General features: G+C 53.7%; 1 protein-coding gene, 3 non-coding genes and 1 pseudogene across 5 annotated transcripts; 1 reads left to right on the top strand and 4 right to left on the bottom strand.

Annotated features, from left to right (window-relative positions):
- Window positions 1-455: 455 nt before the first annotated feature.
- Window positions 456-4,838, top strand: LOC123356649 (annotated as a pseudogene).
- Window positions 4,839-10,891: 6,053 nt separating this feature from the next.
- LOC123356667 (zinc finger protein 501-like) lies at window positions 10,892-22,283 on the bottom strand. Of its 2 annotated transcripts, none has more exons than XM_045000060.1 (3): window positions 22,234-22,283; window positions 13,708-13,821; window positions 10,892-13,370 (listed from the first exon to the last, which is right to left on the bottom strand). In XM_045000060.1, the coding sequence occupies exons 1-3, from the start codon at window positions 22,265-22,267 to the stop codon at window positions 12,247-12,249; spliced, it is 1,272 nt and encodes a 423-aa protein (XP_044855995.1). In that variant the 5' UTR covers window positions 22,268-22,283; the 3' UTR covers window positions 10,892-12,246. The 2 variants fall into 2 exon arrangements, with proteins under 2 accessions (XP_044855995.1, XP_044855994.1); XM_045000059.1 differs by having other exon boundaries at window positions 10,892-13,373.
- Window positions 22,284-49,706: 27,423 nt separating this feature from the next.
- On the bottom strand, window positions 49,707-49,778 carry TRNAG-UCC. The gene has a single exon. It is a non-coding gene; the product is annotated as a tRNA-Gly (tRNA).
- A 2,433-nt stretch (window positions 49,779-52,211) lies between these two features.
- Window positions 52,212-52,283, bottom strand: TRNAG-UCC. Its single transcript has one exon. It is a non-coding gene; the product is annotated as a tRNA-Gly (tRNA).
- Window positions 52,284-57,268: 4,985 nt separating this feature from the next.
- TRNAG-UCC lies at window positions 57,269-57,340 on the bottom strand. The gene has a single exon. It is a non-coding gene; the product is annotated as a tRNA-Gly (tRNA).
- Window positions 57,341-70,218: the final 12,878 nt, after the last annotated feature.

A 70,218-nucleotide genomic window follows, 5' to 3' on the forward strand; every position in this document is an offset into this window, starting at 1 on the left:
TTCCAGCGTTTTTTCAGAAACATCATACAGTCAAATCTCATATGTTTACAGACACAGTGTTGCTACACATATTTTAACAGGGCAATAAAGTTCAGCGTATATTCAGTTTCCAAATGATGCCTGACAAGGCATACTTTGTACAAAATATATCATAATTTTGCAAAAGAGTGAATATACGGTTACAGACTGTCACAGTGTCTGTGTGTGTTCCCAGCATATATGTGAGTAGGTCAATCCCTCAGAAGCAGAGTGTTCTGCACCTTTCAGAACCTGGGGAGGAGGCCCTGGGATTTCACTGGTTTACTAAGCACTGAGTTAAATTAGTAATTCTTTTTTATGACAAAGTCTTAGGAATTCACCTGATCTCATTTGTTTTCTTTCATCTGAGCAGAGTTTCCAGTTTCAAAACCTGATGTGATCTCCCAGCTGGAACGAGGGGAAGAGCTGTGGGTCCCAGACCTCCAGGGTTCAGGGGAAAGAGAGATCCTGAGAGGTCCCTGCACAGGTGAGGAAATATTAAACTAACTCAGAATCTGTAAGTGCCTGATGGAAAAATCTGGGATGCCCAACAAAGACCTCGGGAGCTCTCTGAGTTCAGGAGTCCCCAGCAGGTGGTGTATCCTCAGGGCATATATAGCTTATGGCTTCCTACAGATCCTAACTGACAGGTGTCAGTAACGTTCCTGCCCACTGATCATTTGGAATTGATAGGAAGGCAGAATTGATCCCCTCCTCTCTCTCCCCTTTTGGGGAAGAGTTAGGGGGATTCAGTTGCTGGTTTTTGACAACTCTCCAGCACTTAGTTTGGTTTGCTCTCCCCTTTCTCACCCCTGTTGGAGGTTTCTCTCTCTCTGTCCCAGCAGGTGATGCGATGGTGAGTGAGAATGAGGAGCAGACCCCTCAGCAGGAAGATGCTGCACAAGTTGCACCACGTGGAATATTATTGAAAATAACCAAAGGGAACATGTCAAGGAATCGTGAGCAGGGAACAGCCTGTGAGATTCAGCACAGACCAGAGAGAGAGCAGGGAGACCAGCCAGGGGAGAAATTTAATAACATTATTTCCTGTCAGGAAACTCACAAGGACCTCAAAGAAACCACAACCCAGCAGAGAATCCTGATAGGAAAGAGGGAACAAAAATACACTGAGGGTGGGAAAAACTCCAGTGACGGCTCAGCCCTTATTAAACATCAGAGAACTCACGCAGGTGCGAAACCCGATGAATGGTGTGAGCGTGGGAAAAGCTTCACTGAGAGCGCAGAACTTACTGCACATCAGAGTCTCCGCACCGGGAAGAGGCCCTATGAATGCAGTGAGTGCGGGAAAACCTTCCCTTCCAGCTCAAGCCTTATTAAACATCAGAAAATCCACACAGGGGAGAGGCCTTATGAATGCTCTGAGTGTGCAAAAACCTTCATTCACAGCTCACACCTCAAGACACATCAGAGAATTCACACAGGAGAAAGACCCTATGAATGCTCCGAGTGTGCAAAAACCTTCACACGCTGCTCACACCTCAAGACACATCAGAGAATTCACACGGGAGAGAGACCTTATGAATGCTCTGAGTGTAGGAAAACCTTCCTTTCCAGCTCAAGCCTTATTAAACATCAGATAATTCACACAGGGGAGAGGCCTTATGAATGCGGCGAGTGTGGGGAAACCTTCACTCACCGCTCACACCTCAAGACACATCAGAGAATTCACACCGGAGAGAGACCCTATGAATGCTCTGAGTGTGGGAAAACCTTCATTTCCAGCTCAAGCCTTATTAAACATCAGATAACCCACACCGGGGAGAGGCCATATGAATGCAGTGAGTGTGCAAAAACCTTCACTCACCGCTCACACCTCAAGACACATCAGAGAATTCACACGGGAGAGAGACCCTATGAATGCAGTGAGTGTGGGAAAAGCTTCAGTACCTGCTCAAACATCATTACACATCAGAGAATCCACACCGGGGAGAGGCCCTATGAATGCTCTGAGTGCGGGAAAACCTTCAATTGCGTCTTCCACCTCACTCGACATCAGAGACTCCACATGGGGGAGAGACCCTATGAATGCCGTGAGTGCGGGAAAAGCTTCACTCGCAGCATGCACCTCACTCTACATCAGAGAATTCACACTGGGGAGAGGCCCTATGAATGCAGTGAGTGCGGGAAAACCTTCACTCACACCTCGTACCTCGCTAGACATCAGAGAACGCACACAGGAGAGAGACCCTATAACTGCAGTGAGTGCGGGAAAACCTTCACTAGCAGCTCACACCTCATTAGACACCAGAGACTTCACACAGGAGAGAGACCCTATGAATGCTGTGAGTGCGGGAAAAGCTTCACGGAGAGCTCAAATGTTGCTCGACATCAGATAATCCACACACGGGAGAAACCCTATAAATGCAGTGAGTGTGGGAAAAGCTCAGCCTTATCAGACATCAAAGAGCCCACAAGGGGGAGCGGCCCTATGAATTTTGTGAGTGTGGGAAAAGCTTCACTCGGATAATCTCCAAAGGAGCTAAACACCATCAAAACCTCTAGGTCCATCCCAACATTTGTTCTTTACCACTTTGGCTAATTCCCACGTAGTGACCTTTAAAGCTGTTTGAACCGTTTGCATCAGTGTTATCCCTCAGCTTGTCTGGGCGAGTTGCCCATTTTTGTCTTTTGCAGCTCACCCTTTTTTGGGGTGGACCCGATTGTCCTTTCTATCCACCCCATTGTCCCCTGAGTAATGGGAGTTTGTCTCTCCTACGAAACGAGCATCACGTTTATACCGTTCCTCTTATTGTACAGCTGTTTTTAGCGTCTCCAATGATACAGATTGTATCATTCTCAGTTGTTCTCACATTGTTCTGGAATGTGCTCATCGGCATTTGAGTACCTTTTCGTCAGTTACAGTGTATTTAAATATAATGAAGAGAAGCAGGGGCAGGAAAAAAATGGTCATTTCAGCCTCTGTGACACCAGAAGGAGATGGGGTTCCCCATCGCTCCAGAACTGTTTCCCCCTGTCTGAGCCATGCAGAGTTTATGTCCATAACATTCTATTGCTCCACTTCTCAAAGTGTCGTGTGGTGCAGTGTTCTCAGCTGTCTGTGCTTGGAGATGATGCTTTGTTTAATCCTAAATCAGAGTCACTATGACTGGAGATGAAAGTGTCAAAGACCTGCAAGGGGAATTCAAATGGATCCCCAACACAGTGTGATGATTGGGGGAGTTGGAATTCCAGTTTCCATCTATTGGCAAAGCCACTTGGGGTGTTTTTCTCCCATTATGAGACGTTAGATTGCTAAAGCGTTTGTAAGTGATGTAATTCAGTAATGAGACAGTGCTGAGTGAAGCAGGTTTGACTGGCTCAGAGGAGACTGTGATGGGAGAATCTGCTGTCCTAATTCCGATTCATCAGATGTAACCGGCTCTGGAATTTCACTTGACTCTTTCATTTTCATGTCGTCTACCTCTTTGTGAGGTGGGTGTGACACTATGCCCCGTATTCTTCATAGAAATATTGTTATAATTATAGCATATCTAAGATGTATTTTATGCAAGGTGGGTCATGTGAGGTATTATTGGAAACGGTATGATTTACTGAATGTGATTGTCCTGTGTATGCATGTATCCTTTTTGTATCTAAAGTTAGGAATATTGACTACACATCTGTACTAGAAAAGTGTTTGCAGCTAGGGAACGCCCACCAGACAGAATGCAGTCAGTCTGGATCGGCCATTAGGGAGAACAATTGGTCTTTGAAGATGCAAATCTCCCACCTTTCTGAGAAGCTTTTCTGGGATGCCACAAACAACCTCTGACTCATGGCTGCTTTGACACGGCGGGGTCATGTGATCATGTCACCTGGTACTGGACTCCATGATAGAATATTTTTCCAGTATTTTTCCCATGGTGGGGGAACCACACTCAAGGGTTCCCACCATATGTAAAACCTATTTAAGGCTGGGAAGTGGCTTAATCAGTGTTCATTCTTCACTGAATCCTCGCCCAGGGTGACTGCTGGAAGCATCTAAGAAAGAAAGACCTGGGGGCAGGGGGGAGAAGGACTGAGCCCAGGCTTGGGAAGGTGTCTGGCCTGCGAAAGGAATATCTGGAGTTTTAAGGTGCAAGCAAGAGCAGTTTGCCTTCAAAAAACTCTGCAATCTGCCTAAAGCGACGTTTAGGGTGAGAAATTCCTACTTGTAACCAGTTTCTTTAGTATTAAGCTTAGCTTGTGTGTTTGTTTCATTTGCTGGGTAATCTGCTTTGACCTGTTTGCTAATCCTTATAATCACTGCACATCTGTCGTTTGTAGTTAATCACCTTGTTTTTGTTTACTCTAAAACCAGTTTGTGGAATCCATAGCTGGGGGGTGTAAAAAGCTGTGCATATCTCCCTCCACACTGAGGGAGGGATCAAATGTCAGGAGCTTTCACTGTACAGGGCAAGACAATAGGATGTTGGGTTTGCACTCCAGAGAGGGGTGTGCACTGGAGGATCCGGGCAGTTCCTTAGCTGAAGCCTTCCCATGCAGGGCTGATTTCAGTGTCTTTCTGCAGCTGGGTGTGTCCCTACCTGGCTCAACAGGACAGCGTAAGGGAGCCCAGGCTGATGGAAAAGGTGGGTTCAGTATATCAGGTGGCACCTCAGGGTGTGGGGCAACCCATCTCTTTCCTGAAGGCTGTTTGGTCGCCCAGTTGGATATTATTTTAGTTTGACAGGATGTAACTCAGATTTATTGGAGACTTCGAGACAAATTAAGCTTGATAAGCTTATGGAGGGAATGGTTTGATAGGATAACGTGATTTAGTCAATAGGTCAATAACGTGCCACCACTGGTAATTAGTACTGAGGGTCAATGTTGGGATATTGAAAGTCTTTTTCCGAGTGTCTGGCTGGAGAGTCTTGCCCGCATGCTCAGGGTTCAGCTGATCGCCATATTTGGGGTCGGGAAGGAATTTTCCTCCAGGGTAGATTGGCAGTGGCCCTGGAGGTTTTTCGCCTTCCTCCGCAGCATGGGGCAGGGGTCGCTTGCTGGAGGATTATCTGCTACTTGAAGTCTTTAAATCAGGATTTGGGGACTTCAACAGCTGAGTCAAGGGAGAGAATTAGTTCAGGAGTGGGTGGGTCAGCTTTTGTGGCCTGCATCTTGCGGGAGGTCAGACTAGATGATCATAATGGTCCCTTCTGATCTTAAGTTCTATGATTCTATGAAATGACCGTTTCCTAAAGTCATGACTTCTCACTTCAGTGCTGCGTTTTCCCCCATCCCTCCACCATGCGGTGGAGAAAGTTCAAGTGCAGTTCTGTCAACAGGAGCGAACTCTCCAATTTACTGGCCATGCTAACAAAGCAGCAGCCATGATTTAAAATCTCCACTGGGAAATGGTGAACACCAGCAGAACCCCAACTAACGGGAGGAAGTGCCGATGATCACAGCGGAGTTCAATTGTTTAAGTCAATATTGTCTCAAATGCTCTGAGGAGGGAATTCCACCCTAAGTGATTTTGAACTAGGCAAAATGCCCATGTATTTGGTTCCCAAAGCATGTGTAACCCAGGCCCTACAGAAGATCTCTCCTAGCTAATCCTGTGGTATGGGAGATGCTGCCCTTTATGATGCAGACCTTGAGGAAATAAGTGTTTTTTTTGTTGTTGAATTTATCCTTTGTAGCTGCTACAAATATGTATCAAATGAAATCAGTGTTGAAAATGTAATAGTTTAAGAAAAATAGCTATTTTTTTAATAGAAACTCCAGCTCGGGTAACTGAGAGATGCTGATCCAGGCCTGTATTGAGTTCCTAGCCTGGACCTGTGCCACCAAATTAAAGAAACACTGGGCATGTTTTGGGAAGCCGTTCCTCACTTACATACTGAGATTTTGAGTGGTTTGGTAAAGGGTTCTACGTCAGAGAACTGTAAACGTACCCTAGCCAAGGATAAGGATTTGGAAAGAAGCGGGATAGAAATATTACACACCCACTGCTTAGTTTTCACCCCAGTAAAGGAAGCTTAAGGTGACCAATGGCTCAAGAAAAACAAAAATGAAGACAACTTTCCAATATGATTCAGGTGGTGGCATAATTAGTCTCTTACTCTTTAACCCATAGTTTCACCTTTTATTTTTCCTTTCATTGGTGTAGCCCATAGGGCTGGCCTGCTGGTGGCCTTATGATATCCTGCCTTTATTTACTGGTTTGCTGTTTGTTTTATTATATTTTTGTATTGGATTATTCTATTATGTTTGGCTGTAATGTGAGGATCCCACTGGCCTGGATCTTGTATCATTAGCTCAAGTAAATTAGCATAAGTTTGGCTTGTGACCTTTGGCATAGATAAATGGCCTAATGGTTCCCCTTTTAGATTTTGGGGAACTGAACATGTCTACCTAAGACATTTGGGACTTAGCCGTAACCACAAGAACATGGACGTAACGACCAGAAACTGGTTTGTGCAACAGGTTTCCAGAACGAGCTCATTGGCATTAATAGGTATGACTGTGCTAGCCTATAGGAGAAGTGCACCCCGATATTATGGGGGTGAGGACGTTAGATTTAGGCACAGGTTGGGCACTGGCATGAATACTCAGGAGAGTGTTCAGACCCAAACCACCACGCGGAAGCAGCTCTCGCTGGCTTTTTCCAGCTCTTGGATTTTTCATCTTCTTTATTTTTCAAGGGCTTGTATCTACTTACCGGTGAATCGACACTGCGGCGACTGATCCACCGGGGGTCGATTTAGTGGGTGTTCACTAGACCCACTAAAACAACCGCCAGTTGCTCTCTCGTCGACTCTGGTACTGCACCGGAACGAGAAGCATAAGGTAAGTCAATGGGAGAGTTTCTCCCGTCAAACCAGCGTGGTGTAGACACCGCAATAGGTCGACCTAAGGTACATCGACTCCAGTTACATTATTCACATAGCTGGAGTCATGTAACTTAGGTTGACTTAATCCTGTATTGGAGACCTGCTATTAGTCTCTTAGCTGGTAACTCAGCCACTCAGCATTTCACCCTTCAGCTCCATTAATGTTGAGCGTTGAGGAACCTGGACCATCGGACTCATTTGGTGTTGCCAGAGACGAGGCTGGGCCTGTCTCTCACCACTGGGTCCCCAAGGAAGGTGTGAGGATGCTAATTTAGGAAACTTTTAAACAAGGGTACCACATGTATCCCCGGAATTGTATTATTTTGGGATCTTCTGCCATGGGTGTCAGTGGAAGGGGTCTCGCATGTGAGAATATTTGCATCATGAGAAAAAACACCTCTTGTATTTTCACACTTCTTAATCTTTCACAAGAGGAGGAGAAGTGATGCAAATGCGTAAAACACACAACAGAAAATCTAAGGTCTGGTCTACGCTACAGTCCTATATCGGTATAACGACATTGCTCAGGGTTTGAAAAATCCACACCCCTGAGCAACATAGTTATACCGACCTAACCCCCTGCAATGGGATCCCCAGGGTACAACCTGGCACTGTGGGACCGTTGTGCCTCCTTAACTCTCCTGCCTGGGTTGTCTCTCTCAATGCTGTGCCAGTGACAAGCAGCAAATCTCAACCAGTCCTGTGATCACTCAGCCATTGGCACATGGAGCCCTGCACCCAGCTAAATTGCATGAATGCTCCCTGAGTCACTCATGGAAAATACGGAGAGGCACCAGCCAATCACCCCAGCCTTACACCCCGGAAACATACCGTCTTACACTGCTCCAGCCTCCCTTGGACAGTGCAAGCTCATTAATTAATTTGCCACTTCTTCCAAGGGACATGGCCCTGCACCAGCCTTTGTAACCTGAGGAGAGATTCCCCAGGCACTTCAACCAGAACCACACTGGTTTAGGTCAAATATAAAACAGATTTATTAACTACAGACAGATTTGAAGTGACTATAAGTAACAGGCTTAGAGACCAAAATTAATTACTAAGAAATGAAAATAGAAACAGAGTCTAAATTCGAACTTTAACAGACTAAGCAAGATTTGACTCAGAGTCTCTGACCCTAACAGACGTTAGCGGCAGCTCACAGCTCTCAGTACTCAGACTGAGCTCCCTTCCAGCCTGGGACCAAGCTCCTAGTTCAAAGTCTTCGTTCTCCAGACAATCTTCCAGGAGTTGAGAGGGGATTGGGGAGGGGGTGGGGGGGGGAGAGGCCAAGTGATAATGTCATTTTCCCTTTTTTATACTTTCTTCTAGCTGCTAGAAAGTTCCTTGCTGTGACAGTGGTTAGGCCAGGGGTTGGCAACCTGCGGCCCGTGAGCCGATTTTTAATGGCACGCTGGTACCTGCCGGGGTCCCGGCCCCACTCAGCCCCCCTGCCCACTGCGCTCTCCTGTGGGGGCAGGAGGCAGAAACTTGGTCCTGCCGGCAGCCAAGCCCCCCCCTTCTTACCCCAGCGTGGGGCTTTCCTGCGCTGCCTCCTCCTTCGCTGCGCCGATCAGCTAATGGCCCTTGCGAAGGGAGGGGGAGCCGAGCCGCAGTGCGCTCACCGCTCCGGGGAGGAGGCAGAGAAGAGGTGGGGCCAGATGGGCCCTCGGGAAAGGGGTGGAATCGGGCATATCCCCTCCAGCCTCCTGCCATGAGCCGCCCCTGACAGGGGGCTGGGAGCACCCCCACGAGCTGAGCACCCCAGCCCTCTGCCCTGACCCCTGCACCCCCCACACACATACCCAGCCCTCTGCCCTGACCCCTGAACTCCCTGCACACACCCAGCCCTCTGCCCTGACCCCTGAACTCCCTGCACACACCCCGCCCTGTCCTGACCCCTGAAATCCTCCCACACACCCAGCCCTGATCCCTGAACTCCCCCCCCACACACCCAGCCCTGTCCTGACCCCTGAAATCCTCCCACACACCCAGCCCTGACCCCTGAACTCCCCCCACACACCCCGCCCTGTCCTGACCCCTGAAATCCCCTCCCACACCCAGCCCTGTCCTGACCCCTAACCCCCCCCACACCCAGCCCTCTGCCCTGACCCCTGAACTCCCTGCACACACCCTGCCCTGTCCTGACCCCTGAAATCCTCCCACACACCCAGCCCTGATCCCTGAACTCCCCCCCACACACCCAGCCCTGTCCTGACCCCTGAACCCCACCACACCCAGCCCTCTGCCCTGACGTCTGCACCCCGCACACATACCCAGCCATCCCACACCCTGACTCCTGCACCGCCTCACACACCTCCAGCCCCCGTTCTGACTCCTGCACCCCCACACATACCCATCCCCACCCTGAGCACCAAACGGGAGCTCCTGCACCACCACCCTCACATTCCCACCTGCACCCCCGGTCTGGGGTCCTGGCCGCTGGCCCCGCTCAGCCCGCTGCTGGTCTGTGGTCCCAGCTGCCGACCTTTGCCAGCCGGGGTCCCGCAGGCCCCGCTCAGCCCGCTGCCGAACTAGGTGAATGGAACCCCAGGCCGGTAGCGGGCTGAGTGGGCCGGCGGCGTAAAATCAGCATTTTAATTTAATTTTAAATGAAGCTTCTTAAACATTTTGAAAACCTTGTTTACTTTACATACAACAATAGTTTAGTTATATAATATAGACTTCTAGAGCGAGAGACCTTCTAAAGAAACGTTAAAATGTATTACCGGCATGCGAAACCTTAAGTTAAAGTGAATAAGTGAAGACTCGGCCCCCACACTTCTGAAAGGCTGCCGACTCCTGGGTTCGGCTGTCCCCACTGCATATGTTCCCTCTCTAAGGAGCCTCTGGGAGAGTGGATTCTTCTTGATGAGCCATCAGTGCCTGTCTGGCCAGCGATAGCGTCTCCTTTGTTGCAGCAGGAAGGTTGGCACTGGGCGTTTCCCAACCTCACAGTGTATTTCAGTAACACACACAGCAGTACATCACAACTTCACACACAAGGATCGTACCTACAATTCAACAAGGTATTACGGTTCAACAGAGCTAGACTTTTAAAATGATACCTCACAAGGCATGCATTGCACAAAACACGTCCATCATATGACAGTGATGAATATGGGGATTCCGGGGTGCTACTCTGAGGTACACAGTGTCACCCCCTGTAGACAGCATCGTGTCGGCGGGAGAGCTCCTGCTGACAAAGCTACCACCTCCTGGGGGGGTGGATTACCTACGCTGACGGGAGAGCTCTCTCCCTTCACCTTAGAGCTTCTTCATTAAAGCGTTGCAATGGTGCAGTTCCACTGGTGCAGCTGTGCCGACGTAGCATTTTAAGTGTAGAGGACCCCTAAGACGCAAAACCACAGTAACATTTGTGTATCCTGCAGTCTGCAACTGGAGCCTGACCCATTCATTCCCTCAGTGCTTACCATCATTTCCACAGCATGGCAGTGGCCACCAGTTTGGGATCCACAGGGAAGGAATATCCTCGGAAGGACACTCTCTCTCTCTCTTTGCCTCCTGAAACTCTGGATTCAAACGGTGAAAGATGATTGTTCTCAATCTAACCCTGGCATCCTTTGGGACCGTAAGTGTGACACTTAACTAGGAAGTGGAGTTGCACAAACAATTTTCCTTGGGCCGTGGGTCACCATAGCTTCCCTTACTGGGTGAAAATCAAGAACTGGGTATGTACTATTTCCACCCTCCTTCTTTCTAAATCATTGGCCTGGGTTATAGTAAATGTACATGGCTCTGAAGTAGAACCCGTTACCAAACCACTCAAAAATCTCAGCTGTGCTAGTGCGGAACGGCTTCCCCAAACATACCCAGCGTTGCTTTAACTTGGTGGCACGGGTGAAAGCTAGGAACTAGCTACAGGCCTGGACCAGAATCTCGGTAAGTTACCAGAGGTGGAGTTTCTAGTCAGAATAGATATTTTTCTGCAGCTATTCTGCAGCTTCAACCCCCTCCATACGGCAAGAGTTGGGGTGCAGCTTCATCCCCCCCCCCCCGCCCACCCACACGGCAGGACTCGGGTGTGGCTTCATCCACTCCACTCTGCTTCCACCAGGGATTAATTTTTGTTGTCAGACGGGGGTCACGGTGCAATGAAGTTTGAAAACCGCTGGCTTAAACAACTGAACTCCACCGTGATCATCTGCACTTGCTTCAGTTAGTTGGGGTTCTGCTGGTGTTCACCATTTCCCAGCGGAGATTTTAAATCACGGCTGCTGCTTTGTTAGCATGGCCAGTGAATTGGAGAGTTCGCTCCTGTTGAGTGAACTGCACTTGAACTGTCTCCACGTCATCATGGAGGGACGGGGGGAAAGCAGCGCTGAAGTGAGAAGTCATGACTTTAGCAACTGGTCATTTGTCTCGAAGTCTCCAATAAATCTGAGCTACGTCCCATCAAAGTCAAATAATATCCAATTGGGCGACCAAACAACTTTTCAGGAAAGATAGAAACACCCACATCGCAGAGAGACAGAATACATGCCAGTGAAAGTGTCGAGTGAAATTCCAGAGCAGGTTACATCTAATCACTCAGAATTGGGACAAGAGATTCTCCCACCACATTCTCCTCTGATCCATTCAAACCTGCTTCATTCAGCACTGTCGAGTTATGTAATTTACAAAAGTTTTAGCATTTTAGTATCCTCAGAATGAGGAAAATACAGCCAACCTTCCCACAAGTGGCTTGGCCAATAGTTGGAAACCGGGATTTAAACTGCAAATGATCCCACTGTGTTTGGGATCCATCTGAATTCCCCTTGCGGATCTTTGACACCTTCATCTCCAGTCATAGCGACTCTGATACAGGATTAAAGTCAAAGCATCATCTCCAAGCCCAGACAGCTGAGAACACTGCACCACACGACACTCTGAGAAGTAGAGGGATGGAATGTGAAGAAGATAAACTCTGCATGGCTCAGAGAGGTGTGAACAGTTCTGGAGTGATGGGGAAGGAGGGAATCTCTGTGTCACCCCATCTCCTTCCGGTGTCACCAAGGCTGAAATGACACGTTTTTCCTTGCCACTGCTGCTCTTCATTTAAATATAATGAAAAAAGATCAACAAATAACTGCTCTTCAGCACAACCCAGAGCGACGTGAGAACAACTGAGAATGAAACAATCTGTATCACTGATGACCCCAACAATAACTTTGCAATAGGAGGAACAGTATAAACGTGATGCTCCTTGTTTCCTGGAAGGAGGGACGCACTCCCATTACTCCTGGGACAATGGAGTTGATAGCAAGGACAACCGGGTCCACTCCAAAACAGGGCAACTCGCCTGGACAAGCTGAGGGATAATGGTGGTGCAAACAGCCTTAAAGGTTACTACATGGGAATTAGCAAAAGTATTAAAGAAGAAAATGTCTGGCTAGCCTGTGAGGGGTTTATCTCCCTTGCAGATTCTCTGATGATATTTCAGGGATGAGCTCTGAGTGAACCTTGTCCCACACTCACGGCATTCATAGGGCTTCTCGCCTGTGTGGATTCTTTCATGGCGAGTAAGTTCTGACAACTGAATGAAGGTCTTCTCGCACTCGCAGCACTCATAGGGTTTCTCCCCCGTGTGGTTTCTCTGATGCCTAATGAGGTGTGAATGCTGAATGAAGGTTTTCCCGCACTCGGAGCATACGTAAGGTCTCTCCCCCGTGTGCATTCTTTGATGTATAATGAGGTCTGAGCTCTGAGTGAAGCTTTTCCCGCACTCACCGCATTTATAGGGTCTCTCCCCTGTGTGGTTTCTCTGATGCCTAATGAGGTGTGAGTGCTGAATGAAGCTTTTCCCGCACTCGCAGCATCCATAAGGTCTCTCCCCGGTGTGGATTCTCTGATGTCTAGTAAGCTCAAAGCTCTGACTGAAGGCTTTCCGACACTCACAGCACACGTAGGGTCTCTCGCCCGTGTGGATTCGGTGATGTTTCAGAAGGGCTGAGCTATCCGTGAAGCTTTTCCCACACTCGCCGCATTCATAGAGTCCTTGCCCGGTGTGGACTTTGTGATGCTTAGTAAGGTGTGAGCTGTCCGTGAAGCTTTTCCCACACTCCCGGCATTCATAGGGTCTTTCCCCGGTGTGGATTCTCTGGTGCGTAATAAGGCTTGAGTTGTTAGTGAAGCTTTTCCCGCACTCACAGCATTCGTAGGGTCTTTCCCCTGTGTGAATTCTCTGATGTCTGATGAGGGATGAGCAGTGACTGAAGTATTTCCCACACTCGGGGCATGTCGTTTTTCTCTTTCCCCTGAGGATTTCCTGCTGGGCTGTGGTGTCCTTCAAGTCCTTGCGAGTTCCCCAACAGTAAATTAATTTTCCCATGTTCTCCCCTGGCTGGTTTCCCTGCTCCCTCTCTGGTCTGTGCTGAATCTCACAGGCTGTTCCCGCCTCCTGATTCCTGGACACGTCCGCTTTGGAGCTTTGCGATAATGCTCCGTCTGATTCCACTTGCTCAGGAGCTTCCTGCTGAGAATTCTGCTCCTCATTTTCACTCTCCATCGTGTCACCTGCTGGGACAGAGAGAGAAACCTCCAACAGGGATGGAAAAGGGAAGAGGAAACCAAAATAAGTGCAGGAGAGATGTCAAATAAAAACCGGGAACTGAATTCCCCCAAAGGGAATCAATTCGGCCTTCACATCCCATCTAAATACTCGGTGGGAAGGGAAGAAGCTACTGCCAGGTATCAGTTAGGATCTGTAGGACGCCATGAGCTATATCTTCCCTAGGGATATGACACCTGCTGGGGACAATCCTGAGCTCACAGAGCTCCCAAGGTCTCCCTCGGGTACACCAGATGTCAGCTCCAGGCACTTGGATTCTGAGTAGGTTTAATGTTTCCTCACCTGTGCAGGGACCTCTCAGGATCTCCCTTTTCTCTGAACCCAGGAGGTCTGGGACCCAGGGCTCTTTCCTTTCTTCCAGCTGGGAGATCACATCAGGTCTGGAAACTAGCAACCCTGCTCAGATGAAAGAAAACAAAGGAGATCAGGTGAATTCCTAAGACGCTGTCATAAAAAATAGTCTAACTCCAGTCCTTAGTAAACCAATGAAATCCCAGGGCCAGCTCCTCAGGGTCTCAAAGGTGCAGAACACTCTGCTTATGAGGGACTGAACTACCTGCATATCTGCTGGGAACATGCACAGACAGACACTGCGTGACAGTCTGTGCTCCTATGTTGCCTCTTTTACAAAATTATCTATTTTGCACAAAGTATGCCTTGGGAGGGATCATTTGAAAACTCATAATCCGCTGAACATGATCGTCCTGTTAAGCAACACAGTATGAGATTTTACTGTATGATGTTACTGAAAATATTACAATTCAGTGGAACACCCAGAGACTGGTTCCTCAGAGACGGCAAGGCTATCGCTTGCTTAAATGGCCATTCTCCTGCTGGGAGAAGGGTGAACAAGAAATTTACATTCCATCACAATGACGGCTTAAAGCTCACATCCACAACAGACAGCCTGTCACCACGATTCAGCTGAAAACTGAAGGTGTTTCTAGGACAAAGGACTGAATTATTAAAAGAGGTGAGAAAATTGCTTGAGACTATCACTCTCCCTTTTCTCTGTGCTCATATCAGCTCCTCCTGAAGAATTGAACTTGGGCAGTAGGAAAGGATGAGGGGAGCCCTGGCTGAAAGGAAACCCAGCCTGTCACAACATGTGGTTAGAGAAAGACATTTTAGCTTATGTTAGATGCCAGTTTGAGTTTATCTTTTATTTCTTTCGTAACCAATTCTGAATGTTATGCCTCATTACTTGTGGTCATTTAAAATCTTTTCTTTCGGTAGTTCATACACCTGTTTTATCTAACCAGTGTGTTGGGGTTAAAGAGAGCAGGAACCTCCATTTGGGATAACAAGGTTGGTGCAGGTCATTTTCTGCTGATGAAATGACAGACCTTATATGAGTATCAGTAGTGTGCTGGACACTGCAAGAAACACATTTCCGGGGGAATGTCTCAGACTAGTGCATTTGCTAGTATTATCCCCTGGAGTAATTTCTGGGTGGCTGACGAATATAATGTTTCTCAAATGCGGCCACCAGGGGCTTTTCTTACCCACCACAGCATCCGGGGTGGTGATTCGGGGGGAGTAAAGCAGGGGCCTGTTCCCCAGGGCTGACAGCAGGGATTGGGCCCTGTCCCCCTTTCTGGGCATGGTGGGGCTCAGGCTTCAGCCCTGGGGTGGCAGGCAGCAGGCTCTGGTCGTGGGGGTTCAGGCTCCAGCCACATGGCAGCAGGACCCATCCCCAGGGCTCCAGCTGTGGGACCCCAAGATGCAGCCGTGGGGCTTACGGCCCTGGCCTGCGGGGGGTGCCGGTCCCAGGGTCAACACCCCACATCTCCCTGGCCCCTGCTACCTCCTCCGGCTTCAGGCTCTGGTCCCAGGCTTCAGTTGTGTAGTGGCAGGCTCTGGCCCCAGGATCCAGCTATGGGGCTGGCCATGCAGCAGTGGGTGCCGGCCTGGGCTGAACCCCCCTCCCCCCATTGCCCTCGCTAAGGGCTCCGGGCCCCCACTGCAGGGCTTTGGGCTCCGGGCCCTGGCCACGCAGCAGCGAGTGCCAGCTCCAGTCTCACCCCCGCATCAACCCACCACCCCCAGCTTGCCAGGGCTGAGTAAGTCCGCTGTGGAAATTGACATTTATATGTGTGTTAATATCACTTTTCACAGCAGACTGAGTAGCTAGGGAGGAGGCTGTGGAAAGTGAGATTAAGAAACATACAACTAGTACTTTTCACAGCAGCGACTTATGAGCTAGCAAGTCTAGGGGGAAAAAAAAAGCAACCAAAAATGCAAAAGAAACAAGACCAAAAGACAAGAACGTGCAAAGCACCTTATTGGTGTTTCTCTGCTGTTTAGGTCCAGTAAAGCATAGCGACAACGGTATATTATTTTGTTACTGAGTCTGAAAAAAAAAAACCCTACATAAATTACGATGTTTTTGGACACGCACAGGTGCCTATTTATGTTTTTCCTAAAGTTTAATTAAGTATTTTAGGAAAAACTGTCAGAGCAGCAGCCAGCAAGAGTTGGTGGCTGCGCGCTGAGGCCACCGAACAACGTGTTGTGAGACCCCCTGGACTAGCAGCACTCAATACTGCGCAGCGAGAGGGAGCCTGTGGGTTAACTGGCCAGGAGGGGCTGGGCTCACAGCAAAGCCATGTAAAAGGTGCCCTGGGTTGGGGAACTGAGCGGGGGCAGCTGTTCAGTCGTCCAGATTGGGTAATGTCACAGTGGCGCTGAGAGAGAGATCTCGGCACGGCTTGCTATTTTAAGCACTGGTGCAGCGACTTTAAGTGAAACTCAAGCATGGGGGCTGGAACCAGTTAAAGAAAGGTTAGTTTGGTGTGTTCTGTCTGGTTACTTTGAGAAATAAACAGTAAAGCACAAATATGAGCGGTGACAAGTGCACAGTTAGAGGCGGATAAATTGGAGGCAGCAGGAAGTGAGAGACAACCACGGTACCAGCTGTAGCAGGCACAAAGGTGACTGGAAGCTGCGAAGCAAAAAGGAGGAAGATCTCCTGTGAAGGAAGAGCATCCAAGAAGGTGTTATCAGTGTATCGGCACCTGCTGAAAGACAACAAGCCCCCACCCAATCCATGATAATGCGCTAATAGCTGCAAAAAAGTCCACCGGACACATTTTGGGAGAACTGGCTCGGCCCAGCCAGATATGGAGCATATTAAGGTTGTCAAAATCAATGGGCAGGCGTCCATGGGATGGAACTATGACGGTGCACAGAGATCTCTGGTTACACCAAGGGTGCTCTTAGAGACTGATCTGTTACCTGGTCGACTGGCAGAACTTGGGTTAACAGGAGGATCTAGGCTCCTTGTGCCTTTAGCGAACGCGCCCTATTGACAGCCGTAGCCACATGGAAAAAAACCCATTCCCAACAAGCGTTTCAGTGGGGATATCGTTTACCTCCCCGCCACCGTCAGATCACGTTCTCACCCTTCCCACTCTGTGTGCACGACTTCCCGGTCCCCCGGGGGATCAGAGGTGCCTGAATTCAGTACACCAGGGCACGTACACTAGGGGCTGGAGTGAGAGCCTATCTGCCACCCCCTGTGCGCCCCGAGGAGCTGGCTGGGTGGTCAGTCACACGGTTCTCGCTCTCAGCCTGAGTTACAGGCTACCTACCGGGGAGGACAGAGGCTGTTACCCCCTCTATCCTGGGCATTCACCCCGAGTGACTGGCGAAAGGACAGTTATGTGCTAGCAACATTAACACACACACACACACACACACGGTGCTGGACGGGTACAATCAACTGCTTATAAGGCCGTCCAGGGCTTTTGTTCTTCCCCACGGGAGCCTCTCTTCTTATGTTCTTAAAAACATTTCTCTCCCTTTTCTGTGGTCCCCTCCAGCACACACTTCCTTGGGCTCTCTGGAGTTCAGCTCCAAAACGCTGGCAGCTGACAACTGGGCTAGATGCTTCTGTTACAGGCATCACTCCTCCCTCTCCCCCCACTCCTCTGGCTCGGAGGGTGCGTTGCCTTTTGGTGCTGTGTAGGAGTTATTCTCGCCTCCCCACACATACATACACACACACTGCTTTCTCCTTTCGCAGTTTCTGCGGTTTACCATTTCCCTCTGGAAAAGCAGAATGTGAAAAATAAGCATCAGGCCAGGGGACTTCAGGAAAGATGGATCCCAAAATCCAAGGAGCCAGCAGAGAAGAGAGATTGTGCCTATTGCAGATGGTGATGGGGGAGCAAGATTCTCCCCACCTCAAGAAGTTTCGTTACCAACCTAGGCCATTTTCACATTCTGCCGTGCAGTCGAGACCAGTGAGGCGTTGTCATCTGTAATCCTGGGTGACTTTCAATGTTCTCCTGCTGTAGCTCCCCTGTCTGGCATTTAAGGACGTACGGATAAATCACCCTGGACCAGCAGCTCTGACTTCAACAACCTGCTTATGGCACCCCTGACACATTCTGGCTTCCACCATCCTGGGGTACAACTGTCAAGAGATCGCAACACCCCCACTCCTTAATTTTCCAAAAACCATGTACTCTGCAATGGCTACTTTCTCCTGGACCGCTCAGAGGAATGAGGATTGGCTGCCCTCAGAAGAGGCAAATAGCCCAGCTTATCACTCTAATTGGTGATAGCGATCACTTGTATTCAAAGACAGCACCGGATTCATTTACTAAACGTTTAATCTAACAAAAGCATTTAAAGGGAATTTAGGTATAAACAACAGAGTTAGAAACGGTTACCAGGAAGTGGAAGTGGACAATGATTTCTGGAGACTAGGACCTAACAAAACTACAATCTTGGCTCAAGGTAAGATTCTTACCATGCTACTTTCCACCAAGAGGGCAGACCGCCCTCTCCCCCCCTTGCTCAATATCTCCCCCAAAGTCCAAAGGGCTTGGTTCCTTTGTCATGTTAAGTGGAAGATAACTGGGGGGTCTCTGCCTCTCTTTTATGTAGTTCAGTGAACCTTTGAAAGGGAGTTTTCTGGAGGTTCCCCTCCAAAGAAACATTCATTCAAGCTGCGAGGAAGGAGGCCTGGAGTCTAGCGCTGAAGGAAGTTCCGTGCTGGTTTCTCCCCATGCTGGTGTTTGCTAAAATTGAATTTGGTCTGTTCCTGTGATGTCCTCCCCTGCCATGATGCAGAGGTAACCACTCAGCATCTTGTTAGTGTGATGGGTTTGTTTATCGTTTATATAACTTGCATTCCCATTGTCTTTGTACCCTGAAAGTGCCTTCAAGGTGGCAGAACCACCTGCCTTTGTCTAGGGTGGGGTAACTTCCGCCCTGGCTGGCAGACACGCTTTAAGAAGCTCATTCCCCAGCTAGCTGTAATCCTGCCTTTGTCCTCCATACACACACCATGCAATACTATTAACGAACATCATGGCCATAGCTCTCTGGCGCTACCTTACATGACACCTTTTCAAGACAGGTGAAGACTTCAGTGAGCTGGGGGTCAGGCCTGCTGAAACTCACTATCCGATACCATGGAGCCTCTTGCCCTGGGAGGGTCACAGACATACGCAAGGGAGTGCATATTTGTGCCAGGCTGCGCTGGGTCAGCACCGCTGATACTCAGGACGTTGCAGCCCCGCTCTAGTCTAGGAGCAGGAGAGTTGCAGAATTCCAGGCTCGGAGAGGAAAAGGCAGGAGGCCTGGCACCTGTGGGGGGAGGGGGGCACTGAGAGAGCAGGAAGGGTGCACCTAGCCCCCTCGCTCATTACGACACCCGCTCCCCTTCATCCCACTTCTCTCACCCCCTCCTCCTTCTTGGGGCCCAGGAGCACCCGCTCCTTGGGTTCTCCCTTCCCATTGCCTGCAGCCTTCCTGACTAGAGCTTCCCCCAAGTACCCCGCTGCCCAGCCACCTTCCCTCTGCCCCAAGACTCCCGAGAGCGCCTGTTCCCTCCCTGCCATTGCCAGTTCCCCCATGTCCTGGAGCAAACACTACCCAGCCCCCAAGCTCCCCTTTACTCCCACCCCTCCCAGCTCCTTGACCTCCTGACCCCCACCTTGCCATTTCTTCCAGCCCTCCTTGCATCACAACTCCCTCCAGGAGCTCCTCCACGGTACATCTCCTTCCCCCTGCCGCCAGGCGTCCCGGCTCACAGCAACTCTTCACCCCAAACCTACCCCGCACCAGCCTCCGACTGCCTGGCCAGGCCCCTCCTCTCCAACACCCTCCCTCCCATGGCCAGATAGTTGTTATTTCTATTACCGTAACGCTCACATCCCCAGTCGCTGACCAGGTCTCACTGCGCCGGCAATTCTACCGGCACAGAACCCTCAAGGGGACTTAGAATCAGACAAGAGGCAGGTGGGGGAGGTGTTGCAGTTCGTATGCTGAGACAAATGCTAATGAAGAAACTGTGAAATTAGAAAATTTACACGGAAGAACAAACAGGATCCTGAGAGTAGATAATGGCAGGCTGGGGTGCACGTGGATGTACGGGGTACACCCTGCCTCTTCTGTGGAAGCAAGCGGACGGCATGATTTCTCGCATGAAAGATAATGGAGAAAATTAAGCAATCAATATGCAAACCCCTACAAGATGATAAGGTGATAAGTAACAGTCAGCATGGATCTGTCGAGACCAAACCGTGTCAAAGCAACCGGACAGCTTTCTTCCTCAGTACCAAGCCTTGTGACTGGGGTAAGCGATAAATGTGGTACATCTTGACATTAGTAAGGCTTTTGATACCGTCTCATAAACAGCTAGGGAAATTTCAATCTAGATTGAGCTACTGTCAGATGGGTGCAAAACTGGTTGGAAACCCATTCCCAGAGAGTAATCATCAGTGGTTCACAGTCAAGCTGGAAGGGCCTAACGAGTGGGATCTCAAAGGTCAGGTTCTGTTCAGTATCTTCATCAATGGCACAGAGAGGACACTTCTAAAGTTTGTGCGCCATTACCAGGCTGGGAGGGGTTTGCAAGCGTTTTGGAGAAGAGGATTAAAATTCAAAATGATCTGGACAAACTGGAAAAATGGTATTAGATACATAGGATCAGTAAGGTCAAATCCCAAGTACTTCACTTAGGAAGGAACAATCAGTTGCACACATACAAATGGGAAATGACTGCCTAGGAAGGAGCACGGCAGAAAGGGATCTGGGGGTCAGAGTGGATCACGAGCTAAACGTGACTGAACAGTGTTGCAAAAACAAGCAAACTTCATTCTGGGCTGTATCAGCAGGAGTGTTGTAAACAAGACACAAGGAGTAATTCTTCCACTCCACTCCACGCTGATTAGTCCTCAGCTGGAGCCGTGTCCCCAGCTCCGGGCACCGCATTTCAGGAAAGAGAAGGGCAAATTATACAAAGTCCAGTAAAGTGTCTTTCGCTTCCCTGTTGAGAAGAATGTCATGTGCTGTAAAATCCCCAGGCAGGCTCTGCCATGGCCTGCTCGTCACAGTTCTGCCAGGACAGCTCTGCTTTGTAGGGCTGGGAAAAAATCACCCCTCTCCCCTTAAACCAACATAGCTATCTTGGCAAAAGAGTCAATGTAGACACAGTTAGAGTGGCAAAAAGTCCACTACAAAAAATGTCGCAAACCAATGCCCGGGCTACACTAGCAGGGGGGGTTGAACTAAGATACGCAACTTCAGCTACGCTTAGTTCAACTTACCTGGCCGTCCTCACGGCGGCGAGTCGACTGCCGCGGCTCCCCCGTCGACTCCGCTTACTCCTCCTGCCGAGGAGGAGTACGGGCGTCGATTCGCGGATCGATTTATCGGGTCCAGACGAGACGCGATAAATCGATCCCCGATACATCGAACACCACCTGTCGATCCGGCGGGTAGTACAGGCGTACCCTAAATGCCCGGAAACTACTTTACTGCAGAGCTAAGGGTGCCCAGTGCTAACCCTCCCCACACTGCAACTTTAACGCTGCTCCCAACTGAAACCTTGCAGCTGGTAAGAGCGTCTGGGAATGGTTCTGACAGGGTGGTGCAAAGGGAAAAGTGCCACAGGAACTGGAGAATTCCCCATCTGCTGTCAAGGCCGGATGCCTTCCTGGAAGAGGATTTAGTCAAACACAAAGTGTTCAGCTCAGTACAGCAGAGACCGGATGAAATTCTATTGCCCCAGTGACACAGGAGATCAGCCTAGATAAACTAATCATCCCTTCTGGCTTTAAAAAAATCAATGAATCTATAACAGATACGAGGAAGGACGAAAAACGTGCCATTGTCTGTGTTGTGTTCACAGACTGGAATCCCAGCATTTATCTGCACGTCCTCCAGCTGTGTGCACTGGGTCAGCTGTAGCTGTCACCGGATGGTGGAGGGAGCAGTTGCAGCAGCTTGACAGAGCTGTGACCGTGGTCTGCAGAGAGGTGCATGTGACCCTGAGGGACCGAGTCTGCCCCATTTCACTTGTCAGTGTTGTAGGCTGTGTCACTAAAGGTGCACAAGGGGGAGTTCTTGTGTGGAGGGCTGTCAGTGCTCTGGTGGGACACACACTAGTGATCTGCGGGGCGTAGTGAGGGGCCAGTGAGGGCAGTGACTCCGAAGGAAACCTCACGGTGAGGGCAGGGGAGTGGGATCAGTTTGCAAGTCGGAGCAGGTTTTTGTGGAGTAGGATCAGTGTGTGAGCGAAGGCCGAGGGTAAGAAGTTTCTTTTCTCTATGCAGGACCAACCCCCAGGTTTACCTTAGCAAACAGGAGAGATTTGACATTGTGCTGTCCTGCTCCTGGGCTCTGTTCCCGCAGTGTTGTGTAGCAAGGGAGGGCAGAGGGCTGGTGTGTGTGTCTCTGGCATGTGGGGTGATGCTGAAACAGGGCAGCGTAGAGGTTGCATTGTGGGGGTGACGTGAACTTTATTTAATCATTTCCCGTTCCAAGAACGGAGGGGACGGGACTCCTTACCCAGCGAGGTCACCGTCTCGTAGTTCTCCTGCATGACGGCTCTGCAGAGGGCTATCTGAGCGGGGTCCAGCAGAGCCCCCTCTCCCCTGGTGAAATACACAGCCACCTCCTCGAAGGTCACCGGCCCCTGAAAGAGCGAGAGTCCAACACTCAGTACCTGCTGCAATACTGACAGCCCCACTGTTCATAGGGGAGAGAGCCCCTTGTCTCTCCCAGCAGATCCATCACCCCCCTACTAGCCACAGACTGATACAGGAGATGGAGCCCCCAGCAGCGTCCAGGGCAAGCTCCTGGTAGGAAGCCCAACACCCTCCTCCTTGTGAGGAGCTGGGTATGAGGGAGGGGCACCTCCCCTCAGTCTGACTGGTGGGTGCCCCCTTTATATCTCACAGCAGCCACTGGTAAGTCGGGTCGGGCTCCAGCCCTGGAAGTCTGGTCAGTTTTCCTAACCCCACCAAGTTGATTGTTTGCTGTTCCATGTATTAGGGCATTTCCACCTCCGAACCTCACTGGTCTCTTCCTAGAACCTAAGCCACTTATTAAACTAGTCCTGGCAGGTTTGCCAGACCCTGTCCTTTTCCCTTTCTCCACCCTGTGCATTTCCTGCCCCGCTCCAACCTCCAAACCAGACTGTGCAAACCTTCCCATCTCCAGTGTATTTGCTGCCCCCTCCCTCCTGCAGGAACCCAGAAGTAACTCCCCATAATCCATAGCTGAACTGGCTTCACTGCAGCCATTTCTCTCCCTGTCCCAGGGAGGCTGGGATGAGCCGGAGTGAGACCTGGGCATCACTCTGCAGCCTGGCAGGGCGAGAAGGGCAGTTGTGGAGGTTTCAGAACAGGCTTTAATTCATTTCACATCATGATTCCCCCAGGCCCTTTCCCTGCAGACAGACATCCTAGATTCTGCCATGCTGGGAAAATGCTCGATCGCTTTGATTCTGCCCAGGGGTGCTGCAGTACACGTGTCTGGGCAGATCAGAGTCCTGGAAATCTCTCTCTCCACTTTCCTTTTCAGTCTCTCTTTCCTGTGTCCCCTCCCCCTGCCCCTCGGGCTGGAAAAGTCCCATTCCTGGATTGTTTGCTCTCCCATGGCTGGATTTACTCCTGGCAATTGCTAATGGGAGGGGCTGTTTGTACAGAGTCACTTTCATGCCAGTCCCCGGTGTAGTAGAAAAGAGAGAGTCTGAGGCCTGGTCTACACTGGGGGAGTAGGGGCGGTGTCGATGTAAGATACACAACTTCAGCTATGGGAATAGCGTAGCTGAAGTCGACGTATCTTATTTCGACTTCCCTCCTGTCCTCACGGCGCGGGATCGACGGCCGCAGCTCCCCTGGTCGACTCCACTACCACCGCTCGCCCTGGTGGAGTTCTGGAGTGCATTCGGGGATCGATATATTGCGTCTAGATGAAACGTGATATATCGCTCCCCGATAAACCGATCGCTACCCGCCGATCTGGCGGGTAGTCTGGACGTACACTGAGAGGGGAGGCCTGGTGAAAGGCCTAAGGCCCCGCTGCTATAAAGCAAAGTTAGCGAAGACTCAGGCCCTGTTACAAAACAGACGCCAACTTGCAAGTTCACCGTGTGGTCCATGAACTTGGTAAGAACCGGGCTGGCGCTGCACAAACACAAGCACTCCCAGGCACTGAGAAGTCACGTAAACACCTCGCAGAGGAGTAGTGCCAGAGCACCCCGATACACACTCCCCAGAGATGATACAGGGACACCGACCCCTCCGAAGGATCAGGGCAGGAGGGCAGGGTGATGGACAGAGATGTTTTGATCTAACCACCAAGCACAAGGTGAAGGGTGGTAACACACAACTTGTTGGTATCCGGGTAGAAGAGAGGGGTCACAGAGGGGGTGGAAAGTCCCCCCAACTCTCTGGTAACGGGCGTCCATGTGTTAGTGTCCCCGCACAGTCTGCCAGGCATTAGGGCTGTGCAGCGTTAACAATAAACCTGACCAAGCACCTCCACTACTCAACCCAAGTCCGTGGTCCTTAGGGGTGGTTCAATCCAGGCTTGTGGTGCCGGCTCCCTGGCCAGCGCTGGTGCAGCGCGCCGAGGAAACACACGCAGCCAAGCACCGACAACAGCCTGAGGTCTCTCAATTACCTGGAGTCTCCGGCTCAGAATTTAGTATTAACAGGGCCTAGGGCTGCCCTAGGGGGCTGGGACCACTAGGAGAAAGCCCTCGCCTCAGGTGAGCACAGAGGAAGCCTTACTTAAGGTCACTTCCCACCACCTGTCACTCCCCCCCACAGCCCCAAGCAGAAGCCAACCCCCCATATCCTCAGCAGAGAGGGACAGAGTTTGAGAAGCCTTCAACCCTTGAGTGTATTTCACATCAATATTTGATAACTAAATAAAGAAAAAGGAGCCACATTTACCAAGATTTTATATTCACGAACAAGAATTTGAGAAAAGGGGTAAATCTGAGATTGTTCGTATTTTATAATTAGAGAGACGGGAAAATCTCAGGGCACATTCAATCAGTAACAGACAAGTAGAGAGAAAGGGGGGTAAATGTTTAGAGTATTTTGTATCAATCTTTGAGATCTGCAGAGAAAAGCTAAAGCAATGATCCCATGAGAGAAAAACACCAACATCTGCAGGGATTTTATGCTGCTATTAAATAACTAGAGGGAAAAGGGGGACAGTTTGACTGGATTTTATGTGACTGTCCAACACACAAACGGAAAGCGACGGTTCCCCCCAGCACCACCATTCACACGGGCCACAGGGAGCCCTTGGGGGGGGGACCAGTTTTAAGGGGGCCGGGGAGGGGGAGCTGAAAGGTCCCTGGATGAGGGAAGGGGCAGCGGGGGGGGGGGGGGATGGGCAGAGGCTGGGGGCGGCTGTTGGCCGTTCGGGGGATTGTGTAACGGGGTCTGGGCCGTCCCCATGGGGGACACGTGCTCCCCCCTTCCCCGCCCTGGCAGATACTGCTGCCCCCCCCATCCCCACCCCAGAGGCAGCCGGGTCTCAGGGCTCCCCCCAAACAGCCCCCACTGACCCCGACCCCTTTGGGGGAACGACTCAGGGCGACAATTCCCCCCCCCCGGGGCCCAGGGCAAATCGCTGCAGATACAATGGGTGGGGACCCCCCCCCGTGGGAGGGGGGTGTAAAGGGACATTGGAGGGTTATGGGGAGAACAGGGGGGATGGGGGGGAGCTGATGGGGGAGGGGAAATGGGGGGGGTCGCCCCGGGTTTTACACCCACGTGTGACACGGGGAGAGAAAAGGGGAAGAACTGGAGAGAATCTGTATTGGGGGGGGGGTGGCACAAACAGGGACCGGATCCAATTACCCCCCCCGGGGATTTCCTGCTGCCCAGAGACAGTTCAACCCCCCCCCCCGCACTGACCGCTCCGCCCCTCCCCCCCCTCGGGTCTGTCACTCACCGGGGGGGTCCCGCTCCCCCCGGCCGGCTCCTACCGGCTGCAGCTGCGCGCCCCGCCCGGCCCCGGGCTGAAGGGGGGGTGGAGAGAAGCAGCGGCCGGAAGTGACGCACTGCACGGGGGAGAGGGGGCGGCCGGCCAGCCGGCCGGCGCGAGACGCTGCCGTTAGGGCGGTTGCCGCAGCGGCGCCGCGCGCAGGAGTTCGGTCGGGGGGCGGGGCCGGGCGCTGCCCCCCCCCCCGTGCGCGTGCTGCGGGGGGAGGGGCGGGGGGCAGCTGAGGGGCTGGCTCGGGGCAGGGGGGCAGTTGAGGGGCTGGCTCGGGGCGGGGGGCAGCTGTGGGGCTGGCTCTGGGAGGGGCAGGGGGCAGCTGAGGGGCTGGCTCGGGGCGGGGGGCAGTTGTGGGACTGGCTCTGGGAGGGGCAGGTCAGGGGGGCAGTTGAGGGGCTGGCTCGGGGATGGGGGCAGTTGTGGGGCTGGCTCTGGGAGGGGCAGGGGGCAGCTCTGGGGCTGGCTCGGGGCCGGGGGGCAGTGGAGGGGCTGGCTAGGGGCAGGGGGGCAGTTGAGGGGCTGGCTCGGGGCGGGGGGCAGTTGAGGGGCTGTCTCTGGAAAGGGCCGGACATGGGGGCAGCTGTGGGGTTGGCTCGGGGCGGGGGGCAGTTGAGGGGCTGGCTCGGGGCGGGGGGCAGTTGTGGGGCTGGCTCGGGGCGGGGGGCAGTTGAGGGGCTGGCTCGGGGCAGGGGGGCAGTTGAGGGGCTGGCTCGGGGCGGGGGGCAGTTGTGGGGCTGGCTCGGGGCAGGGGGGCAGTTGAGGGGCGGGCTGGGGGGGGGGGGCAGTTGTGGGGCTGGCTCTGGAAAGGGCAGGTCAGGGGGGCAGTTGAGGGGCTGGCTCGGGGCGGGGGGCAGTTGTGGGGCTGGCTCGGGGCGGGGGGCAGTTGAGGGGCTGGCTCGGGGCAGGGGGGCAGTTGAGGGGCTGGCTCGGGGCGGGGGGCAGTTGTGGGGCTGGCTCGGGGCAGGGGGGCAGTTGAGGGGCTGGCTCGGGGCGGGGGGCAGTTGTGGGGCTGGCTCTGGGAAGGGCAGGTCAGGGGGGCAGCTGTGGGGTTGGCTCGGGGCGGGGGGCAGCTGTGGGGCTGGCTCTGGGAGAGGTGGAGTGGAGGGACTCCCGTTATTGCCAGCGTGGGGGTTTGTCTCCGGACCGGGGGAGCCGGTCATAGCGAGAGGCTTCTTCCCGGGCTCGCACCGGCCCAAAACCCGGTTGTCAGACGCGTGTCCATTTTTAGCAGTGCCTACGAGGTCACACTGGCTTAAAAATGGCACCCCCCCCCCATGCAGCGTGACCTTGTGCACCCTGCATGCAAGTTTGCATGGGGGAATGGGGGGTCCCATGAAACGGGGGGAGCCTCAAACATTCCCAGAAGGTCCAGTTTTGTGGACATCAGGGAGTGTCCACCTCAGCCCTGACTAGAGTGACCAGATGTCCCGATTTTATAGGGACAGTCCCGATATTCAGGGCTTTTTCTTATATAGGGACCTATTACCCCTCACCCCTACCCCAATTTTTTCACGCTTGTTATCTCGTCACCCTAGCCCTGACCCCCACCGGCCCAGCTGCTGCCCCACCGCTGGGCTGGCAACCTGTCTGCAGTTCCCGCCACCGGGGGCAGACATAATGAGCAGGAATAAAAGCAGGATCGGTGAAGGGTTCAGTGGGGGAACAGAGCTGGGGGAGAGGATAAATAGGGCAGGTGGGGGGGTGTCCGTGCTGGCGGCTTGAGGATTAGTGGTGGCCCCAGAGAGAGCAGTGAGTAGGGAAAAGCTGTCGAAGCAGCCGCTGTCTGCTGGTTATAGGGGCTGGGGGGCTACAACCCAGAGGAGAGGGTGGGCCTGGGCTCCCCTACCGGGACCCGGGGAAGGGAGTGTGAGACCCCCACGAAGGAGCCAAAGATGACGGAGAGCCCTGCGGGAGCCTGGGAGGCCAGGAAAAGATTGAAGCAGAGAGGAAGGCTGATGGGGTGGAGTTGGGGGGCCGGTGGAGGGGGGGTGGGATAGAACAATCCAGATCCTCGGACGGGTGGGGCAATCAAGGCAAGCCTGGAAGGGCTGTGTAGACGTCCCCTGTTGGGCGACTGGGAGCCAGGCTGCCTCACTACAGGCCAGGATTAGGGGAGATGTTTGTTCTTTGGGGGTGTGGGGGGGATGTTTTATTTTCCTTCCCTTTCCTCCCCCGCCCAGCATGCATGGAACTACAATCGGTGCTAAGGGGGGGCGGGACCCAGCTGCAATGGGACCCCACCGTGGACGGCTAGGCCCTCTCCTTACCCGCGCGGCTGCCTGCTGCTCTCGCCGCCCCGCCGTGGTGGTCTCTGCTGAAAGGCAGCGCGTCTAGCTGCGGCTTGGGTCCGGCTTTCCCAAGGGATACCTCGGCCCTCCTGGCCTGAGCACAACGGCAGCGTATGTAACTTGTCGTTCGTGCCCCACTGTGACAGTTCAGACCGTCCCTTCCCCCCCAAGCGCCCGTGTGGGGAGCAACATGCCAGCAGGAGAGCTGCTTCCGCCATGTCGCGGGACTAGGCGCCCCGTCCCTTTTTGGGTTCAGGGGGCAGGAGGTTGGGGTGCAGGAGGGGGTGAGGGCTCCGGCTGGGGTGCAGGCCTTGGGGTGGGGCTGAGGGGTTTGGAGTGTGGGAGGAGGCTCAGGACAGGGGTTGGGGTGCAGGTGGGGGTGTGGGATCTGGGATTTAGGATGCAGGGGGAGGTGCTGACCTGGGGCAGTGGGTTGGGGTGCAGGATCTGGGGGGGGAGTTAGGATGCGGGGGCAAGTGCTGACCTGGGGCAGGGGGTTTGGGTTGAAGGATCTGGGAGGGAGTTAGGACGCGGGGGGGCGGTGCTGACCTGGGGCAGGGGGTTGGGGTACACGTGGGGGTGCAGGATCTGGGAGGGAGTTAGGATGCAGGGGGAGGTGCCGACCTGGGGCAGGGGGTTTGGGTTGAAGGATCTGGGAGGGAGTTAGGACGCGGGGGGGAGGTGCTGACCTGGGGCAGGGGGTTGGGGTACACGTGGGGGTGCAGGATCTGGGAGGGAATTAGGATGCGGGGGGAGGTGCTGACCTGAGGCAGAGGATTTGGGGTGCAGGATCTAGGAGTTAGGATGTGGGGGGAGGTGCTGACCTGAGGCAGAGGATTTGGGGTGCAGGATCTGGGAGGGAGTTAGGATGCAGGGGAAGGTGCTGACCTGAGGCAGGGGGTTGGGGTAAATTGGTTGAAATGAAGCAGCGGGCCGGATGCAGCCCGCGGGCCATAGGTTCCTCACCCCGGCTTATGTTGATGTAACTTACATCATTCAGGGGTGTGAAAAAAACAGTGCAAGTTACATCAACTGAAAGGGGTGTCTACACCCCGCTGTGTCGGCGGGAGATAATCAGAAAGAATGGGTGACGGGAGACAGCTCTGAGGCAGGAGATCTGAGTGCTGCTGCCAGAAGAAGAACGGAGAATTTGGGAAAGGCAGCTGTGCCCAGAGACACAGATTACGGGGTTGTCTGCACTGCAAAGTCGACATCAGGCAGTTGCCGTCCATCCAACGATGGAGGTGTACGCACTACAACGCTCCTCGCGCCGTTGTGGTTCGCCTGCTACGCCAGCATAGTGAAACCACCTTGCCAAAAGCAGCGCTTAGGGCAGTGGTTCTCAACCCATTTATCAGTGTGGGCCGCATAGCTGTTACCTGGGCTGCCGATTGAGAACCACAGCGGCCCCCCCACACACAGACCCCTCTGCCCAGCGCCCCTGCCCCGAGTTCCCTCCACAGAATGGGGCCAGAAGCGGACCCTGCTGAGGGGCTGGGTGGCAGGGCGGCCCCACACCCCACCGGCGTGGCAAGGCAGTGCAGCCCCAGCGGCCCCAGACCCTACTACGTGGGCCCTGCAGCCTTTAGCACGCAGGTGTTTTTTCACACCCTTGAGTGACAAAAGCTTGGCCAATGAAAATGCCCTTTTAGACATAGCCTCAGTGACCCTTACAGTCTAACTGGGTAAAAAGTCATACACCTGGTCTCCTCAGGTAGTTTTCCTTTTAATAGAAACGGACTTTGAAGTTACTCTAAGTTCCATTTGAAATACCAAAAAAAAAAGTATACTGGGCCAATGTTCTCTGATATATTATTTCTCGCACATATTCCCACACCCCAGCCTTTGGAGTGGGGTTTTACATCATAATTCCTTCTGCTAAAGATGGTCAGTTACATTAATAAACTTGTCAGGATGAGCCACCACTTCCTGGATTACTAAGAAAACAAAAACCAAGACAACTGTCAGTTTTCCAATATAATTCAGGTGATCCCATAATTAGTCTCTTACTCTTTAACCCATAACTTCACCTTTAATTTCCTTTCCATTGGTGCAGCCCAGGGGTCGGCAACCTGCGGCACGCGAGCCGATTTTTACTGGTGAACGAAACCCTCCGCCAGAGGCGGGCTGAGCGGCGCTGGTGGCCGGGACCCCGGCTGGCAGGAGCCGGCGGCCGGAACCCCAGACCAGCGGCAGGCTGAGCGGGGCCGGTGGCCGGGACCCCGGCTGGCAGGAGCCGGCGGCCGGAACCCCAGACCAGCGGCAGGCTGAGCGGGGCCGGTGGCCGGGACCCCGGCTGGCAGGAGCCGGCGGCCGGAACCCCAGACCAGCGGCAGGCTGAGCCGCTCAGCCCACCACCGGTCTGTAGTGTATTACATGTCTCCCTGTAGGAATGTGCTACTGGCAGCTGTACGCAGTGCACCATAAGTAGCACATTCCCCCTATCCGCCCCTTCCCACTTCCCGCCCCCTGAATGCCCCCCTCATAACACCTGACCCATCCAACCTCCCCTGCTCCTTGGCTCCTGACTGCCCCAACCCCTATCCACCCCCCTGACAGGCCCCCCAGGACTCCCAACACCCATCCAACCACCTCTGTTCCCCATCCCCTTAGCATGCCGCTCAGAGCATCAGGACCGGCAGCTGTACGTAGTACACACATTCCTATGGGGAGCAATTTAATACACTACAGCCGGCCCCGCTCACCCCACTGACGGTCTGGAGTTCTCAAAATATGTTCTCGCACCCCCTATCAAAAATTACAGACCGTTAGCTGAAAAACTTGAAATATTACAGTAACCATTAAAAAATGTATCATGTTAATAAATACATAGGTTTGATGAAACAAAGTAGTGATACTTATGTGCCTGTGCTTAATTTGTGTTTTCGATGATTTACCTTCTAAACAAAAATCTTGCCTGTCTCACCCACCTCTCCCCCCAGAAAGGGCATCTCACACCCCAGGTTAAGAACCACTGCACTAAACTGATAAGATCTGCATTTTAATTTCATTTTAAATGAAGCTTCTTAAACATTTTAAAAACCTTGTTTACTTTACATACAACTAGTTTAGTTATATAATATAGATTTATAGAAAGAGACCTTCTAAAACGTTAAAATGTCTCACTGGCACGCGAAACCTTAAACTAGAGTGAATAAATGAAGACTCGGCACAGCACTGCTGAAAGGTTGACGACCCCTGGTGTAGCCCATAGGACTGGCCTGCTGGTGGCTTTATGATATCCTGCCTTTATTTACTGGTTTGCTGTTTGTTTTATTATTCTATTATGTTTGGCTGTAATGTGAGGATCCTACTGGCCTGTATCTTGTATCATTAGCTCAAGTAAATTAGCATAAGTTTGGCTTGTGACCTTTGGCACAGATAAATGGCCTTGTAGTTATCCTTTTAGATTTTGGGGGAACTGAACATGTCTACCTAAGACAGTTGGGACTTAGCAGTAACCACAAGGTAACCACAAGAACATGGATGTAACGACCAGAAACTGGTTTGTGCAACAGGTTTCGAGAACGAGCTCATTGGCATTAATAGGTATGACTGTGCTAGCCTATAGGAGAAGTGCACCCCGATATTATGGGGGTGAGGACGTTAGATTTAGGCACGGAAGGTTGGGCACTGGCATGAATACTCAGGAGAGTGCTCAGAGCCCAGAAGATGGCAAACCACCACACGGAAGCAGCTCTCACGGGCTTTTCCAGGTCTTGGCTCTTTCATCTTCGTTTTTTGAGTCTCTTAGCTGGTAATTTAGCTGCTCAGCATTTGACCCTTCAGGTCTATTATCTACCATCAATGTTGAGCGTTGAGGAACCTGGACCATCGGACTCACGTGGAATTGCCAGAGACGAGGCTGGTCCTGTGTCTCTCACCACTGGGTCCCCACGGAAGGGAGTGTGCTAATCTAGGAAACTTGTATACAATGGTGCCACACGGACCCCCAGAACTGTATTATTTCCTTTTGATTTGGGGTTTGGAGCTTTAATAAAAGTCTCTCAGGCTCTGTTTTGTTGAGTGTTCTTGTCACACACCCCAAGTGTCCTTGCAAGATACCGAACTCACTACAACTGAGTCCGTGTAGCCTGATTCCGGGACAAGAACCTTCTTATCTTCTAGTCACATCAACTGCTTATAACAACAAGATACAACCCTCTAAAAATCAGGCTACATTGGTACCAATAACACATTCAAAGATCGCAAAATCTTGTCATACATGTTTGTTTTCTTTTAATTCTGTGACACTGCACCCCATATTCTTCAGTGATATGATATGATCATGGCATAATTATGATGCAGTTTGTACAAGACAGCTCATGTAAGATGTCATTGGAAAAGATATAGAACCATAGACTTTAAGGTTAGAAGGGACCATTATACTCATCTAGTCCGACCTCCTGCACAACGCAGGCCACAGAATCTCACCCACCCACTCCTATATCAAACCTATGCCTGAGCCATTGAAGTCCTCAAATTGTGGTTGAAAGACTTAAAGGTGCGGAGAATCCTCCAGCAAGTGACCCGTGCCCCACGCTGCAGAGGAAGGTGAAACCCCCCCAGGGCCTCTGCCAATCTGCCCTGGAGGAAAATTCCTTCCCGACCCCAAATATGGCGATCAGCTAAACCCTGAGCATGTGGGCAAGACTCACCAGCCAGACACCCAGGAAAGAATTCTCTGTAGTAACTCAGATCCCACCCCATCTAACATCCCGTCACAGGCCATTGGGCATATTTACTGCTAATAGTCAAACACCAATTAATTGCCAAAATTAGGCTCTCCCATCATACCATCTCCTCCATAAACTTACGATGTGCTGAACATGACTGTCCTGCTTGTATGCATGTATCATTTTTGTATCCAAAGTTTTGAATATTGACTACAGATCTGTATTTCACATGTAGTCACACCAGGTGACAATCACTAGGCAAGATGGTATAAATAGGAGGTTGTGAAGGACCCATTCAGGGTAATGGGCCATTAGGGAAAACAATAGGTTTTAGGAGAAGCTTACCCCCACTTGGTGACTCTTCCTGAGAATGCTCCAGTGACGAATGGAGGGGAATGATCAGGTCCCTCGATCTACTGGCAATGCCCCTACTTATACAGCCCAAAATGCTGTTAGCCTTCTTGGCAACAAGGGCACCCTGTCGACTCATATCCAGCTTCTCGTCCACTGTAACCCCTAGGTCCTTTTCTGCAGAACTGCTGCCTAGCCACTCGGTCCCTAGTCTGTAGCAGTGCATGGGATTCTTCCGTCCTATGTGCAGGACTCTGCACTTGTCCTTGTTGAACCTCATCAGGTTTCTTTTGGCCCAATCCTCTAATTTGTCTAGGTCCCTCTGAATCCTACCCCTACCCTCCAGCGTATCTACCACTCCTCCCAGTTTAGTGTCATCTGCAAACTTGCTGAGGGTGCAGTCCACGCCATCCTCCAGATCGTTAATGAAGATATTGAACAAAACTGGCCCCAAGACCGACCCTTGGGGCACTCCACTTGAAACCTGCTGCCAGCTAGACATGGAGCCGTTGATCACTACCCGTTGAGCCTGACGATCTAGCCAGCTTTCTATCCACCTTATAGTCCATTCATCCAGCCCATACTTCTTTAACTTGCTGGCAAGAATACTGTGGGAGACCGTATCAAAAGCTTTGCTAAAGTCAAGGAATAACACTGCCACTGCTTTCCCCTCATCCACAGAGCCAGTTATCTCCTCATAGAAGGCAATTAGGTTAGTCAGGCATGACTTGCCCTTGGTGAATCCATGCTGACTGTTCCTGCTCACCTTCCTCTCCTCCAAGTGCTTCAGAATTGATTCCTTGAGGACCTGCTCCATGATTTTTCCAGGGACTGAGGTGAGGCTGACTGGCCTGTAGTTCCCTGGATCTTCCTTCTTCGCTTTTTTAAAGATGGGCACTACAGTAGCCTTTTTCCAGTCATCCGAGACCTCCTCTGATCACCATGAGTTTTCAAAGATAATGGCCAACGGCTCTGCAATCACATCCGCCAACTCCTTTAGCACCCTCGGATGCAGCGCATCCGGCCCCACGGATTTGTGCTCATGCAGCTTTTCTAAATAGTCCCGAAGCACTTCTTTCTCCACAGAGGGCTGGTCACCTTCTCCCCATGCTGTGCTGCCCAGTGCAGCAGTCTGGGAGCTGACCTTGTTTGTGAAGATAGAGGCAAAAACATCATTGAGTACACTAGCTTTTTCCACATCCTCTGTCACTAGGTTGCCTCCCTCATTCAGTAAGGGGCCCACACTTTGCATGACTTTCTTCTTGTTGCTAACACACCTGAAGAAACCCTTCTTGTTCCTCTTAACATCTCTTGCTAGCTGCAACTCCAAGTGTGATTTGGCCTTCCTGATTTCACTCCTGCATGCCTGAGCAATATTTTTATACTCCTCCCTGGTCATTTGTCCAATCTTCCACTTCTTGTAAGCTTCTTTTTTTGTGTTTAAGATCAGCAAGGATTTCACTGTTAAGCCAAGCTGGTCGCCTGCCATATTTACTATTCTTTCTACACATTGGGATGGTTTGTTCCTGCAACCTCAATAAGGATTCTTTAAAATGAAAGTGTCAAGTGAAATTCCAGAGCAGATTGCATCTGATGACTCAGAATCAGGAGAAGAGATTCTCCCATCAGATTCTCCTCTGATCCATTCAAACCTGCTTCACTCAGCACTGTCTCATTATTGAGTTATGTTATTTACAACAGTTTTAGCATCCTAACAGCCTCATAATGGGGGGGGGGGAAAAACAGCCAACCTTCCCAAAGGTGGCTTGGCCAATAGGTAGAAACTGGGATTTAAACTCCAAATGATCCCACTGTGTTTGGGACCCATTTGAATTCCCCTTCTAGGTCTTTGATACTTTCTTCAGCAGCCATGGTGACTCTGATTAAAGAAGTCAAAACGTCATCTCCAAGCCCAGACAGCTGAGAACACTGCATCACACGACACTCTGAGAGGTGGAGCGACAGAATGTGAAGAAGATAAACTCTGCATGGCTCAGAGAGGAGGTAACAGTTCTGGAGTGATGGGGAAGGAGGGAATCTCTGAGTCAGCCCATCTCCTTCCAGTGTCACAGAGACTGAAATGACACTTTTTTCCCTGCCCCTGCTCCTCTTCATTTAAATATAATGAAAAAAGGTAAAAAAAAACCCTGCTCTTCAGCACAACCCAGAGCAACGTGAGAACAACTGGGAATGATACAATTTGTACCACTGGTGACAAATAACTTGGCAAAAGGAAGAACAGTATAAATGTGATTCTCCTGGTTTCCTGGAAGGATGGACCCACTGCCATTACTCATGGGACAATGGAGTTGATAGCAAGGACAACCGGGTCCAGCCCAAAACAGAGCAAACTACAAAACCGCAAAAGGCAGAAATGGGCACCTCTTTTGGCCAAGCTGAGGGATAATGGTGGGGCAGCCGGTTCAAACAGCCTTAAAGGTTACTACATGGGAATTAGGAAAACTATTCAAGAAAATAAACGTTTTGATAGATCTAGAGGTTTTTATGGTGTTTAGCTCCCTTACAGATTCTGTGATGTCTAGTCAGGGCTGAGCTCCGAGTGAAGCTTTTCCCGCACTCACTGCATTCATAGGGTCTGTCTCCCGTGTGGATCCTGTGATGTCTAGCCAGGGCTGAGCTCCGAGTGAAGCGTTTCCCGCACTCACGGCATTCATAGGGTCTGTCTCCCGTGTGGATTCTCTGATGCGTGGTAAGGTCTGAGCTCAGAGTGAAGTTTTTCCCACACTCACTGCATTCAAAGGGTTTCTCTCCCGTGTGGATTCTCTGATGCCGAATGAGGTGCGACCTCAGAGTGAAGCTTTTCCTACACTCACAGCATACATAGGGTTTCTCTCCTGTGTGTATTTTCTGATGTATTATAAGGTGTGAGCTCTGAGTGAAGGTTTTTCTGCATTCACAGCATTCGTAGGGTCTTTGTCCTGTGTGAATTCTGTGGTGTGTCATGAGGGTTGAGCTCTGAGAGAAGCTTTTCCCACACTCCCAGCATTCATAGGGTTTCTCTCCCGTGTGGACTCTCTGGTGAGAGATCAGGGATGAGAGATCAGTGAAGCTTTTCCCGCACTCACTGCATTCATAGTGTTTCTCACCTGTGTGGATCCTCTGATGTGTGATAAGGTGAGCCCGGCGAATGAAGGTTTTCCCGCACTCACGGCATACATAGGGTCTGTCTCCTCTGTGTATTCGCTGATGAGCATGAAGGACTGAGCGGTCCCTAAAGCTTTTCCCACGCTCAGTGGATGCATTTTTTCTCTGATCCCTGAGGATTTTCTGCTGGGCTGTGGTTTCCTTGAGGTCCTTGCGAGTTCCTCGAGAGCAAATGAGTTTATCCAATTTCTCCCCTGGCTGGTTTCCCTGCTCTCTCTCTGGTGTCTGCTGAATCTCACAGGATTTTGCCTGCTCATGACTCCTGGCGACATCCCCGTCAGATGTTTGCGTTAATGCTCTGTGTGGTTCCACTTGCTCAGTATCTTCCTGCTGAGAATTCTGCTCCTCATTTTCGCTCACCATCGCATCACCTGCTGTGATAGGGGGAAAAAAAAACAACAACCTCAAACAGGGATGGAAAGGGGAAGACCAAACCAGAATAAGTGCTGGAGAGATGTCAAATAAAAACCAGGAACTGAATTACCCCAAACTCTCCCCCTAAAGGGGACAGAGGACAGGATCAATTCTGCCTTCCCTTCCCACTGAGAATTTAGATGGGATGTGAAGTAGCCACTCACAGGTGTCAGTTAGGATCTGTAGGAAGCCCTGAGCTATATCTGACTGGAGGATACGACATTTGCTGGGGCAATCCTAAATTCTGAGAGCTCATGAGGTCTTTGTAGGGTATCCTAGATGTTTCTTCAGGCACTTTCCTCACCTGTGCAGGGACCTCTTAGGATCTCTCTTTCCTCTGAACCCTGGCAGTCTGGGATCCACGGCTCTTCCCCTTGTTCCAGCTGGGAGATCACATCAGGTTTGGAAACTGTAAATCCTGCTCAGACGAAAGAAAATAAAGGAGATCAGGTGAATCCATAAGACTTTGTCATAGAAAACATTCTATTAGCTTAACCCCAGTCCTTAGTAAACCAGTGAAATCCCAGGGCCAGCTCCCCAGGTCCTCAAAGGTGCAGAACACTCTGCTTATGAGAGATTGAACTACCAACATATCTGCTGGGAACCCACATAGACACTGTGACAGTCGGTACCCCTGTAGTCACTCTTTTACAACAGGATATATTTTGTCCAAAGTGTGCCTTGTGAGGTATCACTGGAAAACTCGAAAACCCGCTGAACATTAACTGTAAAGTTATGAGACTTTACTGTATGATGTTACTGAAAACGTTACAGTTCTGGGGAACACCCACAGACCAGTTCCTCAGAGACAGCAAGGCAAACAGCTGGTCAAATAGCCATTCTGTGGTCGGGGAATGGTGTGAACAAGACATTTACATTCCATCACAGGGATGGCTAAGAGCTCCCGTCCACAACAGACAGCCCATCACCATGACTCAGCTGAGAACTGAAAGTGTTTCTAGCACACAGGACTGAATTACAGTAACTCCTCACTTTAAGTTGTCTTGGTTAACGTTGTTTCGTTGCTGATCAATTAGGGAACATGCTCATTTAAAGTTGTGCGATGCTCCACTCTTACGTTGTGTGGCTGCCTGCTTTCTCCACAGCTGGCAGCCTCCCTATGCCCTCCCCTCCCCACAGCACCTCCCGCCCGCCAGCAGACCCCGTGGATCAGTGCCTTTCCCTCCTTCCCTGCCTCCTGCCCGCAGCAATCAGCTGGCTTGCGGTGTTTTGGGGGCAGGAGGGAAAGGGAGGAGCGAGGACTTGACACACAGCTGCAAACCAGCTGATTGCCCCAGGCAGGATTGGGGGGAACAAGGACTCAACAGGCCTCCCCCCTCCCTCCTGCCCAGGGCAATCAGCTGGCTTGTGGCGTTTAGAAGGGGGGTGGGAGCGAGGACACAGCATGGAAAGTAAAGAGGGAGGAGGTGTGGGGGAGAAGAGGCAGGTCAAGGATGGGGGTTTGGGGGAAGGGGGGGAGTGGGTGGGCTGAGGGTTGAGCCCCCCGCCCCTGGTGCCTGCAGAGTAGGGGAAGCTGCCGCTGCTGCGCAAGGTGCTTCTCCCAGCCTGCAGCACCTTCAGCCTCCTTGCCTGCCTCATCTGCAGTGCCAGTGGGCTGGGCCTGTGTGGGGTAAGGCGGGGGCACCCCCCAGCTATAGTACAGTACCTGTATTCATGCCTTTTAAAATGTATATAATGGCTGGCAAAAAAAATTTCCCTGGAACCTAATCCCCCCTATTTACATTAATTCTTATGGGGAAATTGGATTCGCTTAACATTGTTTCACTTAAAGTCGCATTTTTCAGGAACAGAACGACAACGTTAAGTGAGGAGTTACTGTATAAAAAGAGGTGGAGAAAATGCTTGAGACTCTCCCCCCGACCCTCCCGCCCCGTCATAACATCAACTCCTTCTGAAGAACTCAACTGGGGGGAGGAGTCCTGGCTGAAAGGAAACCCAGCCTGTCACAACATATGGTGAGAGAAAGACATTTGATTTGAATCTGTTTTAGCCTGTTAAGTTTGAAGTTAGTTTGGACTTGTCTACACGACCAAGTTATGTCAACAAAAGCAATGCTGACACTAAAATATCGGCATAATAAAAGTCGGAATGTCACGTTCGCACTCGCTCCTTCAGTCGGCAGAGCGCGTCCATGGTTGGCGCACTATCATCGACAGTGTGAGCAATGCACTGGGGGTACTTATCCCACAGTCCACCTCGACATCTTCTGTCACTACGTGTTGTGGGAAGGCGGAGCAGATCGCGGGGTCTCTTGGGGCCGGGCTCAATGCACTGCTTTCTGTGCTAGCACTCCATGGGCTTCCGGCTTTCTTTCGCAGCATTTTCCAACGGCCCTTCTTTGCTGTGCACATCTTTGTGAGAAGGGCTGGATCCCGCACTGCTCTCCTATGCTCTGTTAACTGTCAAGACGACATCATGACTGGCAGGTCAGTTAATCGTGAAGTTCCTACTGAAGAAGACTCTCAGGTGCCTGACATGCTGCGTGATATGGATAGGAGCAACTATAGTTGCTTTTGGCATTCACAGAGCAGCTGCAGAGGGCAGATCATCACTTTTGGGCTCAGGAAACAAGCACCGAATAGTGGGATTGTATTGTCATGCAGGCGTGGCATTTCTGTGCTGAGTGTTGTAGGTTGTGTCCGTGAAGGAGCACGGGGGGGGGGGGGGGGCACTTGTCCCAGAGATTGGCAGCGGCCCGGGGGCCGTACATGCTAGTTGTCTCCGGGGCTCAATGAGGGGTAAACGAAGTCAGTGGCTCAGATGGACTCCTCGGGGGTGAGATCTCTGAGCCGGTTTGTGAAGAGCAGGCTCAGTGTTTGAGGCCGGCCAGGGGTGGGCAGCTTCTGTTCATGACGCTGGACCTAATCCAAGTTTTGCCTCAGCACAGAGAAGGCGTTAGACTGTGTGCTGGACTGTGTGTATGCTCTGCTCCCAGAGTGCTGGGGTGTGTGTCACTGGCATGTCGGGGTGATGCTCAGACAGGGCAGAGGAGAGGCTCCATTGTGGGGGGAGCGTGAACCTTAATTCTGCATTTCCCCTTCTGAGAACCGAGGGGACGGGAACCCTTACCCAGCGAGGTCACGTTCTCATAGTTCTCCTGCATGACATCCCTGTAGAGGGCTCTCTGAGTGGGGTCCAGCAGAGCCCCCTCTCCCCTGGTGAAATACACAGCCACCTCCTCGAAGGTCACCGGCCCCTGAAAGAGAAAGCGATCAACACTCAGTACCTGCTGCCCCACTCACAGCCCCACTGTTCATGGGGGAGAGGAGCCAATTAAATGGGAGCTCTGGATGGCTCGCAGTCTACAAAGCTCCACCCGCACCCTGCTCAGAGCATCCAGGAAACGCCAGGGGGAGGGGACGAAGCGAGAGCCCCTCCTCTCTCCCAGCAGATCCATCCCCCCCCCTACTAGCCACAGACGGACACTGGAGATGGAGCCCCCAGCAGGGTCCATTCCTCATTGTAAGGAGCTGGGTATGAGGGAGGGGCACCTCTCCCAAGTCTGACGGGTGGGTGCCCCCTTCATATCTCATAGCAGCTGCTGGTTAGTCGGGGCAGGCTCCAGCACCAGGAGTCTGGTCAGTTTTCGCAGCCCCATCAAGGTGGGTTGTTTCCTGTACCACAGATTAGGGCATTTCCACCTCCAGACCCCATGGGTCTGTTCCTAGACTCTAGGCCACTTATTAAACTAGTCCTGGCAGGTTTGCCAGACACCGTCCTCCTCCCTTTCTCCACCCCGTGAGTTTCCTGCCCCGCTCCAACCACCAAACCAGGCTGCACAAACCTTCCCACCTCCGGTGTGTTTGCTGCCCCTCTCCCACCTGTAGAAACCCACCAGCCACCCCTACCTGAACTGACTCCACTGCAGCCATTGTTCTTCCCTGTCCCATGAGAGGCTGGGACGAGCTGGAGGGAGATGCGGACGACATCCTGCAGCCTGGCAGGGCGAGAAGGGCAGTGGTGGGGGTTACAGAACAGGCTTCAGTTCATTTCACATCCCGATTCCCCCAGGCCCTTTCCCTGCAGACAGACACCCCAGATTCTGCCGTGCTGGGAAATTGCTTGATCTCTTTATTACAGTGTAGACCCGGCCCCACCTGCCAGTCTAAGCTCTCAGAGACATTTTTAAGCCTTTCCAGTAACAAAGTCTTTGTTAGAAAAGAGCAGAACCAAAGGAGTCACTGTGGGGGATTCCCTCTGACACGGACCCCACGGCAGCCACACCCCAGCAGGGGGAATACGGAGTCCGGAACTGGCTTTTCCTCTCTCTGTTCCTCATTTTGTTTACAGGAAAGTGATTCCACCCAGGGGTGGCTTCCTTTTTCTCCTACCGTCCCTTTCAGTCTCTCTTTCCCCTGTCCTCTCTCCCTGCCCCTCGGGCTGGAAAAGCCCCATTCCTGGGTGCTTTGCTCTCCCGTGGCTGGATTTGCTCCTGCAGTTGCTAATGGGAGGAGAAACGAAGAGGGGCTGTTCGTACAGCGTCACTTTCATGCTAGTCCCCGGTGTAGTAGAAAGAGAAAGCCTGAGGCAGGACTGAGTCCCCTTAGGCCTGGTGTAAGGCCTAAGACCCAAACTAAAATCCAGCCCTGCTGATACAAAGCAAAGTTTGCAAGAGTCAGGCTCTGAGCAAAAGTCATGTAAATACCTAGCAGGGGGGTCGTATCAGAGCATCCCGATACAAAGTTATGGTATAAACACACTCCCCAGAGATGATACAGGGACACTGACCCCTCCTAAGGATCAGGGCAGGAGGACTAACACCCTCATCCTCTGCCGGCTGGAGAAAAGAAAAGGGCGCACCCAACTCTCCTGTTACCAGCCGAGGGGGAGGCCTCTAGCTTTGACGTCTATTAAAGATGTGGCTGGTTTAATCGGGAAACCTTTTAACAGAGATAAAGGTAGAAACAAATGATTCTCAAAGGAGAGGGGGAAAGATGATTATTGGGTAACATAACCCCCTGCAACCTCCAGGACGGAGAACAATTTAGGGCAACAGGTTCCCCCCAAAAAAGGAGAAGTTGCTGGGATTTAGAAGCATGGGGAACAGCCCCGACCCTGAGAGGATTTTTAATAGACATTTGCTAATGACCTAGTGTCATAAACAGATAGTTAAGGGTTAAGGTCTCTTTTACCTGTAAAGGGTTAACAAGCTCAGTAACCTGACGGACACCTGACCAGAGGACCAATCAAGGGACTAGATAATTTCAAATCTCTGTGGAGGGAAGTCTTTGTGTTCTTTGTTTGGGGGGTTATTCTCTCTTTGGATCTAAGAGGGGCCAGACGTATCTCCAGACTCTCCAAGTTTCCTGAAGTAGTCCTTCTATTCAGTATAGTGAGTATTAGAAAGGCGGATTAGTCTTATAATTAATTTCTGTATTTGCAAATGTGTGTTGGCTGGAGAAATCTCTTTATTTCTGTTTGCTGTTACTTTTGATTATCCTGAGAAAAGGGGGGAGGGAAGTCTCTCCAGTTTTACAAGTTAGACCCTGTAATCTTTTCATCCTGGTGTTACAGAGATAGTGTACTTTCTTTCTTTTAATAAAATCTTTTCTTTTTAGAACCTGATTGATTTCTTCCCTTGTTTGGAATCTCAGGGGAAGAGGAGGAGGAGGGGGGAAAAGAGAATCCCTCTTTGTTTGATTCAAGGAGTTGAATCAAGGTGATCGCTCTCGATAGATAAGGGAGGGGGAGGTGGGGGAATGGGCTATTTCCCTTTGTGTTAAGGCCCAAGGAGCTTGGATCTGTGTTCCCCAGGGAAAGTTTTGGGGGAACAGGGAGTGTGCTAGACACTGGAATTTCTAGCTGGTGGCAGCGTACCAGATCTGAACTAGGATTTTAGTTTAGAGGAGTCTATGCAGGTCCCCATCTTGTGGACGCCAAAGTTCAAAGTGGGGAATAAACCTATGACACCTAGAAAGAGAGAAAACCTGAGATTTGAGATCAGTGTTCAGAAATGAAAGCAAACAGGGTAAAAATCTAAGGAATTTTGGATTCACTTTTGTAAATAGGAGAGGAAAGAGGAAAATTGGAGGGATTTTGTATCAGTTGTGGAGATGAGGTTATTTCCCATCATATCCACGGTCAAGAATCTGAGGAAAGAGCTAAATCTGAGATGTTAGTATTTCATAATTTGAGAGACAGAAAAAATTCTCAGGGCATATTCCATTAGTAATAGAGAACCAGACAGTCCGTGGGGCAAAATGTTAGTGTATTTGATAGCAATCTTTGAGTATGGGGGAGAAAATGGGTGACAAACAACGTGTTTGATAATACAGGTCTGTCCCATCTTACGCTGGGGTTACGTTCCGCAGTCAGCGGGTAAAGCGAAAATCGCCTAGAGTCAAAATTACATTGAGTGTAATGGCGGGCGGAATCTTTATTTTTTTCTCTTTTTTTTTTCCTCTTTTTTTCTTGTTTTTGCTGACCGTGTCAAGCAGAAACCGTGCATGTTAAATGTGCCTAAGATGCGACAGACTTGTATAAGAGAAAAACACCATGATCTGAGGGGATTTTATGTTACTATTAAATAACTACAGGGAAAAGGGGGACAGGTTGAATTTTATATGACTGTCCAATACATAAATGGAAAGTGATGGTTCCTGCGGGCCACCATTCACATGGGCTGCTTGGTGGGGGGGGAGGGGGCAGTTTTAACGGGGCCAGGGAGGGGGAGCTGGAAGGTCCCTGTGTTGTACTCGAAGTACTATACAGGATCTTTTCAGGGGGATTAAGGCAAAACGCCACATTTATTAGTAATACAGGTATCAATTAATACTCTGATATGCATATGAGATATATATCACAGTCATGCATTCACACACACACACAGACACACACACACAGACTCCGTCTTGCTGTTGTTACCAACTAGTTGCTCCCCTTAACTGCACTGGCCAGGTGAGTTAGATGGGGGAGGGGTGGAGCCGGGCTTCTGCCGATCCGGATCGATGCTCCGATGGTGACAAGACGAGACCCGGAGTCCTTCTGCAAGACACCTCACATTTATAGCAGCTTCCCCCTTATGCAAATCTAGACCAGATTCAAAATCTGGGTCTGTGTCCGTTGGTCTTTGTGCTGCTTTTCTCTGGGTGTTGTCCCAGTGCTGCTCACAGAGGGTGTTTTCTAAAGCAGGTGCTGGCTTCTAACCCCTGAGGCCGTCAGTGTGTCTGCTCTTCTTTGTGGGGCCCACGTGACAAGTTGTATTGTCCTTTGCTCTGGCTCCCATTCCCTCGCCAACTGTTGTCGCTCTCTGGAGGTGGGTGTCTTCCAAGCCTCACTCAGTCACACCTCATTCAGTCAATAGGGCAATTGATTACAGAGTGGGGGGGAGATCTTATTCTACTTCTAGCCAAAAGGCACATGTTTCTTTTACTGTAACTATACTATCCTTAGGGGCTATAGCATTTGATACAAAGTTGTATCCCTATATAAAACATTGGTAGAAAAAGATGTATGAAAATAGAGAGGCCCAATGCCAAGTCATATGAAATACAAAATAACATCATGCAAGATGCCATGTCATAAAGATACTTAATACAGAAAGATACTTGATACAAAATAACACAATGCAACGTCATGAAGATTTATAGAGATAGTTAATACAGAGATTTCTCTACACCTGGATGAGGGAAGGGGCAGCGGGGGGGATGGGCAGAGGCTGGGGGCGGCTGTTGGCCGTTTGGGGGATTGTGTAACGGGGTCTGGGCCGTCCCCATGGGGGACACGTGCTCCCCCCTTCCCCGCCCTGGCAGATACTGCTGCCCCCCCCATCCCCACCCCAGAGGCAGCCGGGTCTCAGGGCTTCCCCCAAACAGCCCCCACTGACCCCGACCCCTTTGGGGGGACGACTCAGGGCGACAATTCCCCCCCCCCCGGGCCCAGGGCAAATCGCTGCAGATACAATGGGTGGGGACCCCCCCCCGTGGGAGGGGGGTGTAAAGGGACATTGGGGGGTTATGGGGAGAACAGGGGAGATGCGGGGGGGAGCTGATGGGGGGAGGGGAAATGGGGGGGGTCGCCCCGGGTTTTACACCCACGTGTGACAGGGGGAGAGAAAAGAGGAAGAACTGGAGAGAATCTGTATGGGGGGGGGGGAGTGGCACAAACAGGGACCGGATCCAATTATGCCCCCCCCCCGCAACTCCGGCTTCTCCCCCACAGCTCCTTCCTCCTCTCCCCCCCGGGATTTCCTGCTGCCCAGAGACAATTCAAGCCCCCCCCCACACTGACCCCCCCGCAACTCACGCTCCACTCCGCCCCCCCCACAGGGGAACCCCCCCGTAACTCCCGCTCCGCCCCTCCCCCCAGGGGAACCCCCCCGCAGCTCCCGCTCCGCCCCTCCCCCCACGGGAACCCCCCCGCAGCTCCCGCTCCGCCCCTCCCCCCACAAGAGAACTCCCCACACACTGACCCCCCCCAACTCCCGCTCCGCCCCTCCCCCCACAGGAGAACTCCCCACACACTGACCCCCCCCCCAACTCCCGCTCCGCCCCTCCCCCCACCTGCCCCCCCCAACTCCCGCTCCGCCCCTCCCCCCCAGGGGAACCCCCCCGCACTGACCCCCCCCGCAGCTCCCGCTCCGCTCCTCCCCCCACAGGAGAACTCCCCACACACTGACCCCCCCAACTCCCGCTCCGCCCCTCCCCCCCAGGGGAACCCCCCGCACTGACACCCCCCCGCAACTCCCGCTCCGCCCCTCCCCCCACAGGGGAACCCCCCACAATTCCCGCTCTGCCCCTCCCCCCACAGGGGAACCCCCCCGCGGGTCTCTCACTCACCGGGGGGTCCGGCCCGGGGACGGGTCCCAGCTGGAGAAAGCCGCCGCCGCCGCGGCTGCCGGGCAGGGAGGGGTTAATGTCGGGCTCCCCCCGGGCACGGGCCGCAGGACTCGGACGGGCCGGAAGTGACGAAAGTCCCCCCCTCTCCTCAGGGCGCGCGCGCTGACGGCGCTGCGGCCGTTTGTGCCGTTAGGGCGGTTGGGGCGCGGCACGCGCCTGGGGGTGGAGGGAGGGGGCGGGGCTGGCAGCCGGCGTCGGGCCCCGCTGGGGGCGGGGCCTGTGTGTCGCGCGGGGGCTGCCCCGCCCCCCCGAGTGGGGGCAGGGCGGTGCGCTGACCTTTGCCCTCCTTCTCCCAGCCAGATGGGGGAGGGGGGGGGCTGGTGTGTATGTGGGGGGGGGCTGTTAACCCTTTCCTGGCGTGGGGTGGGCCCCCCTACAGCTCAGCCACACCCCCACCTACGCCCCGAGAGCAAACCACCAGGTCACCGTGCGGCGGGCGGGGGAAACTGAGGCACGGCAGCGGCTTCCAAAAGATGGCCGCCTGCTCCAGCTTCCTCCCACCTGGCTACTCGCCAAAGCCACGTGCGCCACTGATACGGGGGCCTGCGCCCCCCCCCCCACCGGGCGACACCCCCCCCCCCCATGATAACAAAACTCTCCGTACAGACGTCGTCTGAACGGGGAACGGCTGGTTCAGGTCCAAATTCTCTTCTAGAAACGCCCCCGGGACTAGGGTGGCCAGACAGCAAATGTGAAAAATCAGGACGTGTGTGTGGGGGGGGGAATAGGAGCCTACGTAAAGTCCCCAAAAATCAGGACTGTCCCCATAAAATCAGGACATCTGGTCACCCTACCCCGGCACTCCCCAGCAGGAGTGAACGGAGAAACCCCCCAGCTCTGCACGGAGCTCAGGCTGATTTATTGCGGGAACGGGGCCGGGGTGGGGGTGGGGGATTATTCTTTGCTGCTGAGCAGGGAGCCAGGGCCGGTCTCTGGGAATCGAGGTGCCCAGCCTGGCCCAGCAGCTTCTCTCTCCACTTGTCCAGGCAGAGCTCCAGGGGGGAATCCCGGAGAATAAAGACTCAGTCGATTTGCCAACGCTCATGAGAACCATCGTTTTCCGTCAAGCCCCAGCTCCGGGAGTCCAGTGAGCATGTGACGATTTCAGCCTTGGCTTTTAAAGAAACACTACGTGGCCGTGGAGAAAGCTTCAACATGTCACCCCCGTGAGCCCCAAAGGCTCATCAAGCGGAAGGCGAGTAAATACAGTCGATTCCCCAAATCTCTGATTGTTACAGAATCTCCTGATTTCAAAGCCAATCTGGCGATTTGGGGTGAGCCTGACTCAGGGTTTTTGAACGTTTGGGGTCGGCCATTCTGCAGACTGAGAGCTGGGCGCCCTCCTTCACGCCCAGCGCACCCAGAGTGTCCTACAGCAATAACTCGCTCTTCTCCTCCTGCCGCCGTAATGCAGCTGGGGAGCCCCACTCCTAGACGTGCTTCCCCACAGACACTGAATTCCCCACAGGGCTGTTCCGGGGGCTCCCGGCCCCCACCCCAGGACAGACGGGGCAGTAACCTCCCATCACCCCTGTGTGACGCCCAGGGACCCTGCAGGGACAGCGGCTCCATGCTGGGCCCTAGGGTTCCCCAAAGCGCCTGGGGGCAGGGAGCAGTAAACCCCCATGTCAGGGGGCTCCTGCTGCCTGGAGGTGACCATCTCCTCACAGCCCCTCCCCCTCACAGAGACACTCCATAGCCCTCCCCCTCACAGCCCCTCCCCCAACACCCCCATGGATGATCCCCCTCATGGCCCCTCCCTTCACACTGACACCCCATCTCTCTCCCCCTCACAGCCTCTCCCCCTCACCCTGACACCCACATGGACCCTCTGTAAAGAAATCTCTGTATTAACTATCTCTATAAATATTTATGACGTTGCATTGTGTTATTTTGTATTAAGTATCTTTCTTTATGACATTGCATCTTGCATGATGTTATTTTGTATTTCATATGACTTGGCATTGGGCCTCTCTATTTTCATACAACTTTGTACTGGATCCCTATATAGAAAATTGGTAGAAAACTTGGTATCAAATGTTATAGCCTGTAAACGTGAGGGTCCGGGGCTCAACCCTCCACGGGGAGGAGGGGAGCCACACCGGGCCGTTGTTCTTACGTGGGTTCGGCCCTGTCCCTTTAAGGCTGAACAACACTCTCAGAGTCAGTTAGGGCTCAGGAAGGCCCAGGCCCTTGGGTGCAGGGGCTGAGCAGCAGACAGTGGGGGGTGGGGGGCTCAGGCCCTTGGGTGCAGGGGCTGAGCACTGGGGTGAGGGGGAAACTGCCACCCGCAAGTGGGGTGGCAGGGGGGACGCAGGCCCACCCACTCCACTGCGTCCCAGCCCTGGGCAGCAGCTATGACCGCTGACGGTCAGTGGGGATGGATCCTGACCGCAACACACTGACATGGGCATTGTTTGATCAGCAGCCTGACTGAGGTCGGCTGCCCCCGGGTCACTTCCAATTTCCCCCTCGGGGCCTACCTGGTCCGCGGCGTCCGCTCCCGGGAAGTCCAACAGCATGGGCTCCTCGCAGCCCGGGCTGGGGGGGTAGATCCGGCAGTTCCTCAGGGAAGTCCGGCCAGTTCTGCCCTGGGGGTTCCTCGGGGTAACAGCAAGGGAGCGGGGAAGTCTCAGGTGGCTCCTCCTCGTAGCGAGCAAGGGGAAGCCCCGGCCAGTCCGGGCAACTGCTCTAGGCTCCGGCAGCTTCCCAGTCCCGAGCCCTCTCGGGCAGGTCTGCTCCCGGCGGTGGCTGGGCTCCGACTGAGCTCTGATGGCCGGCTTTTATACTTCCGGGTCGCCGCCTGACCCTCTGAGGGGCGGGCTCACTGCTCTGTAGCCCCACCCCTTCCGGTGTCCAGGGCTCAACCCTCCCAGGGGAGGAGGAGAGCCACACCGGCCCGTTACATAGCCCCTAAGGATAGTATAGTTAAAGTAAAAGAAACATGTGCCTTTTGGCTAGAAGTAGAATAAGATCTTCCCCCCACTCTGTAATCAATTGCCCTATTGACTGAATGAGGTGTGAATGAGTGAGGCTTGGAAGACACCCATCTCCAGACAGCGACAACAGTTGCAGAGGGAATGGGAGCCAGAGCCAAGGACAATACAACTTGTCACGTGGGCCCAACAAAGAAGAGCAGACACACTGACGGCCTCAGGGGTTAGAAGCCAGCACCTGCTTTAGAAAACACCCTCTTTGAGCAGCATTGGGACAACACCCAGAGAAAAGCAGCACAAAGACCAACGGACACGGACACAGACCCAGATTTTGAATCTGGTCTAGATTTGCATAAGAGGGAAGCTGCTATAAATGTGAGGTGTCTTGCAGGAGGACCCCGGGTCTCGTCTTGTCACCATCGGAGCATCGATCCGGATCGGCAGAAGCCCCGCTCCACCCCTCCCCCATCTAACTCACCTGGCCAGTGCAGTTAAGGGGAGCAACTAGTTGGTAACAACAGCAAGACGGAGTGTGTTTGTTTCTGTGTGTGTGTGTGAATGCATGACTGTGAGATATCTCATATGCATATCGTAGAGTATTAATTGATACCTGTATTACTAATAAATGTGGCGTTTTGCCTTAATCCCCCTGAAAAGATCCTGTATAGTACTTTGAGTACAACACCTCCCCCTCACAGCCTCTCCTCCTCACCCTGACACCCACATGGACCCTCCCCCTCACAGCCCCTCACCTCACCTCACCCTGACACCCCATAGCCCTCCCCCATCTAACTCACCTGGCCAGTGCAGTTAAGGGGAGCAACTAGTTGGTAACAACAGCAAGACGGAGTGTGTTTGTTTCTGTGTGTGTGTGTGAATGCATGACTGTGAGATATCTCATATGCATATCGTAGAGTATTAATTGATACCTGTATTACTAATAAATGTGGCGTTTTGCCTTAATCCCCCTGAAAAGATCCTGTATAGTACTTTGAGTACAACACCTCCCCCTCACAGCCTCTCCTCCTCACCCTGACACCCACATGGACCCTCCCCCTCACAGCCCCTCACCTCACCTCACCCTGACACCCCATAGCCCTCCCCCTCACAGCCCCTCCCTTCACACTGAGACCCCCATGGACCCTCCCCCTCACAGCCCCTCCCCTCACACATAGAGGGATTTGGTTGCTGGGGCCTGACATTACAAACCCCGGGGTGAGATTTCTGAGGATTTACTCACTGAGCCTCCCCCCGCCCCCGCCCCCATTTGGCCTCTTAACCTACAGCCTGAAACTAAACCAATTCCCGGCCAAGAAAAGGGCACAGCCCTGCATTGGCCGGGAATCGAACCCGGGTCAACTGCTTGGAAGGCAGCTATGCTCACCACTATACCACCAATGCATCTGGCAGGAGGGGTTCTCCTAGGTGCCACTTATGCCAAATGACTCACCCCCACAGCGCTCAGGAACTGGCCAGGCAGGCTGGAGGCAGCCTGTGAGCAGAGACAGGTTCCCAGAGTGACTGACGGATGGGGACGTGGCCTCGACATCCCAGCCTGAGGTAGCACCAACCCCATCTCTGCCCTCAGAGAAGGGAAATGAAAATAAATGACCATGATGACAAATTTCACCCCAGCAGGAAGGAGACAGCTCCTTTTAAAGCACATTTTGGCTTGGTTCCTGCTACGTACAGATGGGCTTGTTGCTGCTGCTGATTCCAATCCTTGGGCTCTGCCCGGATAAGGAACGATTCAGGCTGTCACTCAAATGAAGACGGGAGATGATTTTTTTTGACAGGGACGGCTGCCTCGTCTTAAGGGTGTTTGTCTGTCACCTTCTAATCTAGTGGGTGATACATGCAGGCAGCCCCCGCTGCTGGGTCTCTCCCGAGGAAATAAAGTTTCCACACAAAATCCTTTTCACCGAAAGGAGGGAAAGGAAGTGGCCAGCAGAACATTAGGAAGGTAACACAACCCCATTCTTAGGGGTAAGCCATTCTTTTTTGGCAAGGTCCAAATTTCTTGGTCACGGTCTACTCAAAGTCCAGCCTCCAGAGAAAATAACAATACAAAATAACAATAGGTAAATAAAAAGATTTCGAGATCTGTTCAAAAGTGTCTGGCAGTCCGGATTTGGCCTGCCGTCCGCCTATTGACGACCCCTCTTCTACGCACGTTGACTCTGAGAGGTGATTTATCTCCACGCTCTTGGATCTGAAGAGCTGGTTAGTTTTGCCCTCGGTATCCCACCCGGCTGACCAAGCCACGTTATCGATGGTGACACTAGGACTGAAGGATTCTATCGTATTATTAAAAAAATTAAATAAAGACGTGGTCTGAACGTGAGCGTTCTGGTAGGAAAGGCTGGTTTCCCCCGGTTGAGTCCCAAATGCTCTGCTAGAAACGCCCCCCCGGGACTCCGCACTCCCCAGCAGGAGTGAAAGGAGAAACCCCCCAGCTCTGCACAGAGCTCCCGGCTGATTCATCAGGGGTTGGGGGAATTGACTTTCTTTGCTACTGAGACGGGAGCGAGGGCCGGTCTCTGGGAAGCGAGGTTCCCTCTCTGCTTCCCGGGGCCCTGCACGCTTTAGACCAGGGGTTCTCATCCTTTTTTTCCTGGACCCACCTCCCCACTGCAACATGCTATAAAAACTCCACAGCCCACCTGTGCCACAGCACCTGTTTCTCTGCACGGCCCGTGGATTAAAAGCCGGGGCCAGCATTAGGGGGTAGCAGGCAGGGCAATTCCCGGGGGTCCCACCCCACAGGGGGCCCTGTGACGTTAAGTTGCTCAGGCTTCAACTTTGACCCCGGGTGGTGGGACTCCTGCTCAGGCTTCAGCCCTGGGACCCGGCGCGTCTCACATTAGCCCTGCTCTCTGGGTTATTTCAGTCGACCCCCTGAAACCTGCTCGCGGCCCCCATGGCCCCTGGTTGAGAACCGCGGTTTAGTTCCTGTTCCCGAGGGCAGGCAGCCGCCTGGTGCCGCTGGCAGTGCCTGAGGATCCTAATCTGAAGGGCCCGAGTCCAGCCCTCAGGGAAAGCGGCAGGTTTTTCTGCCCACTTCAGGCTTGTCTGAGCAGAGCTGCAGGGGAATCCCAGAGAATAAAGACTCAGTCGGACTGATTGCTCCTCCGCACCCAGACTGATCTAAGGCAATAACTCGCTCTTCTCCTCCTGCCGCTGTAACGCGGCTGGGGAGCCCCACTCCTAGACGTGCTTTTCCCCAGACCGTGAATTCCCCACAGGGCTGTTCCGGGGGCTGCAGGCCCCACCCCAGGACAGACGGGGCAGTAACCTCCCATCACCCCTGTGTGACGCCCAGGGACCCTGCAGGGACAGCGGCTCCATGCTGGGCCCTAGGGCCTCCCAACGCAGCTGCTTCAGTTCAACCCCCATGTCAGGGGGCTCCTGCTGCCTGGAGGGGACTGTATCCTCATGGCCTCTCCCGCTCAGACACACCCTATAGCCCTCCCCCTCACAGCCCCTCCCCTCACACATAGAGGGATTTGGTTGCTGGGGCCTGACATTACAAACCCCGGGGTGAGATTTCTGAGGATTTACTCACTGAGCCTCCCCCCGCCCCCGACCCCATTTGGCCTCTTACCCTATGGCCCCACTCAGGCTCAACCCCAAGGCCCTGTCCCCACTCGGCCTCTCCCCCCACGGCCCCATCCCCGCTGCTCCTCTTCCCACGCTTGCTTCAAGATCCTTGTAGAGTCCCACCCCTTTCTTCCTCCACTGGGATCCGGGACATTCATTCTCCTGTTCCAGTGATAAACTAACACAACGGGACTGAAACTAAACCAATTCCCGGCCAAGAAAAGGGCACAGCCCTGCATTGGCCGGGAATCGAACCCGGGTCAACTGCTTGGAAGGCAGCTCTGCTCACCACTATACCACCAGTGCATCTAGCAGGAGGGTTTCTCCCGGGTGCCACTTATGCCAAGGGACTCACCCCCACAGAGCTCAGGAACCGGCCAGGCAGGCTGGAGGCAGCCTGTGAGCAGAGACAGGTTCCCAGAGTGACTGACGGATGGGGACGTGGCCTCGACATCCCAGCCTGAGGTAGCACCAACCCCATCTCTGCCCTCAGAGAAGGGAAATGAAAACCGATGACCATAATGACAAATTTCACCCCAGCAGGAAGGAGACGGCTCCTTTTAAAGCACATTTTGGCTTGGTTCCTGCTATGTACAGATGGGTTTGTTACTGCTCCTAATTCCAATCCTTGGGCTCTGCCCGGGTAAGGAACGATTCAGGCTGTCACTCCAGTGAAGACGGGAGATGATTTTTTTTTGACAGGGACGGCTGCCTCCCCTTAAGGGTGTTTGTCTGTCACCTTCTAATATAGTGGGTGATACATGCAGGCAGCCCCCGCTGCTGGGTCTCGACCGAGGAAATGAAGTTTCCACACAAAATCCTTTTCACCGAAAGGAGGGAAAGGAAGTGGCCAGCAGAACATTAGGAAGGTAACACAACCCCATTCTTAGGGGTAAGCCGTTCTTTTTTGTCAAGATCCAAATTTCTTGGTCACGGTCTACTCAAAGTCCAGCCTCCAGAGAAAATAACAATACAAAATAACAATAATGATAATAGGTAAATAAAAAGATTTTGGGATCTGTTCAAAAGTGTCTGGCAGTCCGGATTTGGCCTGTCGTCCACCTATTGACGACCCCTCTTCTACGCACGTTGACTCTGAGAGGTGATTTATCGCCACGCTCTTGGATCTGAAGAGCTGGTTAGTTTTGCCCTCGGTATCCCACCCGGCTGACCAAGCCACGTTATCGATGGTGACACTAGGACTGAAGGATTCTATCATATTATTAAAAAAATTAAATAAAGACGTGGTCTGAATGTGAGCGTTCTGGTAGGAAAGGCTGGTTTCCCCTGGTTGAGTCCCAAATGCTCTGCTAGAAACGCCCCCGGGACCCCGCACTCCCCAGCAGGAGTGAAAGGAGAAACCCCCCAGCTCTGCACAGAGCTCCCGGCTGATTCATCAGGGGTGGGGGAATTGACTTTCTTTGCTGCTGAGACGGGAGCGAGGTTCCCTCTCTGCTTCCTGGGGCCCTGCATGCTTTAGACCAGGGGTTCTCATCCTTTTTTTCCTGGACCCCCCTCCCCACTGCAACATGCTATAAAAACGCCACAGCCCACCTGTGCCACAACACCTGTTTCTCTGCACGGCCCGTGGATTAAAAGCCGGGGCCAGCATTAGGGGGTAGCAGGCAGGGCAATTCCCGGGGGTCCCACCCCACAGGGGGCCCCGTGATGTTAAGTTGCTCAGGCTTCAACTTTGACCCCGGGTGGTGGGACTCCTGCTCAGGCTTCAGCCCTGGGACCCAGCGCGTCTCACGTTAGCCCTGCTCTCTGGGTTATTTCAGTCGACCCCCTGAAACCTGCTTGCGGCCCCCATGGCCCCTGGTTGAGAACCGCGGTTTAGTTCCTGTTCCCGAGGGCAGGCAGCCGCCCGGTGCCGCTGGCAGTGCCTGAGTATCCTAATCTGAAGGGCCCGAGTCCAGCCCTCAGGGAAAGCGGCAGGTTTTTCTGCCCACTTCAGGCTTGTCTGAGCAGAGCTGCAGGGGAATCCCAGAGAATAAAGACTCAGTCGGACTGATTGCTCCTCCGCACCCAGACTGATCTAAGGCAATAACTCGCTCTTCTCCTCCTGCCGCTGTAACGCGGCTGGGAAGCCCCACGCCTAGACGTGCTTTTCCCCAGACCGTGAATTCCCCACAGGGCTGTTCCGGGGGCTGCAGGCCCCACCCCAGGACAGACGGGGCAGTAACCTCCCATCACCCCTGTGTGACGCCCAGGGACCCTGCAGGGACAGCGGCTCCATGCTGGGCCCTAGGGTTCCCCAACGCAGCTGCTTCAGTTCAACCCCCATGTCAGGGGGCTCCTGCTGCCTGGAGGGGACTGTATCCTCATGGCCTCTCCCCCTCAGACACATCCTATAGCCCTCCCCCTCACAGCCCCTCCCCTCACACATAGAGGGATTTGGTTGCTGGGGCCTGACATTACAAACCCCGGGGTGAGATTTCTGAGGATTTACTCACTGAGCCTCCCCCCGCCCCTGACTCCATTTGGCCTCTTACCCTATGGCCCCACTCAGGCTCAACCCCAAGGCCCTGTCCCCACTCGGCCTCTCCCCCCATGGCCCCATCCCCGCTGCTCCTCTTCCCACGCTTGCTCCAAGATCCTTGTAGAGTCCCACCCCTTTCTTCCTCCACTGGGATCCGGGACATTCATTCTCCCATTCCAGTAATAAACTGACACAACGGGACTGAAATTAAACCAATTCCCGGCCAAGAAAAGGGCACAGCCCTGCAATCGAACCCGGGTCAACTGCTTGGAAGGCAGCTCTGCTCACCACTATACCACCAGTGCATGTGGCAGGAGGGTTTCTCCTGGGTGCCACTTATGCCAAATGACTCACCCCCACAGAGCTCAGGAACCGGCCAGGCAGGCTGGAGGCAGCCTGTGAGCAGAGACAGGTTCCCAGAGTGACTGAGGGATGGGGACGTGGCCTCGACATCCCAGCCTGAGGCAGCACCAACCCCATCTCTGCCCTCAGAGAAGGGAAATGAAAACCGATGACCATAATGACAAATTTCACCCCAGCAGGAAGGAGACGGCTCCTTTTAAAGCCCATTTTGGCTTGGTTCCTGCTATGTACAGATGGGTTTGTTACTGCTCCTGATTCCAATCCTTGGGCTCTGCCCGGATAAGGAACGATTCAGGCTGTCACTCAAATGAAGACGGGAGATGATTTTTTTTGACAGGGACGGCTGCCTCGTCTTAAGGGTGTCTGTCACCTTCTAATCTAGTGGGTGATACATGCAGGCAGCCCCCGCTCCTGGGTCTCGACCGAGGAAATGAAGTTTCCACACAAAATCCCAAAGCTTTTCACCGAAAGGAGGGAAAGGAAGTGGCCAGCAGAACATTAGGAAGGTAACACAACCCCATTCTTAGGGGTAAGCCGTTCTTTTTTGGCAAGGTCCAAATTTCTTGGTCACGGTCTACTCAAAGTCCTGCCTCCAGAGAAAATAACAATACAAAATAACAATAGATAAATAAAAAGATTTTGGGATCTGTTCAAAAGTGTCTGGCAGTCCGGATTTGGCCTGCCGTCCGCCTATTGACGACCCCTCTTCTACGCATGTTCAGTCTGAGAGGTGATTTATCACCACGCTCTTGGATCTGAAGAGCTGGTTAGTTTTGCCCTCGGTATCCCACCCGGCTGACCAAGCCACGTTATCGATGGTGACACTAGGACTGAAGGATTCTATCATATTATAAAAAAAATTAAATAAAGACGTGGACTGAACGTGAGCGTTCTGGTAGGGAAGGGTGGTTTCCCCCGGTTGAGTCCCAAATGCTCTGCTAGAAACGCCCCCCGGGACCCCGCACTCCCTAGCAGGAGTGAAAGGAGAAACCCCCCAGCTCTGCATGGAGCTCCCGGCTGATTCATCAGGGGTGGGGGGAATTGACTTTCTTTGCTGCTGAGACGGGAGCGAGGGCCAGACTCTGGGAAGCGAGGTTCCCTCTCTGCTTCCCGGGGCCCTGCATGCTTTAGACCAGGGGTTCTCATCCTTTTTTTCCTGGACTCACCTCCCCACTGCAACATGCTATAAAAACTCCACAGCCCACCTGTGCCACAACACCTGTTTCTCTGCACGGCCCGTGGATTAAAAGCCGGGGCCAGCATTAGGGGGTAGCAGGCAGGGCAATTCCCTGGGGTCCCACCCCACAGTGGGCCCTGTGACGTTAAGTTGCTCAGGCTTCAACTTTGACCCCGGGTGGTGGGACTCCTGCTCAGGCTTCAGCCCTGGGACCTGGCGCGTCTCACGTTAGCCCTGCTCTCTGGGTTATTTCAGTCGACCCCCTGAACCTGGCTTGTGGCCCCCTTGGCCCCTGGTTGAGAACCGCGGTTTAGTTCCTGTTCCCGAGGGCAGGCAGCCGCCCGGTGCCGCTGGCAGTGCCTGAGTATCCTAATCTGAAGGGCCCGAATCCAGCCCTCAGGGAAAGCGGCAGGTTTTTCTGCCCACTTCAGGCTTGTCTGAGCAGAGCTGCAGGGGAATCGCAGAGAATAAAGACTCAGTCGGACTGATTGCTCCTCCGCACCCAGACTGATCTAAGGCAATAACTCGCTCTTCTCCTCCTGCCGCTGTAACGCAGCTGGGGATCCCCGCTCCTAGACTTGCTTTTCCCCAGACCGTAAATTCCCTACAGGGCTGTTCCGGGGGCTCCAGGCCCCCACCCCAGGACAGACGGGGCAGTAACCTCCCATCACCCCTGTGTGACGCCCAGGGACCCTGCAGGGACAGCGGCTCCATGCTGGGCCCTAGGGTTCCCCAACGCAGCTGCTTCAGTTCAACCCCCATGTCAGGGGGCTCCTGCTGCCTGGGACTTTATCCTCATGGCCTCTCCCCCTGACAGACACACCCCATAGCCCTCCCCCTCACAGCCCCTCCCTTCGCACTGAGACCCCCATGGACCCTCCCCCTCACAGCCCCTCCCCTCACACATAGAGGGACTTGCTTGCTGGGGCCTGACATTACAAACCCAGGGGTGAGATTTCTGAGGATTTACTCACTGAGCCTCCCCCCGCCCCCGACCCCATTTGGCCTCTTACCCTACAGCCCCACTCAGGCTCAACCCTCCTCAGCCTCTTACCCCATAGGCCCACCCGGGCTTGACCCCAAGGCCCTGTCCCCACTCAGCCCCATCCACACTGCTTCTCTTCCCACACTTGCTCCAAGATCCTTGTAGAGTCCCACCCCTTCCTTCCTCCATTGGGATGTGGGACATTCATTCTCCCGTTCCACTGATAAACTGACACAACGGGACTGAAACTAAAGCAATTCCCGGCCAAGAAAAGGGCACAGCCCTGCATTGGCCGGGAATCGAACCCGGGTCAACTGCTTGGAAGGCAGCTATGCTCACCACTATACCACCAATGCAGCTGGGTTTCTCCTGGGTGCCCCTTATGCCAAATGACTCACCCCCATAATGCTCAGGAACCAGCCAGGCAGGCTGGAGGCAGCCTGTGAGCAGAGACAGGTTCCCAGAGTGACTGACGGATGGGGATGTGGCCTCGACAGCCCAGCCTGCGGTAGCACCAACCCCATCTCTGCCCTCAGAGAAGGGAAATGAAAACCGATGACCATAATGACAAATTTCACCCCAGCAGGAAGGAGACGGCTCCTTTTAAAGCACATTTTGGCTTGGTTCCTGCTACGTACAGGTGGGCTTGTTGCTGCTGCTGATTCCAATCCTTGGGCTCTGCCCGGGTAAGGAACGATTCAGGCTGTCACTCCAGTGAAGACGGGAGATGATTTTTTTTGACAGGGACGGCTGCCTCCTCTTAAGGGTGTTTGTCTGTCACCTTCTAATCTAGTGGGTGATACAAGCAGGCAGCCCCCGCTGCTGGGTCTCTCCCGAGGAAATAAAGTTTCCACACAAAATCCCAAAGCTTTTCATCGAAAGGAGGGAAAGGAAGTGGCCAGAACATAAGGAAGGTAACACAACCCCATTCTTAGGGGTAAGCCGTTCTTTTTTGTCAAGGTCCAAATTTCTTGGTCACGGTCTACTCAAAGTCCAGCCTCCAGAGAAAATAACAATACAAAATAACAATAGGTAAATAAAAAGATTTTGGGGTGTGTTCAAAAGTGTCTGGCAGTCCGGATTTGGCCTGCCGTCCGCCTATTGACGACCCCTCTTCTACGCACGTTGACTCTGAGAGGTGATTTATCGCCACGCTCTTGGATCTGAAGAGCTGGTTAGCTTTACCCTCGGTATCCGACCCGGCTGACCAAGCCACGTTACCGATGGTGACACTAGGATTGAAGGATTCTATCGTATTATAAAAAAAAGTAAATAAAGACGTGGTCTGAACGTGAGCGTTCTGGTAGGAAAGGCTGGTTTCCCCCGGTTGAGTCCCAAAAGCTCTGCTAGAAACGCCCCCCGGGACCCCGCACTCCCCAGCAGGAGTGAAAGGAGAACCCCCCCAGCTCTGCACGGAGCTCCCAGCCGATTCATCAGGGGTGGGGGGGAATTGACTTTCTTTGCTGCTGAGACGGGAGCGAGGGCCGGTCTCTGGGAAGCGAGGTTCCCTCTCTGCTTCCCGGGGCCCTGCACGCTTTAGACCAGGGGTTCTCATCCTTTTTTTCCTGGACCCCCCTCCCCACTGCAACATGCTATAAAAACTCCACAGCCCACCTGTGCCACAACACCTGTTTCTCTGCACGGCCCGTGGATTAAAAGTCGGGGCCAGCATTAGGGGGTAGCAGACAGGGCAATTCCCTGGGGTCCCACCCCACAGGGGGCCATGTGACGTTAAGTTGCTCAGGGTTCAACTTTGACCCCGGGTGGTGGGACTCCTGCTCAGGCTTCAGCCCTGGGACCCGGCGCGTCTCACGTTAGCCCTGCTCTCTGGGTTATTTCAGTCAACCCCCTGAAACCTGCTCGCGGCCCCCTTGGCCCCTGGTTGAGAACCGCGGTTTAGTTCCTGTTCCCGAGGGCAGGCAGCCGCCCGGTGCCGCTGGCAGTGCCTGAGGATCCTAATCTGAAGGGCCCGAGTCCAGCCCTCAGGGAAAGCGGCAGGTTTTTCTGCCCACTTCAGGCTTGTCTGAGCAGAGCTCCAGGGGAATCGCAGAGAATAAAGACTCAGTCGGACTGATTGCTCCTCCGCACCCAGACTGATCTAAGGCAATAACTCGCTCTTCTCCTCCTGCCGCTGTAACGCGGCTGGGGAGCCCCACGCCTAGACGTGCTTTTCCCCAGACCGTGAATTCCCCACAGGGCTGTTCCGGGGGCTCCCGGCTCCCACCCCAGGACAGACGGGGCAGTAACCTCCCATCACCCCTGTGTGACGCCCAGGGACCCTGCAGGGACAGCGGCTCCATGCTGGGCCCTAGGGTTCCCCAACGCAGCTGCTTCAGTTCAACCCCCATGTCAGGGGGCTCCTGCTGCCTGGAGGGGACTGTATCCTCATGGCCTCTCCCCCTCACAGCCCCTCCCCTTACACTGATACCCCCTTGTCCCTCCCCTCACAATGACGCCCTGTAGTCCCACCACCCCAGGAACGGCCACCGCTTTCCCCTGTGGGCCCCTCCTCCTTTTGCCCCCATGGGCTGGGCTGGGCTGAGTGTGGGGGGGTCCGGGCCTTTCCATGGGTAGGTGAGGATGGAGTTTCCCATGCTCCTTTGGGAGACACTGGGGGAGGGGCTACGAGGGGTTTGCGGGGAACAGGGGGGTTATCCGTGCAGAGCATGTCAAGATATATTGACATGACCCGTACATTGCGTTACTGCAGCAAAAATGTGCTCATTGCTGATGCTTAGGAAAACTTGCCACAATGTACCGGGTAACACCGCACGATGTCTGTTCTTAACAGTCACAAATATTTGGGGGAATTTTACAATGAGCACAAGTTACCTTGATGTCAGTGTTAACGAGGGTAAGAGGAACATTAGCCTATGGAAAACGGGGCACCCTGAATTGAGTAGGATGTGGCAGGACAGAGAAGGATACGACTTTATACGCGTGTATGATTATAAGCGTAACTCAGGATAAAAGATAGACCCCGTGTTGCAGACCCAGATGACTTCCCCTCCGCCCCCACCAATGTAAAAGATAGCACCCCGCTTGTGTGCGGTAGGGAGGGGAACACATCAGACGTTGTCCAACAGACGACCACCACAAGAGCGGCCAGACTGGTCCATCTAGCCCAGTGTCCTGTCTACCGACAGCGGCCAATGGCAGGTGCCCCAGAGGGAATGAACAGAACAGGGAATCATCAAGTGACCCATCCCCTGTCGCCCATTCCCAGCTGCTCGCAAACAGAGGCTAGAGACACCATCCCTGCCCAGCCTGGCTAGTAGCCACTGATGGACCTGTCCTCCATGAACTTCTCTAGATCTTTTTTGAACCCTGTTATGGTCTTGGCCTTCACAACATCCCCTGGCGAGGAGTTCCACAGGTTGACTGTGCATTGTGTGAAGAAATACGTCCCTTTGTTTGTTTTAAACCTGCTGCCTCTTTATTTCATTGGGTGACTCCTAGTTCTTATGTTATGTGAATGGGTAAATCAAACGTCCTTATTCACTTTCTCCACATCAGTCATGATTTTATAGACCTCAATCACCCCCCCCCTGTAGACATCTCTTTTCAAGCAGAAAAGTCCCAGTTTTATTAATCTCTCCTCATACAGAAGCCGTTCCAAATCCCTAATCATTTTTGTTGCCCTTTTCTGAACCTTTTCCAACTCCAACAGATCTTTTTGAGATGAGGCGACCACATCTGCACGCAGTATTCAAGGTGTGGATTTATATAGAGACAATATGGTATTTTCTGTCTTATTATCTATCCCTTTCCTAACGATTCCCAGCACCTGATGCTCATCTTACCCATTCCAGCGTTGCCCGAGGGGATGTGAGTGGGAACGTATTGACGCTGGACATTATGGACTTTCTCTCCACCTTCTGTTATGTTCCAGTGCTCTGGGCTTTCTTTATCTGCTTGGTGAAACGATTAATAAACAGACGCGTGAAATCGGTGATTGTATCCCCTCTGAGAGTTGTTCCTCACGTCTTCCTAGAGTCTCTCCGCCCAGTGATATGCAGAGCAGTGCTTCTCACCCTGTCAATCCTGATACCGCCACCAAATTGGGAGGCCAAATCCTTATTGCAAATCACTGCAGTTTAAAAGACAAATTCATTGTTCCAGTCAATCAAACGAGGCGACAGAACCAAGGCCGCCCAGCACCGGCACTTAAACCCAACAGCCGAAAATTAGCCCCCAATACAACAGCCCGAGGGAGACGAGATGATTCTGCGCCACAGGGAGAGAACGGAAGGGACTGCGGAGCCTGCAGTGGCAGGGGAAGAGTTAAGTGAGAGAGATGCAGATAATGGAGGGAAAAGTGATTATGGGAGAATTTAACCCCCTGGCAATTTCCAATATAGAGACTGACTCAGGCCGACTAAATTAAAAAAACAGGGGGAACACGTCCTGGCCTGAGGGGATTTGTAATTGATATTTCATAATTGCATAGAAAAAAGAGCAAAACACGAGATTTCGTATCCATGTTCAATAATAAAAGAGAGAAGGGTGGAAACCAGACACATTTTGGATCCAGTGTCACAAACCTGGGAGGAAAATGGGGGAGGGATTTTAGATCAATAGCGGATAAGAGGCAAAGAGGGGGAAATTAGCATGGGGAAATAGGGTTCAGAGGGGTAGCCGAGTTAGTCTGTATCAGCAAAAATAACGAGGAGTCCTTGTGGCATATTTGGGCACACGCTTTCGTGGGCTAAAACCCACTTCATCAGCTTTTGTGGGTTAGAACTAGCTCACGAAAGCTTGTGCCCAAATACATGTGTTAGTCTCTAAGGTGCCACAAGGACTCCTGGTTGTTTTTTCACAGGGAAATAGTTTTTCGTTTGTGTAATACACAGACAGTAATGGTTCCCCACCAGTCGCGGGGGCAGCAGGGAGCCCTTTGGGAAGGCGTTTTAAGAAGGCCAGGGAGGGGGGCTGGCCGTGGGGAGGGGGCAGCAGGATGGATGGGGCAGGGGACAGGCAGCTGGTGGCTGTGGGGTGCTGCATTGGGCAGACGGGGGTTGGGGGGGGGGCAGCTGCAGGGCCTGGTTACTCCACTGAGACCAGTCGCTGCGTCCCTCCCAGGCCCTGTTGCTGGCAGAGACCAACCGGCCGCCCCGTCCCACCCCAGAGCCAGCCGCATCTCCAGGCTCCCCTCAGCCGCACCCACTAACCCCCCTTCCAGTCAGGGCGACAATGTCCCACCCGAACAAGGACAACTGGCTGCCGGTAAAACGGGAGGGAACATTTCCCCCGGCTGAGGAGATTTTAAAGTGACCGGTGAGGATGAGAAAAGGGGGCGAAGCCTGAGGAGGGGAACAGAGACCCCGACAGTCACTGGGGAGAAAAGAGCGTGTGAGTGTCGGGGGGGGGGGGGAATCTCCATGGATTTTATCCCCATAGTTGATAGTTAGAGGAAAGGGGGAAGAATTCAGCCTCTGAGACTGAAGTGACAAAACCAGAGAGAAACCCCCCCTGCCCCCCTCCCCTGCGATCTCCTGCCTCCCCAGAGCCGGGTCCATCCCCCCCTTCACCCGGTCTGCCCCCCCCTTCCCGGCCCCTGCTCCCCCCAGACACACCCAGGGGAACCCCACTGGGGCCCGGCCTCTGGCCCCATCTGCCCCCCAGTTCACACGGTCTGTCCCCCCCCCCCCCCCGACAGGCAAAGGGGGGCGGTTCCCACGGTCTCTGTCCGTTACCTGCGGCCCGGGGCTGGTCCCAGCTGGGGCGGGCCGGGCAGGGAGGGGTTAATGCCGGGCTTCCCCCCCCCCCCAGCACGGACCCCATGGGGGGGGAGCAGCGTCTGGTATCGCCCCGCCCGGAGCTGCTGCGGGATTTTCCTGCCTCCGCCCCCGGCTGCTCCATCCAGCCCCTTCCTGCGCCTCCTGCAAACCCGGCCCGGGCTGCAGCGCCGGCTGGGACCTGGGGGGGAAACAGCCCCCCCAGTCCTCCCCCCAGCCCTGCCCAGGAGCCTTGGCTGCAGCCGCTGCCTTCCCTGGGGGGGACCCGCTGCTCCCTGCTGAGGTTAGGGGGGGCTCTGTGCCCCTCCCACGCTGCCCCCCCCCCGGCACCCCCTGATCAGGGCTGCCGGGGGGGGGGGGGCAAGTGGGGCAATTTGCCGCACGAGAATACACTAGTCTATAATATTGCAACTTTTTCTTATGGAAGGGGGCCTCCGAAATTGCTTTGCCCCGGGCCCCCTGAATCCTCTGGGCGCCCCCTGCCCCTGATATCCCAGCGGGGCTCCCCCCACACACCCACTGCTCGCCAGCATCCCCTGCCTGCCCCCCGGATTCTGCCCCCATGGGCCCCCCCCACTCACCCCGGTGCAAAGCTGCCCTCCCCCGATCTGTGTCAGGCTGGGGAGACGGGGAGGGCTGGCGGGGGTAGAGGGAAGGGGACCCCCACCTCTTCCCCCCCGAAAGGCAGGATCCCAGCGGGGGGCTCTGAAAGGGCCCCCCAGTTCTAGCACAGACACCCCCCCCAAGTCACCAGCCTCAGGTAAAAGGGACGTTCTCGCCTCCACAGGATGTAGGGGACGCGTCCCCCATCCGGTGCTGGTGCCCCACGGAGATCTCAGGGGCCGACGACGGCACCCGGCTGTGGGTGTGGACCTGCTGGGAGTGGGGCGCGGGGGTGTGTGTGTGGATACAGGGAGATCTTAGATGCCCCACGGGGACCAAGCGGGGGCATCCGGAGTCTCTGCCCCCAAACATGCTACAATGGACCTAGCGAGAACCCTGGCTGCGGCCCACCCCCCAATCTGCCCCGGTCTAGGGCCCCTTCCCTGCCCCCCATTCTGCCCTGGCCCCAACCCCCATCTGGCCCAGTCCAGGGCCCCCCACCCCCCAACCTGCCCCGCTCTAGGTCTGGCCCTGGCTCCCCCAGACAGCACCCAGGACCCCGGCCAGCCCGCTACACAAGGGGCCGAGGGGCCGGTCAGGCCCCCACAGGTGCTGGGCGCCATCCCTGCCCAGCCGGCCCCTGTTCACGCCCGGCTGGCAGAGCGGGGCCGGCAGGAGCCCCCGCTGCAGGGTGGCCGCCCCTTCGCTCGCCCAAGGGCCCAGACAGCGGGAGTGGGCCCGGGGCTCCCCCCAGCCCCCCGGCAGCTGCATCCGCGTCTTCCTCACCATCCCCCGAGCAGCTGGGGGGCTGGGGGCACTCGGCTGGAGGGGGGTCAGGGGCACAAGAGATCTGGGGCTTTAGGGGGGCTGAGGAAAGCAGAAAGATGGGGGAAGTCAAGGGGGCAGTGGGGGGGCGGGGTAGTAAGGGATTGGGGGGACCTTGTGGGGCGGGGGATAGAGTGGGGGTGGGGAGATATTAGGGGTGGGGGGTTGGCTGAAGCAAGAGATCAGGAAGAGGGGTGGGGGGGGGGGGGGAAGATCAGGGATTTGGAGAAGGGGAGGGTGGAGACTGGGGGAACCAGAGTGTCGGGTGGGTGGGGGCCGGGAAGGGACCGGAGGGAGATCAGGGTGCTGTGTGTGGGGGGGTCCCTTTGGCTCTTGGTGCAGCTGGTAATGGAGGGGTGTGGGGGGGGAGGGGCTCTGGGCACACTGACCTGGGGGGGCTCTGGCCATGGGGAGGGTCCTAGTGGTGGGCCTGGGGGGCTCATGTCTGGAGGGAGTCTCGGGGAAGGCCCTGGGTGGTGTGTCCCTGCAGGCAGTGGGGGTCTCTGGCCAGGGAGGTGTCGGGGGGTTCCTGGCTGGGGGGGGGCTGGGTCCTGGGGGTGTCTGGGGTTCCCCGAGCGGGGGCTGCTCCCAGAGACGCTCCTCACCAGTCAGCTGGTGCTGGGCTCCCAACTCTGAGTGCGGCCGGCCACCACTCGGGTGGGGCAGGAGGGTTTCTCTGCCCACGCCCCAAGGTGGGAGGGTCCCGTCTGGACCTGTGGTGCCGCGAGCCTGGGGAACTCCCTGCCACTGGACCCCGCAAGCACACGCTGGCCTCCAGCTGGATCGGGGACAGAAGCCAGGCATCCTGAGCCGGGCGGGCGGTGAGGAGGGGGGCCAGGGCATCCTTCCTGGCACCTGGCACCTGGCACCACCTCGCCCTGCGGGACTGCCCCCGGAGCCAAGACTCAGCCCTTCCCGAGCTGCTTGGGCAAGAGGCTGCCTCTGGGCGAGCGAACCCAGGCATCCTAGCTCCCAGCACAGGGCTTCCCCAGTCCTTCCCCCGCTTCTGACCAGCAGCTACTGGTTAGCAGCTAGAAGGGGGTTGCCTGGAGCTCTGGGAGGGGAGTGGGGTCTAGTGGTTAGAGGGGGGGGCTGGGAGCCAGGACGCCTGAGTTCTCTCCCCGGCTCTGGGAGGGGAGTGTGGGTTGGAGGAGGGGGGGGCTGGGAGCCAGGACTCCTGGGTTCTCTCCCGGCTCTGGGAGGGGAGTGGGGGCTGGTGGGTTACAGCTGGGGCGGGGCGGGAGCCAGGACTCCTGGGTTCTCTCCCCAGCTCTGGGAGGGGAGTGGGGGCTGGTGGGTTAGAGCAGGTGGGGCTGGGAGCCAGGACTCCTGGGTTCTCTCCCCGGCTCTGGGAGGGGAGTGGGGGCTGGTCGGTTAGAGCAGGTGGGGCTGGGAGCCAGGACTCCTGGGTTCTCTCCCCAGCTCTGGGAGGGGAGTGGGGGCTGGTGGGTTGGAGCAGCGCGGGAGTGGGAGCCAGGACGCCTGGGTTCTCTCCCTGGCCCGGGGAGGGGGGCGCTGGGGACCCAGGCGTCCGGGCGCAGGCAGCGCTGCCGCCCGGGCTGGTGTGCGCAGGGCACAGGAAGGGGCCGGGAGGAAGGAGGCAGGAGCCGGGGAGAACAAAGGCCGGTGAGTAGATCTGGGAGCGGAGCAGAGACTGGGCCCGGGGGGGCTGAACTGTCTCTGGGCAGCAGGAAATCCCCGGGGGGGAGAAGCCGGAGTTGCGGGGGGGTAATTGGATCCGGTCCCTGTTTGTGCCACTCCCCCCCCTACAGATTCTCTCCAGTTCTTCCGTGTCACACGTGGGTGTAAAACCCGGGGCGACCCCCCCCCATTTCCCCTCCCCCCATGAGCTCCCCCCCGCATCCCCCCTGTTCTCCCCATAACCCCCCAATGTCCCTTTACACCCCCTCCCACGGGGGGGGTCCCCACCCATTGTATCTGCAGCGATTTGCCCTGGGCCCTGGGGGGGGGAATTGTCGCCCTGAGTCGTCCCCCCAAAGGGGTCGGGGTCAGTGGGGGCTGTTTGGGGGGAGCCCTGAGACCCGGCTGCCTCTGGGGTGGGGATGGGGGGCCGGTCTCTGCCAGGGCGGGGAAGGGGGGAGCACGTGTCCCCCATGGGGACGGCCCAGACCCCGTTACACAATCCCCCGAACGGCCAACAGCCGCCCCCAGCCTCTGCCCATCCCCCCCCGCTGCCCCTTCCCTCATCCAGGGACCTTCCAGCTCCTCCTCCCCGGCCCCCTTAAAACTGGCCCCCCCAAGGGCTCCCTGCGGCCCGTGTGAATGGTGGCGCTGGGGGGAACCGTCGCTTTCCGTTTCTGTGTTGGACAGTCACATAAAATCCAGTCAAACTGTCCCCTTTTCCCTCTAGTTATTTAATAGCAGCATAAAATCCCCTCCGATTTTGGTGTTTTTCTCTCATGGGATCAAATGGGGGAGTTTGGGACCCGTTTCCCCCACAACTCTCAAAGATTGATATAAAATATCCTAAATTTTGGCCTCACTTTCTCTCTAGTTGTCTATTACTGATTTAATAGACCCTGAGGATTTTCCGTCCCTCTAATGATAAAATAATAACAAAATCTCCGATTTAGCCTTGTTCTCAAATTCTTGAGCGTGAATATAATTTTTTTTGCAAATGTCGCCTCTTTTCTCTCTGTTCATTTATCAAATATTGATGGGAAACACCGTCAGATTTTACCTCCTATCAACAACTGATATAAAATCCCTCTGATTTTCCGCTTTCCTCTCTATAATTTGCAAAAATGGATCCAAAAATCCCTCACATTTCTGCCCTTTTCTCTTTCATTTCTGAACATTGATCTCAAATCTCAGGTTTTGCCTCTTTCTGTGTCATCATCAAACGTCAGTTAAAAATCCTCTCGGGTTTGGGGCTGTTCCCCAAGTTCCTAAATCCCAGCAACCTCCCCTTCCTTGGAGAGGAACTGTTCCCCTGAGTCGTTCTCTGTCCTGGAGGTTGCAGGGGATTAAATTGCCCAATTATCATCTTTCCCCCTCTCCTTTGAGAATCATTTCTTCCCTCCTTTATCTTTCTTAAAAGGTTTGCCCATGAAAGAGACCAGCCACATCTTTAATACACATCAAAGCCAGAGGCCTCCCCCTGCTTGGGGGATCAGTGGGTCCCGGCTGGTAGCAGGAGAGTTGGCTGGACCCTTTTCTTTTCTCCAGCCGACACAGGATGAGGAGGTCTCTCTGAGTGCAGCTCAGAAGTTTCCCAAGCCCCATGACAAAGGGTCTCCCTGAAGGGTTGCTTCCTACATTGCTAAGATGCAGCCACCTCTGGGGTGGATCCATGGTGGCCATTATTTGCTAGTGACAGGCCATGGACATTTCTTATCTATGTTGGCCCCTCCGTTCCTTCCCTTCCCCTGTTAAACATGCACCCCCCAGGGCTCCCTTTGCCTGTGTGACTGGCCAGCAGAGGCGGGTGAAAACTTTCTATCTCTTTCTATCTCTATGAGGTGAAACCACCACCGATTTTTGCCTCTCTCCCCTCTGGAAAACTGCAGGGACTTCTGGTTCTGTAGGGAAAATTCTCGCCCTGAGTCCTTGTCCCAGATCTGGGGCTGAGGGAGGTGGGAAGGGGGTTAGGAGCCCCACCCAGTGATCTGCTGAAGAGGATTCTGGCCTCCTCCTTCTGAACTGTGCTTCTGGTGTCGTTGAGACCAGAGTTAATTCGGAGTCACTGCAAGGAAAGACCAGGAGTGACTCCAGATTAACATGGGGGCGAAGGAGCTCAACACCTGTCCCTGTGGGGAGGTGGGTTCATTAGGTGCTCTCCCCACCGAGCTCTGGTTGTGGCTAAAGCAGGGACGGCTGCTCAAACTCTCTGTCCCCCTCTGTTGTCGGTGCTTGGCTGTGTGTGTTTCCTCGGCGCGCTGCACCAGCGCTGGCCAGGGAGCCGGCACCACAAGCCTGGATCGAACCGCCCCTAAGGACCACGGACTTGGGTTGAGTAGTGGAGGTGCTTGGCCTGGTTTATTGTTAACGCTGCACAGTCCTAATGCCTGGCAGACTGCGCGGGGACACTAACACATGGACGCCCGTTACCAGAGAGTTGGGGGGACTTTCCACCCCCTCTGTGACCCCTCTCTTCTACCCGGATACCAACAAGTTGTGTGTTACCACCCTTCACCTTGTGCTTGGTGGTTAGATCAAAACATCTCTGTCCATCACCCTGCCCTCCTGCCCTGACCCTTCGGAGGGGTCGGTGTCCCTGTATCATCTCTGGGGAGTGTGTATCGGGGTGCTCTGGCACTACTCCTCTGCGAGGTGTTTACGTGACTTCTCAGTGCCTGGGAGTGCTTGTGTTTGTGCAGCGCCAGCCCGGTTCTTACCAAGTTCATGGACCACACGGTGAACTTGCAAGTTGGCGTCTGTTTTGTAACAGGGCCTGAGTCTTCGCTAACTTTGCTTTATAGCAGCGGGGCCTTAGGCCTCCTGTCTCAGACGTTCTCTTTTCTACTACACCGGGGACTGGCGTGAAAGAGACGCTGCACAAACAGCCCCTCCCATTACCAATTGCCAGGAGCAAATCCAGCCATGGGAGAGCAAACAATCCGGGAATGGGACTTTTCCAGCCCGAGGGGCAGGGAGACGGGACACAGGAAAGAGAGACTGAAAAGGAAAGTGGGGAGAGAGATTTCCAGGACTCTGATCTGCCCAGACACGTGTAACACAGCACCCCTGGGCAGTGTCACTTTCCTGTGAACAAGATGAGGATGCGAGGATAGAGAATAAGACGGAGAATATATTATTGCCCTTATATAAATCCATGGTACGCCCACATCTCGAATACTGTGTACAGATGTGGTCTCCTCACCTCAAAAAAGATATTCTAGCACTAGAAAAGGTTCAGAAAAGGGCAACTAAAATGATTAGGGGTTTGGAGAGGGTCCCATACGAGGAAAGATTAAAGAGGCTAGGACTCTTCAGCTTGGAAAAGAGGAGACTAAGGGGGGATATGATAGAGGTATATAAAATCATGAGTGATGTGGAGAAAGTGGATAAGGAAAAGTTATTTACTTATTCCCATAATACGAGAACTAGGGGTCACCAAATGAAATTAATAGGCAGCAGGTTTAAAAGAAATAAAAGGAAGTTCTTCTTCACGCAGCGCACAGTCAACTTGTGGAACTCCTTACCTGAGGAGGTTGTGAGGGCTAGGACTATAACAGCGTTTAAAAGAGAACTAGATAAATTCATGGAGGTTAAGTCCATAAATGGCTATTAGCCAGGGTGGGTAAGGATGGTGTCCCTAGCCTCTGTCTGTCAGAGGGTGGAGATGGATGGCAGGAGAGAGATCACTTGATCATTCCCTGCTCTGTTCACTCCCTCTGGGGCACCTGGCATTGGCCACTGTCGGTAGACAGATACTGGGCTGGATGGACCTTTGGTCTGACCCGGTACGGCCGTTCTTATGTTCTTATAAGAGAGGAAAAGTCAGTTCCTGATTCCGTATCCCTCCTGCCGGGGTGTGGCTGCCCTGGGATCAGTGTCAGTGGGAATCTCCCCAAGTCATTGCTTTGGTTCGGCTCTTTTCTAGCAGAGGCTTCGTTACTGGGACAACGAGGAGTCCGGTGGCACCTTAGAGACTAAAAAATTTATTTGGGCAGAAGCTTTCATGGGCTAGAACCCGCTTCATGAGGTGCATGGAGTGGGAAATACAGTAGGGAGGTATAAACACACAGCCCCTGAAAAGAGGGGAGTTGGCCTCGTTAGCGCTGACCCCCCACTTGGTAAGACAATTCAGTCAGGGTGGATGTGGCCCATTCCTAACAGCTGACAAGAAGGTCCGAGTATCAACAGAGGGGAAATTATTTTTTGCCGTGACCCAGCCACTCCCAGTCTTTGTTCAGGCCTAATTCGATGGTGTCCAGTTTGCAAATTAATTCCAGTTCTGCAGTTTCTCGGTGGAGTCTGGTTTTGAAGTTTTTTGGTTGAAGAATGGCCACTTTTCAGTCTGTTATTGAGTGTCCTGGGAGGTTGAAGTGCTCTCCCACTGCTTTTTGAATGTTACAATTCTTGACGTCAGATTTGTGTCCATT

This window comes from Mauremys mutica, chromosome 26, assembly GCF_020497125.1.
Source record: "Mauremys mutica isolate MM-2020 ecotype Southern chromosome 26, ASM2049712v1, whole genome shotgun sequence".
NCBI lineage: Eukaryota > Metazoa > Chordata > Testudines > Geoemydidae > Mauremys > Mauremys mutica.

Bases quoted from the DNA above. Each gene is read 5' to 3' on its own strand.
- LOC123356667 (XM_045000059.1), bottom strand. From the start codon at position 22,267: ATGCAGGAGAACTACGAGACGGTGACCTCGCTGG. The intron at 13,822-22,233 runs GTAAGGAGTCCC...TCATCTGAGCAG, and splicing joins CGAGACGGTGACCTCGCTGG to GGTTGCTAGTTTCCAGACCT. The intron at 13,374-13,707 runs GTGAGGAAACAT...TCTCTGTCCCAG, and splicing joins CCTGAGAGGTCCCTGCACAG to CAGGTGACACGATGGAGAGT.